The 57,593-nt window shown below is 35.5% G+C and overlaps 2 protein-coding genes, 2 long non-coding RNA genes and 1 pseudogene across 8 annotated transcripts; all 5 read right to left on the bottom strand.

The window, feature by feature from the left end:
* Positions 1 to 2,376: 2,376 nt before the first annotated feature.
* LOC137739872 (uncharacterized) lies at positions 2,377 to 6,645 on the bottom strand. Of its 2 annotated transcripts, XM_088700405.1 has the most exons (12): positions 6,013 to 6,584; positions 5,827 to 5,929; positions 5,400 to 5,523; positions 5,240 to 5,260; positions 4,971 to 5,036; positions 4,681 to 4,719; positions 4,482 to 4,562; positions 4,311 to 4,358; positions 4,156 to 4,206; positions 3,982 to 4,050; positions 3,200 to 3,445; positions 2,377 to 2,997 (listed from the first exon to the last, which is right to left on the bottom strand). In XM_088700405.1, exons 1-12 carry the CDS (start codon positions 6,302 to 6,304, stop codon positions 2,764 to 2,766), a joined length of 1,374 nt encoding a protein of 457 aa, XP_088556531.1. In that variant the 5' UTR covers positions 6,305 to 6,584; the 3' UTR covers positions 2,377 to 2,763. The 2 variants fall into 2 exon arrangements, with proteins under 2 accessions (XP_088556531.1, XP_068335703.2); XM_068479602.2 differs by lacking the exon at positions 5,240 to 5,260 and having other exon boundaries at positions 6,013 to 6,645.
* A 1,148-nt stretch (positions 6,646 to 7,793) lies between these two features.
* On the bottom strand, positions 7,794 to 9,816 carry LOC148694231 (uncharacterized). Its single transcript, XR_015966971.1, has 2 exons — positions 8,998 to 9,816; positions 7,794 to 8,351 (listed from the first exon to the last, which is right to left on the bottom strand). It is a non-coding gene; the product is annotated as an uncharacterized LOC148694231 (long non-coding RNA).
* A 6-nt stretch (positions 9,817 to 9,822) lies between these two features.
* LOC148694232 (uncharacterized) lies at positions 9,823 to 14,133 on the bottom strand. Of its 4 annotated transcripts, none has more exons than XR_015966970.1 (9): positions 14,030 to 14,133; positions 13,875 to 13,943; positions 13,712 to 13,791; positions 12,597 to 13,624; positions 12,346 to 12,448; positions 11,459 to 11,517; positions 11,232 to 11,334; positions 10,332 to 10,508; positions 9,823 to 10,243 (listed from the first exon to the last, which is right to left on the bottom strand). It is a non-coding gene; the product is annotated as an uncharacterized LOC148694232 (long non-coding RNA). The 4 variants fall into 4 exon arrangements; XR_015966968.1 differs by having other exon boundaries at positions 13,871 to 13,943; XR_015966969.1 differs by lacking the exon at positions 14,030 to 14,133 and having other exon boundaries at positions 12,597 to 13,138; positions 13,476 to 13,624; positions 13,871 to 14,021.
* A 1,950-nt stretch (positions 14,134 to 16,083) lies between these two features.
* LOC148694233 (uncharacterized) lies at positions 16,084 to 18,531 on the bottom strand. Its single transcript, XM_088700651.1, has 4 exons — positions 18,317 to 18,531; positions 18,081 to 18,158; positions 16,776 to 16,837; positions 16,084 to 16,113 (listed from the first exon to the last, which is right to left on the bottom strand). Exons 1-4 carry the CDS (start codon positions 18,417 to 18,419, stop codon positions 16,084 to 16,086), a joined length of 273 nt encoding a protein of 90 aa, XP_088556777.1. The 5' UTR covers positions 18,420 to 18,531.
* A 13,786-nt stretch (positions 18,532 to 32,317) lies between these two features.
* LOC148694234 (uncharacterized) lies at positions 32,318 to 33,805 on the bottom strand (annotated as a pseudogene).
* Between the last annotated feature and the right edge of the window lie 23,788 nt (positions 33,806 to 57,593).

The following is a 57,593-nucleotide window of genomic DNA, read 5'->3' on the forward strand; positions in this document are numbered from 1 at the left end:
GAAGACTAACAAAAGTTAGGATTTGGACCTCAATTGCTAATAAGGCTTAGCAAGAGAGTTTAATTAAAAGCATTTTTACCACAAGGGTCACATTGAAAATGTTGTGTCCCCACAAGGACCACGAAAAAAATTTTGCCTAAATTTTTTATTATTAGTTAGGCTAGAGTAATTATTGGTTTATTTTTTGTGTTGGTTTTATGAAGAATCCTATAAACACTTTTATTTTTTGAACAAACGATATTATCTACATTAAAAATGAGGGGTAGACTAAGCCTCACAATGAGCTAGCAATAATATGGTTCAAATTCGCCTTTAGCGAGAGTCGAACCTAAAACATATTACTTACAAGTAAAGAGGAATACTACTAGACTGTTTTAGACTAATCGTAGTCATTTAATGCCATATCCAAGTTATCTACATATTCTACATACTAGCCTTTCTGCACACGCTAATGAGCGTGCAAAAGACTCTTTTTACACCACGGCATGCTACGTGCAACTGGTGGAACTTTTTTTAATTATAAAGACATTTTTATATTTATAGCATATTATGCACGACGTACAATGTTTAATGTTATTTTTTACATTTATACCTGTGAAGAGACATATTTTATTTATTTATTTGGTTAACAAATAGTATGAACTTTTGCACCGGTAATGTTTTAAAAGAAAACTAACGAAAAGTTCAAAAAAATTTCCTTTTTAATGAAAAGCTATTTTTAAAGGTATATTGAATAGTACCATAGAAAGATATAAATGTGGTTTTTGATTAAAAGTGAACAGTATCAGGAGTGTTTTGTTAAACTCCCATGTTTTAAAGGATGCTAAAAGAAACCACAAATGTTATTAACTTATTGTTCAATCGTCGTTCTTCCTTTGTTGATAATCCGAAAGGTCTCGTTTGAAGTTTTTCTCAATGAAACCATCTATCATTATTCTTTCGTGGCGTATAGAATTTTTTCATTATATAAAGATGTCTATACCATATATTAAGAAAACCCTCCTTGTCAAAATTTTACCACTTTTTTTTCCAATTATGCCCTCACTTTTGATACACACTTTTGACAAAAAGGAGGGCAAAATAGTAATTTTGTACATTTTGACCCCATTTTCCTATTTTACCCTAACTTTTGATACACAATATTTACATAAAGAGGGCAAAAAGGTAATTATGTAATATTAAGAATATCCCCATTTTTCTTATTTTACCCTCACTTTTGATACATAATATTTACATAAAGAAGGCAAAATGGTAATAATGTAATATTAAGAAAAATATGCCCTTATTAAGAGATCTCATCATCATTGTCTCATACTCTTCTTAAAAATTTTAAGAACTAATCACACTCCTTAATAAAAAAATAAAAAATAAAAAATTGTTCACACACAAAGTGTGTGCTCATCTTCTAGTTTTTATAATTATAGCCTACCATGCAGAACGTACAATGTTTACATTTGTACTTTACCAAGTATTTCGGAGCAAACTCAAATAATATAGTATGGCATGGTAAACAACAATATTAAGCAACCCCAACTTGAAATTCAAAGGAAATATTAAGTCCACTAACCATCCAATACAAAATCGAAAATAAAATGGATGGCACTGCAAATTTGCAATGGAATAGGCAAGCACGATATACCGTCCAATTATGAGTATTGTAAGTGAAAAGTTTTAGGTCGATACTACGTTATTATGACAGTCTCATTATATGAACAAACCCAAATCTCTCGCCTTAATGTAATAAATATTTGGTTGCATTCAAAGAAGTGCAACCATTCATTAATTTCCCGTTTTTAATAAAACCATAAGATTTGCTAGCATATTCTCCATCGGAGAGAATTGTTCCTTGAAAACGTCAATTTACACAAAGGAATGTTGAGAATAACTAAAATGAACTGTTATTGGCACTCCAAAAATCTCATTCTATACTTTTCACAAATGTATTTTTTTTCTAAATATAAAAAATTTAGAGTGCAAAATGAGAATTTTAGAATGCCAACAACAATGCCCTAACTAAACCATGTCAACAATTTCAACATTTCCAAATTTGTCAATTTTTTCATTTTTCCTTTCCCAAAATAGAAAACCAAGATAATTCTATTATTTTATTTGTTCTTTTCCTGAAAAAACCAAACCAGTCAGCCACAAGGGCAAAGGGGAAAGAAAAAAAGCAAAGAAAACTACAACCAAAGATGGGGAAACCAAAAGCCAAAAGAGACTACTTTCACAAAAGGGTCAAAGAAACTAAGCTAAGATCCAAGTACGGACAACAACTTCCAGGACACGAGTACAATGTCATCACGGCGTAACCTGCCATGTGTAAGTTTCTCTACGCTCGAGCATCAAAGAGCAGAATACCACAGTGAGCCTACACGATTTTGAGACAGTAACTAAATGGCTGTATTAATAGAGAAGTTGCCGTCATTTGGTGATTGCCAAATGACTTTGGTCATTTTATTTACATAGGAAGGGGATATGGGCAGATGAATACAATTTTAACAAACATGAACACAAGGAAAATACATTACACCCCCACCCCACTACCCTTCCATAAATACCGTTAATCGCGAGTCAAGATTGCAAGAATGGCATGCTCCCATAGATATCCAATATCCGGGCATGACAGAAGGTTAATGCAACCATAGTTTTACCCAATCTCCCGTCGTGTGATCTGAATAGTTTACTGCACCTCTTTCCAATGAGTTGTCTGCCACAACTGTAAGACGAAACAAGAGGAGCAAGAAATCAATTGTATATTGCAGGTCAGGGTTTAGGCGGTATATAAAAAGAATTCCCACAGTCGATTGGCGTATGCATCAATGGATTCCATCTATCAAATATCAATCGTCCTCCTCGGCCAATTCTTCCTCGGAATTTAATAGGTGGTGTGGATGCTCCATTTGTTACTGAAGAATCTGATGGGGGTACAATGCCTGCTGCTGCCAACTTTTCTGGAACTAGAGGTCTTGTAAATAACAAAACTGGCTCAAGGGGATCCTACACGAAGCCCAGCCAACAGTTCAAATTCACTTCTGAATCTCATATTCAAATTAAATTCAAATGAATTTTGCTGAAGCTCCCTAACAGATTACATGGTAGCTTACCGGATATTGAATTAATGACAATGACAAACTTCTGCAATTACTTATTGATAGGGTAGGGTAGGGTAGTCTGATTCACAAGAACACAAACAACGTACCATTTTATGAAGCCACCCTTGTGGTGCATGCCGCCGCCTGAACTCTTGCTTCATGGTTCCTGTAGGAACCATAACTAAATTTGAATCTGTTAAAGGTGGATTAGGTATTGCAGGAGGTCGCATACGGGGCTGGCTGTTTGAAACATCATCCGAATCAACAAATTCGTCCTCACTTGAGCCAAATTTGCAAGATACAGGTTGAAATCCAGGAAGGGCCAAACTATCTTCCAGGAGCTCAGTTTCATGCTGAAAAAACCATAAGTCATGCAACAATCAGCAACACATTAAATTAATGAATTACATAGCCCAGAAGGTTTACTGAATTATATGCCTGCCGGAAGGCATAATTAAAGGTAAACAGCAACAAAACTTTCCTTTTCCTTCACCTTTTTCTACCTTCTTTTCTGTCACCAACTTTTTTCTTTTGAGAAGAAATAATATTTGATAAGGAAAAATAAAAGGGAAAAACTTTGAGTTTCAGAGTACCAAGTTACTCTTTCCAGTATCAACTACTAATTACATCGTCCTCACTGACAAGAAAAGAAAAAGGTACAAGGTATTGACAGACAAATGTCCAGAATAGGACAAAAAAAAAAAAAAAAAAATATCTAACAGCATAAACCATCAATTGAAACATCAATCACCCCCAAAAGACAGACCAATCCCACCAATCCCAACTAAAGATTGAGATAAAAAGTCAAACAGAACGAAGAGATTGTCAAGGCCAATATTAAAAAGAAATAGTTAAAGCAAAAAAAGAGAGGAATATGCACTATACATACCTTGTATTTCATTTGGATTATTTGAAGACTAACTTCATTCTCCATGACTTCCCTCTTTTTCTCTTCTCTCTGCATACAAATTATACGGAAGCAATCAGCAGCAGTGAGGACAAATTCTTCGCAAGATGAATATAATGCCACTCAAGGAAAGTTTAAACACTTCAATAAAAGCACCTTGATTAAAGCCTCTATTATGGTCTTGGCTTGCTCCAGGTTGCGCCTAACCTGAGAATAGTCAATTCCAAAAGAAAAGCTTGTGACCGTTATTGTCAAATACAATATGTACTGACTGAAAAAAATGAAGAAATTATTGAAAAAGTAATACAAACCTGGCGAAGCTTTTCAAATGACTGCACATTATTTTCCCTTCTTTGCATCTAATAAAAAAGACAAACAATAAGAAAGAGATATTTAAGAAATGTGTATAGGCAAAAACATTTAACTAACTAAAAGGCTTCGCCTTGAGGAAAAAGGAAAAGACAATTAAGTTTGTAATGTACCCTTCTTGTGTGCAGTCTGTGGGTTTTCTCCCTTGGTCTAAAGACATTGTACGGGTTGGTGTCATTAACTGGTGGAGGAGGCTGTAACACAAATGTAGATGAGAATCAAGATGCTAAAGTTTATCAACAATGAATAAATGATATGCAAGCGCATACAGGCAGTGACAACATAAGCACATAATCAAGTTATTAAACTAACCTGCAAACGCCGCAAAACAGGCTTCTGCCAACGTTCACGCTGCCAAAATTGAGTGAAAAGAATAAATATCATCAGAAATATTCAAAAAGAACAATAATTAGACTGCACTGCAAATTATTGTGTATATCATGAAAATCAGTGAATAACAGTTGTTTGTTCAATAATTTTAATTATTCTCCAACCCACAAGGAACGCAACTTACTGGATATTCAACAGTTCTAGTTGACTAATTCATTTCCAAACAATGTCATATATCCTTTAACCTCTAAAGCTTGTAAGATAATACACACCTTCTCTTTCCAATAATTATAAACAGACTGGATAACAGCATATCTGAGAGACTGAGCTTGTAAAGCCTACAGCAAAAGGAAACAAAATTCTATTAACTTCGAGAAATGATTCAACACGGCCCAAAATTAGAAAAAATATGCATCAAAAGCAACCATAAAAGATCTCTTGTAAACAGAGAAATGATTCAAGATGACCAAATACTATTTTTTAGCATCTTCATAAATAGAGAACGGCAACCTTTTCTGTTAAGGAACATGATACTATGTACCTCAGTCTCATTTAGTAAGACCTAACAAGAACCAAATTAACAAATATAAATAAACGATGCCACCATTTGGATATAGCCAATGAATGAAAAAAATAACTTTTAACAACAAGCATTGATATTGGTCAATTCATCAGGAAAAAGAAATCAAAACGCACATCACCTCACTAGCAACATCAAGTTGTAGAAGTACAGGGATTGGTGAAGCAAGAGTAGGAGTTATAACTCCTGCTCTTTCTCGTGCCTTATGATCCAAAACCTCCAACTTAAAAAGAAGACTCTCAAGCCTGTATGTGTGAGAATACCTTACTGATTAGAATACCAAATTCGACTGAAGAATAGAGAAAATTAGATTAAAGCATCAGGCAGCTACTATTTTTGAAAACCGGACACGACAAAATTCAAACTTGAATGCTTGATTGTCTACATATTGCTCAAAATCAAATTCTTCTGCATTTATCAAATTACATTCTAATTAGAAATGAAAAGTTAGATTGTGATTATATTGCTGCTGCTTTCGTACAAGCTATTTCTATTGTCATTAATTACTTGATAAAAATGTGGACGTAAAGGGTAGGCAAAATGATTACTTTTCAGGTGCAAGAATCTTCCTCTCTTTGTTGAACTCATACAGCCAGTCCTCATCCTCATTGTCTAGGTCATACTCCACAAACTCTCCGAGCTCGGCCCGAGCTGCAAAACGATAAAAAAAAGTGTCAGCAACACAATACGAACACGAAAATGGCGGTAACAAACGAGTGTGAATTCAACAAAACCTCCTCTAGCGCGAAGGTACGAATTGGGCTGGCCAAAAGTGCGAGAATAGTCCCTCTCATAAGTGTCCACAACAACAAACTGAGGAGTGGGTATTTCAGGAACATATTTCTTGGGCGTGGCGGGGGTCGGGGGTGCCTCCAGTTCAACGGTGGCGTCGGAGGCGAGGCGGATGAGCTGAGAATTGCGGGTGGAAGTTGGGGTATCATCGTCTTCGAAGTCCTTGACGGATTTGACAATGGGGAGCTTCTTGTGGATATCAACAGGGCGAGGCCTGAATGAAAGTCTACTCATTTCGACCTCTGTTCATATCTCTTCAACCCCTTTAAGGTTCAAGGAAAGAGGTAACCAGACAGTGGGGGTTATTAGGGCAAAATTAGGGTTTCGAATTGGGCATGGAATTGGTTGTGATAATTGGAGTTTCGAATTGGGGATGAAGGTTTATGTTCTGGTTGCTAGAGAATGAAGAATTGGGATCGATCAAAACCCTAATTGTGTGCCCTAAAAGAGGAGACGGAGACGGAGACGAAGCCGGAGAGGGGGAAAAAGGGGGTTTGTTCTCGTGTGGGAGACGAACACCTCTGCAGAGAAACCAGCTCGGATTGGATTGGATTGGGTTCAAATGTTTTGGGCCCACTTTTGACTTGAAACTCCCTACATTAAGGCCCAATCACAGCTTGCAGATTAGTAAAATCTTTTGTGGGCCCATTATTGGCATTTACTCATTTGCCCCTCATATTATTTTCAATATTTTTTATGCAACGATATAAATACACTAAGGGGTTGAAAAATAAATGGGTTGCAAAGTCAAAATTCTTGAGATTAGAACGTAAGACTTGTTGGAACATATTTTCCATCTCTAGAATAATGGTTCAATTTGATCCTCATCTCTGCATGAGTCCTACTTATTTTAACGATCATTCCATAATGAGTAAGGCAACCCGGACTATACAACAATCCACTCCAACTATGGATCGTTACCGAAAGAGGTCCTAAACGAACGCAATGACTGGAGTCCTAAGAGTATGTGGTATGTCACCCCATAAGGTCCAACTAGAGTCCTAAGGAGAGAATGGGTCTACTACCCCATGGACTCTAACCGGAGTGCATATTGTATATTCTCCACTTCATATGCAACCACTCTTCACTCAAATCCCATCAGGTCCTAGTCAGATGCCAACTACTGATCTAATTGGTTATACTGTAGCACTGCAACTGATTTGAGCCATACATCTAACTCCAAAGCTCTAACACTTCAGACAGTTGGCTAAGGGCTCTGAAGAAAGTTCTAGACATGCGTATGGTCTGACTGCGCTGAGCCATGCTTCTAACTCTAACTGCTTTGACACTTTAGATAGCTGGCGGTGGGCTCTAGAGATAGGTTCTCACATGGTCCATCTGCTCTGAGCCATGCTTCTGACTCCAACTTCTTTGACCTTTATGACAGTTGGTAGAGTGGCATAGTGTGCACACTAGATAGACTTTGGGCGTCTATAAATAGGCAACTTAACGCTTCACAAAGTGTTGGACACTTCTTTCTACTTATGCTGAATTCCCACACCCACAACCCACCACCACCACCACCCCCCTCCCCACCCCAAAAAAAAAAAAAAAACCCACCGGACATTTGGTTTCACGACCATTTCTTTGTCGTTGCTCTTGTAGACTCACCCGACTACTGGGATCATTCACTCCGCCCAAAGAAATAGACAAGAACACAACTTACAAATAACTAACTCAACAGGTGAACAGGTGAAAGACAAATAACTGTTTTCTGAACTCATTTGGTTTTAACTGCTGACCAACATTTATATACATTAAATGGTTCGGTAATAACAAATCTACAAGTAAAAATATGAAGAGGACTTTCCCAAATTAGCAAGTGGAAAACTAACCTATATCTCTATACTGTATAATTTTTTCTGTGGAAGTTGCCTATCTGCCACAAGAAAGGAAATTCCATCTTTTCATTGTGTAACACATCACTATAAGGGGAAGCGTATGCTACGGGTTTCGGGCATTTTTAATGCTGTTTTTCCTGTTGGGATAGTTCAAAAGCGATATGCATCGAACAAGTGACTCGTTTCTCACTCCATTCGAAATTCAATCCCTTCAAAACTACGGTAAAGAAGCTCGACTCTGTACCTATTGGCCGTACTCCATCGTAAAACATCTTCTGATCTGTAACAAGTCTTCTGTCTTCTGTCTCCATACAAGTTCAAAAGCAATTTCTCAAAATTTGTGGGGAATGTTGCACGGCTTCAAAGGTTAAGTACCAATAACTTGTAAGTGGTTCATCTTTTCAGTCTCCATAGGTAGATGTAACATGTACAAATATTTTCTACAGTATATGAACAAGCCCATAATTAGTTCCCTTCCAATGTGAGCATTTAGTAGTGCAATTGATGGAAATGTGATTTACATTCAAGGTATATGAACCAAACAGGTGCTCTGTTCAGGTTCCTCAACAACACCCAATGTTTTAAAAGGCGAAGGTGAAGCCAAGGTATTTCATGGATAGCCCTGCCTAGGCGAAAGCCTTGAGGTATCGCCTCATGGGACCTAAAATTATTAATACATAGTCTAGTTGGAGGGTATCGATTTTAAGCTTAATCCCACTGGCCAGAGGTGTTTTCATCACCGCCCCGCCTCCAAAGCTGCCCACGGGCAAGGCTTGTTTTTCAAAACATTGATAACACCCTTGATAAGATTCATGAGACTTTTAGTTGAGATTAACTGAAATTTAAAGATCTAAAAGTCAAAGGAAGTGAGTGGGAAAAAAAAGGGATTGAGTGGAGTTCACGCCTCTATAAGGGATTCAGTGAAGTTCAGATTAAGGTGCGCAGTTGATTTGAGATTGACATCTGTCAAACTTCCAAGGCCCAACAAAAGGCTCCCAGAAGACCTTTATCCATTATAAGCAGGAAGTTATTAGGATATCATTCCTGGTGATGTAGAAGTGAAAGTAATGGTTTGTGAAGGAATACCTTGTGAATGTTATTGCAGTTCACTTGAAGGTCACCACTGACTGAACCTTCGAGGCTGTTTTGAGTCACATTACCACGAAAGAGGATGTTACCCATAAGAATTTGAAACAGTGGTCCACTACATCGTTCATTTATATTTGTCAATAACAAATACACAGCAGAACTCCCATCCACATCAGATGCTGCAGCAATAGATGTGGATTCTAATGATGTGGCACTAAAATATTTAGATATCTTCTTTGTGTACTGGTGATTCTGCTGTCCCTCAAAGTGAAATATTTTCTCCACTGATGACTGGCATAAAGTAAAGAGCTTTCAAGGCTACCAAGGGAACCAGAATTGCAGAGTGTAACAAAGGAAAACGATCTACAGGAATGCTTGCATGCTCAGAGGACCCACTTTCCAAGTAGTTAGAGAAACCAAACCTTTCAAACCCAAAACCACCAACCTTGTTGGATTCTCAGCATTGACAGATGATGGTTCTCACTTTCACCATTCAAAGGCAGAGTGGTAATACTCATTGCTTTCATAGAGATCCAGCACTCCTCAAGCTCTGTAAGAGCATAACTGCATGTTGAACAACCAAGTGTCAATCTCAATCTCAAGCAAGGTGTTAGTGATCCAATTTAGGACAAACAAATATGTAAATTTCCTGCCCAAATACATGGGCCAGTAAACGTTAACCTGTTTCAACTATAAGGTTATAAATAGTTTGAATTGAGGTATACAAGCAAGCAACACTAGACACCCCCCAACCCCAACATTTAGTTCATATTAATTCACTCCCACTCACATGTATACCTCTTCCTACCATTTGAGAGAACAGGGATGCAAAAGCTTAAATTGTTAGAAGGTGAACTCAGAATTATTTTACATTCTACCAAAAATGCCAATGCTTATGCCAACTGTTGTCCAATTGAAAAAACTTCTATGGCATGAGCATGAGCATGGCATGCATAACAGATGGCATAAGCAAGCTGATTCTATTCAATATTTATATAAACCAGAAGTTCAAGCTCGTACTACAACAGATTCCAATGTTAAACCACTATAAGGTTCGTGGCAATTCAGCTATATCTTAATCAAGACAGAATGACTATGATCAATTATTAGAAAAGCATCTATTTACAACTATACATGCCTCCAACGATTCATCTTGGATCAAGCAACGTTCCAAAGAGATAGAAGTGCTAAGTTTCTCCAAAATAGAGATTGGAGAAGAATGAGAAGGCATAATCATCTTCATCTGCACAATATCAGTGTTATCACTAATATGATCCTCATAAATATGTTAGAGAAACAAACAAGTACAGAGTACCTAACTAGAACCTTACCTCGAGATCATTTAACTTGACCTCAAAGTGATCGTATAGATCTTTAAGTTCAAAGCTCGAAGGAATAGACTTGAAAGCTGAAGATAAGTTCTTTAAAGTATGTGATTGTCCATAATCTGATGGATGAGATCCCATATCACATCTAGTCATAAGAATTAGGGAGCCTGCTTCAATTGCCTGTCAAAAATTGCATTTAGTTAATTCAATCCTGCATTAAGCGATGAATTTACTTTTTTCTCAACTTAGTTAAATTAATAGCATCAACCGTGGAACATTCTTTCCACAAAGCACATGCGCCAAACGAACCAGTCGCCAAAAACTTGGACCTTATGGGCTGACATACCACATACTCTTAGGATCGTGGATGAATACTTCCATTTGCCACAATGCTGCATCATGTGCATGATGCACGTGGAATGCTGAGTGATCTCGCTTGTTTTAAGTTTATTATAGTTCATTTATGAATTTTTCAGCTGGGTTCCCTCAGCAGGGTTCTCATTTTGAAATGAAAATTTATCTGGCGTTTGAAGAAAGGATGAAGACCAAAGTCCTATGGGGGTGCACTATTTTTTCTGTGGTATATGTCGACTGGATGGAAAGGAATCTTCAAAGATCATAAGAGAGGGGAGGGGGGGTGGGTTTAGAAAAGACTTGGGGCTAGAGTAAGGTTTTGGGCTTCGTCGTGGGCATCAATATCAGAAGAATTGAGAGGCTGCTTCAAGAGATGTTTTTGCTATGAATGTGGATCTCTTTTGTGATTCTAATGTCCTCTGCATCTAGTGTACTTTTTGAGTTGACCAATTGAAATTGTTTGTCTTCAAAAAACAGATACAAGAAGCATTAATAAAGTCAAAAGGCGAGAACAAAAATTTTCTGTGGCACATTGATCAGTGGAATTACCGAGTTATGCTGCTCTGATATGGCATCTCTCCACGGAACATTTATGATAATATTGAAGATACTAAAATCCCACACCAGTTTCCTAAGATGAGATAAAATGTATCTGCAAGTAATAACATTGATAACTGATCAATCTGTATATGGACAAGAACATGGGATGGGCGTCAAAAATCTGTAAAGGGTAGAGGCTAGCAATGGAACATAATAGTGGCAACAAGAAGACTTACTCAGCTTTTGATAACAATCGACCATTTACATTTTCTATCCCATTTAGTGATAACAGAACCTGCGGCAGGTCACATTTCGGGCATCATGTGTCAAAACACGAAAACCCATAGTCAAGAAATGTGTTTTCGTGTTTTGACCCATGATGCCCGAAATGGGGTGTGTGGATATCACACCCCATTTAAACTTTTAGGGGTGTGATATCCACACACCCCATTTTACTTCTCACACACCTTTTTAATTTTCAGCCGTCAGATTAGATGAATTGAAGAAGCTCAACGGACAGAAATTATCAAGGGGTGTGTGGATAGCACACCCCTTTTTTTTATACAAGAGGTCAAAAGATTGTTATCAAAACATATATCGAGTAATAATAAGTTAATAACAGTAAAATCATAATAAAGCAGGGCATAATAGAGACCTCCATATGTCAACAATGGAAATGAAAAATAAGGGAACTTTAAAAAGCTCCAATCTGCAAATGGATCTCTCAGTCTATAGAAATTTTCAAAATCAACTACGACAAGGGAAAGAAACAACCATTATGTTTTTTCCCCAACAAAATTTTCAACATAATAATGTGCTAACATATAAACCTTTATTAAAGAGAATTTATGATGCGCAACACTGTAACTTTTTTCTTACATATCCCTTTCAACTTTCTGCTAATTCCATCTCTTAGAAAATTGAGAAACTTGAATCCAAGGAGCTCTTAAATGTAAAACAGCAAAACCAAAAATATATGAATCTAAAGACAATAGCAGCAACTAACAATCAATTTGAGACCAAAAAGATAGACAATGCAAACGAGAGAGAGAGAGAGATGCGTGACCAAAAAAAAAAAAAAAAAAAAACAGAAACTTGTAGTAACATGTGTATCAATTCTTACCCTTCCATGTTGACCTTCAAAGGATTGTAAAACTCCAAAAAAAGTTCATCAACTTTAGGAAAAATTCTGCATCAAAGTTAACTTCCAATGATTGAAGCATTCCCTGAGTACAAGGATTTGGGATGAAGCAATTGTCAATAAATGACATCCAGACAAAATAATAATTGCTGAAACATATATAGCTATCCAAGAGAGGTTCCTTACCTAACGATATCTCAGAGCAATAGATGGTAATGGTAATGGTATGGTACCTTAATGCACAATTCAATCTCAAGGTTTGTTGATAAATCCACTTGCAATCTACAGGAAGGATGGTCATTGTCTAATACTTCTTATCAATAGTAGGCCGAAAAGAAAATGGTCAATCACTGAAATTCTCCTCTATAAGATTGCTTACCAGAAAGTAATTTTGACAAAGAACGACAATGAGCGTCAATGGAGATGCCATAAAGATGCTATTTAAACTACCTAATATAGCAAGTAAAAAGCATTGTTTCTTATAAAAAATTGGAAACAAAAAATGAGTAATGTCCATAACCACAAGTCGTACAGTCCAACAAAAGATACTGTCCGTAGAATTTCCCAAAAAGTAAGAAAAACAATCAATTCCTAGAAAAGGAAACAAATAAATTAATTACGAACCCGTCTCGTCTGCAGAATGACTTTCTTGCTACAAGGATAAACCGTCTGGCCTGAGTGGACAATGGAAAAAATAGTCGCAGATTCTTCCCAAAACTTGCACTCAATAATCACCCCATTCAACATTAACTCAGAAATTTCTTGACCATATTTCCTGAAAAGTGTGGGTTACAATCAAGAGAGAGAGAGAGAGAGAGAGAGAAGCAACACCACTACATGAATCTTTTGTTTGGAGAAGAATAGATCACTTATTGAGACATGTTCGGGTGCTTTGCTTGACCACCCTTTTTGTTGTTACTGCATATTTCCTCTTTTAATATAATCGTTTCTTTATCAAAAGAAAAACACACACACACACACACACACACACACACACACACACATCAAATACGAAAAAACTGAGTGAGCAGAAACCAAGCAGAACAGACTTGTACTTTTTAATGTTGCACTTGGTATAGAAGAGGGTAAAATCAAAACAGAAATGGACTTACAGTCTCTGTCCAAAATATCTCCATGAGGTTTCTTTAATCTCTTATGAACATCTGATAGAACAGATTCTAGCGCATAATGCCACCACCGTAATTGCCAACCCTTCATTTTTGTTGGTAACGGACTACACCAGGGATGATAACGCCCACACCTTCAAAATCCAATCACACACAAATTCAGTTATCAACTCAATGATCGTAAATAGAATAACTAAAAATAGGATGAACAAAAAACTTACTTATTTCTCAATTCACATGTGCCTAAAAAATCCCAAAGAAATAAGATTTGTTGCAACTGAACCTCATTTAAAGACATCACCTGACATGCACATCAAGAAAAGAGATGAGAAGATAGTAAACCAATTACATTTAATTTATATACATTACAGAAAATTTACCAACCAAGTCAGTTATCTCAGCGCTGATAGAGTACTGTGGAGTATTGTTATCAAGCTCTCCTGATGTGTTGACCTGGCATTCAAGAACATGTATATTACTCAACCTCAGTATACAGGGGTAAAAAGTTTACAACTTAAAACCTGTATTATACAAACTACCAATTTATTTTTTGAGTGAAGAAGGTGAAATGCAGAGCTATCTGGGTTATGAACTCTAGGGAAGAAGACAAGAGGAAGAATTCTCAGTCCACGTAACAACTATCAGGTCTTAGTGTTTCATATTTAATATATTTTGAATTGCCGCCCAATTAAAATTAGACACCTAGCAATCCTATTAACTGATATGTATAAAGAAGGGGACATCTGGCATGATCGTGCCCCACATCCCTCCCTTGTATGCATCTTAGCTTCCCTCCCTTCCTTTTTTTCTTATATTTAATTGTTTTAGATTTTTGATTAAATATTTTATTATTTTTGGTCAAAAAACTTTGTTTTCAAGGATTAAATGATTTCTAACCATATATTTGGGACCTTTATTTCTCTTTAAATGCACTATAAATTCATATCATCTTGGATAAATATATCCTAAAATACTACGATTTGTATTATTTGAACTTTTATCTCATTCCATCAAAATAACCAAAGTATTAATATTTATTGTAAATTTACTCAAATCTGCATAGGCGCTAGGCCTATACCGCCGCTTGACTAGCTCCTAACCTCTTGTGTAATGAAATATACTGTGCTCCCCCTCTAGTAGGGAAGAAAATCGGGGAATGAATTAGGCAGGCGACTTAATGGCCTAGGCGGTTTGATCGTTTCTATTCCTTTTTCTATTTTTCAAGTGAAGAAGGAGAAATGCAGAGCTATTTGGGTTATGAACTCCAGCGAAGAAGACGAGAGGAAGAATTCTCACTCCATGTGACCACTATCAGGTCTCAGTGTTCCATATTTAATATATTTTGAACTGCCGCCCAATTAAAATTAGACACCTAGCAATCATATTAACTAATATCTATAAAGAAGGGGACATCTGGCATGAATGGGCCCCACATTTCTCCTTTCAATGCATCTTAGCTTTCCTCCCTTCCTTTTTTATTTATTTAATTGTTTTGATTTTTTATTAAATATTTTATTTTTGTGGTAAAAAAACTTTGTTTTCAAGGATTAAATGATTTCTAACCATATATTTGGCACCTTTATTTATGCTTAAATGCACTATAAATTCATATGATCTTGGATAAATATATCCTAAAATACTAAGATTTGTATTATTTGAACTTTTATCTCATTCCATCAAAATAACCAAAGTATTAATATTTATTGTAAATTTACTCAAATCCACCTAGGCGCTAGGCCCATACTGCCTCCTGACTAGTGCCTAACCTCTTGTGTAATGACATATACTGTGCTCCCCCTCTAGTCGGGAAGAAAATCAGGGAATGAATTAGGCGGGCGACTTGATGGCCTAGGCGGTTTGACCGTTTCGATTCCTTTTTCTATTACATATACATGCACACATCAGGCAACCAAAAAGAAGTTGCCTACCATGACAACGTTTATCTCTGTATTACTGTTTATCAGATTTGACACCAAAGTATAGAGTGAAAGCAGAGGTGAAGCAAAAGTGGAACTGCAGGTTGTGTTATCCAAGCTTCTTAACAGTCAAAATATATACATAAGAAACACAGTTTATTCGTCAGAATATGGAGTTTCATCTATTATTATTTACGAAAACAAATTTTCATTACTAGAAATGAAAATGTACAATACAGTGGACAAGATATCCACCGAGCTTGAAAAACTAACCCTGCTTACACCAACTAACCATACCAAATACAACATCAGAAATAAACAGTCATACAACCTTTGTAATTGCCCAGTGTACTTTCAAGGTTTTTAAATTGAAATCTTGCCAAAAACCATAAACAAACCTCTGAACGAAACAAGACAATCATTCCACAACAAACAGAGGGAGAGACAAGAGATGCAACAACAACTCAAATGACAAAGAAAGAAGAAAAGAATTTGGCTTTAATACCAAAAGTGACATGGAAACATCACAAGGAGATAGTATTGAGTCATATTTCTCCCCATCAGGTCTTCTATCATGCCATAGTTTGGAGTCCCCACCATTGTTCATGGTCATCAATTCAACCTCTCCACAAAATGTGCCGCAGTAAAATTCCTAACCATTAATCTCCACAACCTTATTAACTTGGTCCCCTCTTCTGCCTGATGCCCTGAGATATTAAAGACAGACAAAATTAAAATCCATTTGGAATATATCATAAGAACATTACAGGTCCACGCTTCGCACTCACATCTGTTGTTTTATAAAGGGCAACTAAGAGTTACCCAACAATTTTATTAACTTCCCCTCTATCCTTTTTCAGTTGATGGTACTATGGTTTGAATGCGGTCGTCTTCTGTTTTTTATCTGATGTTTCGGATGTTTATTTCCTGCTAGTGTCATGTTCTGTTGGATAAGGGTAGGTTCTTTTGTGAACTAATTGTCCACTAGAGATTGTACCCTTTGAATTTCCTAATTCAGGTATCTCGTTTCTTATTAACAGTGTTATCAAACCAAGTAAGAGACAAATGGCAATCCACAAACAGTAAATCAGGCTTTTATTTTTATTTTTATTTCTTTGTACTTTTATTTTAACTAACAAAATCATTCAAGCATTAAAATGGGGATGCACTGCAATTTGAAATTCTAGCTAACATTCTTGTAGTTGAAATAATGCGGGCCCATATAGACGAAAAACTCTATATGCCTAATAATCAAAGACTCTCTTGAGTTTGAACCAATGTAAAAAGATAAAAGATAAGAATAAAAAGAAAGAACTTGACAAAAAACCAATCGTAACTGCCAATATAACCAGAAGAAACTGTGAATTACCCTAAGGGAGTTTGCTTCATTGTTCTCAAGCTCGATAACTTTAACCCAAATGTAGTATATGCCTGCAAAACAATAAATAGGAATAAAAAATTACGCTATGTTATTCAAGAAAATGTCATGCAAATAGGATAGTAACTTCAAATACTAAATAATATCCACCTCATAGAAAACAACAAATAAAATGAAGGTTTTTTTTATAGTTCATTTACTTGTAAAAGAAGAAAAATAAATTACAAATGAAAAGTTTGATAAATATAATTAATAAGTTAGTATTAATAGGAAGCATAACACATAAATAAAAATAAAACCAACCCCTCTTTCAAATAAAAAAAAAACTATAAAAAAATCAGTGTACCTGTATCATTGGAAATGTAATGCAAATAGGATAGTAACTTCAAATACTAAATAAAAAGTTTGATAAATTATCAGGTATATTAGCCACAGTTATAATAAAAAGTTTGATAAATTAGCCACAGTTATAAATTACGCTATGTTATCATTGGAAATGTAAATTAGCCACAGTTATAAAAAAAAACTATCCTATTTGTATTACATTTCCAATGAAAAAAAAAAACTATAAAAAAAATCAGGTATATTAGCCACAGTTATAATTTATCAAACTATAAAAAAAAAACCTTCATTTGTAATTTATTGTTCTTTTACTTTTTAAATAAATTATTTAAAAATAATAATATATCCTTCATTTATAATTTATATGCTTAATTTATGGGTTGACTACTATTTTTAAAACTGTGGCTAATGCCCTGGTAATTTGAATGTATTACATAGAATAACTACATTTCCAATGATACAGGTATATTATCTTGCCATGAAAAAGTAAAGATGTTGCACTTGTTTAATGGTAAAGGTACACTGATTTGGTTCCCTACATAACTTTACTTGTATTATGCATACAGATACTGGCCAATGTTTATCCCACTTGTGCTTTCTCACTGAAATAAACACAAACGCACACAAATATTTAACTACACTGTGCTTATCCAAACCAATATGTGTAACGTGGAGATCTAATCTAATTAAACGAAAAGATATATTAGAACCACGGAATTACATTTGCCAGCAACAGTGACCTTTTTCAATTTTAACACTTTCAGTATGTTGAATGCAATTTAAGTTCAATGATCAGATCAAAATCTGGTAGACACGCCAATTGGCGTTACTCACGAATGCAAAAACAAGAGCGACAAACCGTAAACTACCAGGTACCAACATAAGTAACATAATACATACCCCGAAATCTTAAACTATTAACAATGATAGTACGAAGAAAAAAATCAAAAGTACCTTCTTTTAAAGCAAAAGACAACCGAAGATAATCAAATGCTTCGAGACTTAGCTCCACATTTTCCAAGAACACTACCCCTACACAACAACATTAAAATTCAATACATGGGCATTGTTAAATCCATAAATTCATTGTTTTTGAGTACTCAAAACATCGAAAACCCGCAAAATTCAATCAATTCCCACTAAAAAAAGGCAAAAAGCTATCATATAACTTAAATACTTGATAATACTACCTTTCCAAAGGGTGATCTTGAGCTGGTGTTTCTGAATATCTTTGAAGTATCGACCCAGATAACCCAAAATCACCTGACTCACAACTCTTTCGAACATTGTCATTTACGCCCACCTCCGTCCCCTTCTCAGTTCTCGCTCACTGCGCCCATCAGAGAATTGCAATTGGACCTCGCTCGCCGCTTACCGCTGGACTGAAAGCAAAGAGGAGGGGCTTCGACTCAGGGCCGGAATTGAAGACGAAGATTGTTTTGAGGTTTACGGTTTCCGGAAAAAAATAGAGCTATTTGGCAAGATGGAGGAGGAGGAGGAGGAGGAGGAGTGGAAGAAGCGAGCACCGCCGTAGTTGTCAGAAACGGAGAAAATGGAACGCTCCAGTTGCCCCACCCAATTGTAATTCAAGTTTTCTTTTCTTGTGCTCCAATTCTTTTCTTTTCCTTTTTCCCCTTTTTAACTTTAAAGTATCAATTTTACCCTTGTGACAATTTTCTCTTACACCCTCTGAGTTTGAAGATTTCAAAATGGATTGTGAGGTTTTAATTGTCTCTTAGTCATTCATTAAATTGATGAGTATTTTGTTTCTTTTTTAATGTCCAATGATCCCACTACGTAATTATCATACAATCAATGAGACTGAAAACTCAAATGAATACAATTTTAATACATTAAGACTAAGCTTTATACTAAACTGATTATAGTTTACCAATTTATGACCTTGGATGTTTGTTCATTCGATTCAATACAAAGATACGTTTTTCTTTTGTAACCTTCTATAAATTCAGTTCTCCTTTTTTAAGGTAGCACTTTCACACCCATTGTTTTTTTTTTTCTTTATATCTCACAGAAATCATATAGTAAACGCTCGACTTATGTCAATTTCCTGCTAATTTCAAACATCGTATGTATCCCATTTGTTTTCATGAAGACAAGGATGTGTAGAGCGGTGAGGCCCTTCCTAATGCTTTTCCTTTTGGTATAGCTCGTACATAAAGTACTTTTATGGTTTCATATAGGATCTCAACAGAGTGTCATTCATGCTTTGCTACACAGTTTTTCACTCCTATGTTTCATTGGATTTGCCAACTCTTCATCTCATGTTAAGATCATGCCATTCTTGATGTTGCTTTCCCTTTGTGATGGTTTTAGTCCTTGGTCCCTCTGCCGTGTTGTTCTGCATCTTGCTTGGGTCTTAGCCTCTTTGGTTTTTTTAATTACGGTTTCTTTTTTTAACTTTATTTTGCTCGTGAGATTATTTTATTAGAAAAAGCACTCCAATAACTGTAAAATTTTTACAAAACCAAGACACGATTCAAAGTTGAAACAAATTTCTAGCTTCGCCCTTCCAGCCATATTGTTGTTTTGATCAAAACCATGTATGGAAATTATGAGTTATAAAACCAGAGTGTCACACTTACATCAACCCAACAACAAATAACAAAATTAGCAACAGATATTATTGTCTAAAATTGGCATATCCCATCACATTAAATAGGAACTTTCTCAATCCCATGATATCATCACCTCCTCCAAATCCTATCTGATATCTGAATAGCCTCTATAGAGACCAAGTTGAACCATTTGGATTTTTTTTTCTGAAGAAATGGTCATGTACAAGACGTTTACACTTTGCATTGTTGTTCTCTTGGTGTGCATCGAAACGAGTGCAAAGTCCATTGGTTATCCAGTTATGAGGCACGACTAGCCGATTCATTGCAGGGAGTCATACTGCTTGCCGCACCCACCCCATCCTTGTACTAGAGGTTGTGAGAAGGAGATGAGGTGTCAGAGTGGTCGTAAATTAAAATAAATCTTTAGAAATACGAGATTGATGAAACTTCAAGCCATTACCAAATGTTTACCCTTTGCAACTGAAGACGGTGTTATATATATATATATATATATATATATATATATATTGTTCTTTATCTAATCTCATTGCTTCTTGAGATTAGCATGATGTAATAGCAAAAATTCTCTTATTAATAACTAAATTCATAATTGTTTCTAAATCGAATCAAGTTCATATTTCTTTTTTTATTATCCGCATCAATAATCGTTACATGAACCTGGGAAATATTGAGCTCAAGACAACGCATGTAGCGAAGAACTATTGACTTTCGGTTTTTGAACTAGCGATATACATTTGGAAGAGTGACTCTAGACTAAGAACTAGTTGATTCTTATTAACCAAGTTTATATGTCATATTTGACCACGTATTCAAGTAACTAGGTCGCTGGATGATAGATAACTCTAGACCAAGAGCTAGATGATTCTTGTTAACCAACTAATGCCATATTTGATCACGTATATTAGTAATTGGGTTGTCTTGTTCATTTTTAGTCATTTGAATTAGAATAAGTCTTCTGAAACACGAGATAATGATCTTCAAGACATTACTTTTATGTATATATTTAGTAAATAGTTCTCAATCTATTGATTTTGCAAATATGATGTAATTATAAAGTACAATCTTTTTTCTTCATTCATCAAATGACGTCATTTCTTTGAAAACTAATTCTTCGTTGATCAAGTGTTCAGCGATTTTGAAACAAATGTGGTAGACACATCGCTCTCGTTTGTAAAAACTGATCATGAACACGCAATCTTGTGAGAAATTGAAGGGATGGATTGATCTTTTGAACCGCTAGATATGCGAAAGCTACAAATATATGCTAACACGGCTACCATCAACTAGTCTATTACAATAAGGGACTAATTGGCTTATACATGAGCACAGAAACATGCTGCAGACAGTTCAAACTAGAAAATCTTAACATTGCGCTTTTAACTTGTAACTTTGCTATATGAATGGAGACAGACCTCTCCATTCGTGGTCATCTGCTACTGTGTTGGAAAACTTGCAAATCAGTGTCCTTGTTAGTTTGTCGACATTTTAAGGTTTTAACCGTGCAGAAATGATCAGCTGGATATCGGCCAGCAGTACATATGCCATAGACAGCTTAAGCTTAACCAGTTTGGGTGCTTATCCAAACAACTTTAAGACACTAGTAGAATTTTGGCCGAAAACACACAAACTTGAAAGTTCAATCACCAAGTTCTTGATTTAGCTCAATTATACTTCAAAGCAAAAAGTCAAAATTTAACTGGTATTGGCGCTTGAGATTTTCAAATTTTACGAGTAACTATTGACTAAGCTCACTACTTCTAAATACTGCCAGAAATATACCAATATGTACTCGATTTTCTGTGTGAGGATCCATGAAATTTCTTAAAACATGTTACTCAGTTTACGGAATCTCTAGAGAAGGCAAGTTCATACTGCCTCAACTTCCCGGATCATTACCCCAAAGAATAAAATAACGAAAACCAGAATGAAAAATTCATCAAACCAAATTGTTGAGCTGCTCAAATACAAATCAGAGTTAGACCAGCAAGCAATATACCATAATTGTTGACACACATCTTAGTTACCAGCTTAACCTTTTAGGAAGAAGAATAAACCAGCAACGTTCCTCAGACCCAATCTAAATTATGTTCCTAAACCTATTGAGCCACATATATCAACCAGTTGGACGATATCTCTTAAGGTCGGCAAGAAATTATGAGAAGTTTATGGAACGGGATAAAACTTGTAATATCATATATCTCACAAATGAACACATTGTGTCATTACCTTCAGGAATCAAGGTGAGCATTCTGAAATACACGTCAAGCATTATGCAGAAGAACATTGGCATCCTCGTTTGACGGATCATGCATACACAATTCTCGATCTCTTCCTGCCATTTCTCAATTTGTTCCTTGTGCACCCTTAAGGTGTAGTTGTACGGTTGCACCCAAAAAAATGTATGATAGGGTGAAAAGGATTGAAATATCTAAAGTACCCATGCATAAATACAGAATTGAGATAACGTCGATATTTGTTGGTACGATGTCCATATTGTATTGAGAAAGTACTGATATTGTTGATAGAATGTCTATAAACTTTTGAGATAGTGTATATATTGTTAATACAATTATTATCTAGTATTTGACATAGTGTAGACAGTTTTCTATATGAGATTGCTATGTCGTTGATATGCCTTGGATAATTTTCTTTCTAGCATTTGTCTACTTCATCTTCATCTCCACGAATTTCTCAAGCTCCTTCCAGCTTTCACTGCTATCCATGATTACCAATAACGAGTATCCCGACCCGAACAACCCAATTCCATATTAACATACAGTAAAATTAAAAAGAGGACAAGGTGAGATTTAAAATTAGTGACCTAGCTCCTTTGATGGAAATTGTTGGGATTGGGAAGGAGAGAGATCGTGCTGCAGAATGTTAGAAACTGTAAGGGGTATTTTGGAGTTTGAATAAAAATATGAGGGTATTATTGACACAAAAATTGATTTCGGATGGACACCGTTTCCAGAAGCCCAATTACCTCCTCCCACCTAAGAATCCAATGATCCCTCATTCCCACTATTTCTGATTCCTGACGTCTTGGTAAACACTTAAATGACGAGGGGTATATGCAATTCTGTTCCCCACCATTCCATTGCCCTTTAGAAAACTTGGCATCAATGTTATTTAAGTGCCACAATCCCTCTTTTGGTACACTAAATGGAAAATATGTCATGCATGGCATGCATACTTAACATGATTGGGAGAAGTAAGAAATTAGAAAACTTAAGAATTAAGGACGCAATGAAACCAACTAGCTAGTTTTAATCCTCCTTTGTTGATATGATTTCTAATTTTCAGGTATTGGATTACGATTTTTAAGAGAAAACTCATACTTTTCTAATTCCATGCGTTAGCAAACATATGGGAGCTTAGGAACTGCAATGATTATTTAGAAAACTTCATTTTAATCCTTAAAAAAAATGAATTTTAGACTATAACCTTGTGTAAGATTAAAATCCAATTTTAGTCCCTGGTACATTTAATCATATCATTTATTAGTTATATTTTGATGTTTTATTTATCTTATTATTTTTATTTTAATGTATTAATTACATTTAAATTTAATTTTTCATAATAAATTTTAATGTCTACATTCAGGCAACTAATTTTTTTATAATATATATTCCGAAAACATTTTTGTATATTCTTCATTTAGGTACATTAATACATTTGAATATTTTAGTATATCCATTGGTACAAACATATAGGTACATTGATTTAATATAATGCATTTCGTTATGTACATTTTGGTACACACATTTGAGTATTGACTTTTAGGTACATTAATTCAATATATTATATTTCGGTACATACATTTAGGTACATACATTTCGGTATTGATATTTAGGTACATACATTTTGGTATTGACATTTAGGTACGTATATTTTGGTACATACATTTCGATATTGACATTTCGGTACATACATTTCGGTATTGACATTTAGGTATGTATATTCAATATAATATATTTCGGTACATACATTTAGGTTTATTATAATATATTTCGAATCATGTAGATACAAATACTTCAGTACAAAAAAGTCAATTTTATATATTTTGGCACAGTCATTTCTGTACACTTATGTATTTATATATTTTTGTATCACAAATTTCTTTTAATATTTTCTCATTTACATTAATTTATAATTAGAAAACTAAATATGTGCATATTAATAAAATTAAAATTTAAGGTGGAGAGATTAAATACAAATACACATTAAATAACAAAAATTGAATGTAAATTTTGATAAAAGTACACTTTAAGGGATTAAATTGAATATGTAATTTAGCATCAGGTTTTTTTTAAATTTTAATCTTTTGCAAAGACTAATGTTCAAAAACCCCATGATTATTTTACCCATAATTTAATGAACCTAGAGAAACTAAAAATCATAATAATTTCCATTTTCATTCTTTGTAAGTAAATATGTCCGAGTTTGACAAGAAATGGTATTAACACGTAGAACTCTTGAAACATATATTACTGAATTTCGGAAAAAAAAATCTATAGTATGTGTGCTATTAATCAGGTTGTTTTAAATGGAAACAGTTGAGTAAATTATGTTGAGGATTAATGCTAACCATATTGTTTGTATAAGTTCTAAAATGAGAGCTTCTGGTTTCAATTACCAAGATCAAGCCAGACTGTCTTATTACAAATTTACAAGCTACAAAGTCAAAATTAACAAACCAGATTGTATCATCCAATTGAACTTAAAAAAGAATTATAACTAATATTTCAGTTTCTCATTCAGCAGCTACATTGTCTATAATCTGCAAAAGATGACCACAATAAATAGACATTTTCTCAATCCCATAATCATCACCTCCTCACCACTTCTCCAAACCCCCACCAATACAATATCTCTATATTATTAATAATCTGTTTCTCATACGATATGGCCGTCGATTGCACAAGCTCCACCCCACTGGAATTCCGCTGCATGCCAACGACGATAGCGACATGGAGAGCGACGCAGATTACATAATATCGTGCGAGAGTGCTGACGCTTTCCGGAGATTGACGGATGATAAGGTTTACGATCGGTTTCCTTCCATAATTGTGTGCAGACAGACGCGAAAGGAGCCCGATTTGGCCACAAAACTCTTTTTGACGAGGATGAAGGAGTTGAGTATTCTGGTGCTGGCAGCGGTGGACACTGATCCACGCCATCATGAATTTCTGTCTTTACGGATGTGATCCTGCCGAGTGATTTGGAGAGGTGTACATTGCCAATGTCGGAGCTGATGGTGAGCACCTGAGGCAAGGTAGAAATTGTGGCGTTTAGCTACTCTGGGATGGGGTTCTTGTCCAGGGAATATTTTCCGCAGAAAGTGCAGGATCAGGATTGAACATGATATGATTCATATCTTAGGTACTGTCTTATTCTTAAAGTTCGTAAATTGAGTTTTTGAACTATCGAAGCACTATGATTTTATGTTTTGTATTACATTATGGCATTCGATATACAAATTTTAACTTTTTGTATGTTGAGATCTTAGTAGAATGTTAGCTTACAGCAGTATGAAGCACAGTTGAAACTTAAGTTCATAGATTCAGTTATACAAATCGTTATAGATATATGAATTTTATCTTGTGTGTTGTTCTGCTGTGATGTAGATTATTACGTGTTATACGAGTCGTTATGATGGGACTTGGTAATAAACTGCTAGATTAAGCTCTATAAGTTGTATTGTTGTACATTAGCTTCAAGCCAAACAGCTTCATGTATTTGATCTTTGGATTGGCATAAATATTGGTACGTGGATAAATCGAATTGAATCCCCAACCGGCTGATTCCTGAGGACAGAACTAAGACATTGATACTATCATACTGACAATGTTAAAATGATAGTGTAACGCAATGCAAGATTAAGCTCTATATTAAACTGATTGTAGTTTACTAACTTATGACCTCGGATGTTTGTTCCTTCTCTTTTGTTACCTTTTGAAAATTCACTTCTCTTTTAGTTAACACTTACACACCCATTGTTTCTTTTTTCTTTATATCTCACTGAAACCAAAAACTAAACACTCGACATTTGTCAATTTTCCTCCAATTGCAAACACCGTATGTATCCCATTTGTTTTCCTGAAGAAGAGGATGAGCATAACAGTGATTGTGAAATCTTGTCCCTGGATTTCATCATTCAAATTTCGTATTTCGTATTCGTAGTTGTCATGATGCGTTCCTAAATTTCGGTGTAGAAAACTTTTCGATTGCAGAAGGATTAAAATGCCCTTGTTGGGCTAGCGGAGTTTTATGTGGACGTTAGATTCCTTCATGTTTTACCTCATTTCTTGGCATATCTGGATAGTACGTGTTGATACAAATGCATGGGCACAAGCGGAACAAAATTTGGTGCTAGAACAAAGATTTTATGAGGCTTTGAAGTCGAGAGTATTTTGATCATTTTTCCATTATTTGGTTTTCTTGTTGTCTGTCTTGTTCGGACTTTGTTTTGTGTGCCAGAGGGACACACATCCCATCTTTCTTCTTCTGGTTCCTTCTCTCCCTCACTCGGTCTCAATCCTCTCTCTCTTCCTGTTTCCTTTCTCTCCCTTTCTCTCGTGAAAACGCAACACCACCACCACCTTAAACTTTGGCGAGTTGAGCGCTAAACCACCATTACCTTCATCTCCTCACTACCACAAAGTCATTTTTGAGCTTTGTTTCATCGAAAATGCACGTAGAACGTGGAAATAAGGAGATTTGACGAGGGCTGAGTTTTTTGTCCAATTTCAGGCCATCTCTGGCCATTTCTTGGACTCCAAACAGATATAAGATTGTTATCCTCTTGTCTTGCTCCATTTTGACATCAAAATCGTAGAACTTGGTTGAGATTTGAGCAAGTTATGGCTCATTGAAGTTTACCCAGAAATTTGACATTTTGCAACAGAATCCGGTAAAGTCGATTACTGTAGACTGTGGTAGGCGAGGACGCCGATGACCGAGGGAGGAAGAAGAAAGGGAATGTTTTGTTAACTCTCTGAAATATTCCTTAACTCTGTCAGGTAAATAGTGGAAATTTTGTTAGATTTAGTGCAATATTCTATCTCAGCGATGAAATATTCAGTCTCTTCAGCCAAGCATATGAGGGCGCTTGCCAGAGCTTGAGGTGGCATTGTGGCGCATGTGCTAGCACGTGGCCAACCGACGGCGGCTCACGGCGACTAGTGGGGGTGGCCTTTGGTCGACGATCTAAAATGTCTTTCATGGCTAACTTCGATGTCTTGAAATGCATATTTGAAATGTTTGAGAAACTTGAGGGCTAGATGACCGTTAACCCATTGTTATGGAGAGTTGATGCTTCAAATATATGTCTTGTCTCATTTCATTGAGCCATTCTAAACTAAGTTCCTTGCATTTCATTCAGTTTTGTTGAGTGATTTGGAATTGTATTCCGCTAGGGTTCCGTTCAGTGGCCCAATACCCTGCTTCGTCTAGATTCAATTGAGTGGTTTGGAATCCCTTTTTCTCTGACGATTTTGTTGAGTGGTTCAGAATCGTGTTTCGTTTAGATTTTGTTAAATGGTTAGGAATCCCATTTCCTTTGGGTTCCGTTGTATTGATAGGAACCTTGTCTTTGTCAGATTCCATTGAGTGGTCTGGAATCTCTCTCCTGTTCGGTTTTGTAGAGTGGTTTGGAACATGATCTTTGTTGAATTCCATTGAGTGGTAAGGAATCTCATCCTCTGTCTTCATTGGTTCCTTTCAATCGGTCTACAACGTGGAAGCTTATGAGCTGTAGGCTTTGGCGGAACTGTGTTGCTCTAGCTCTAGTTTTTAGAGTATTTGTGAATAAAAAAAATTTGAGAACCTTTGTTGTTTGGTTTAGAAAAGCTAATGGATGTTTGAGTGATTCATTCGAGATTTACATCGAATTGCTATTAAAGTATAATTTTATGATTTTTGTTTCTAAACTATATTCAATGGATTTGTTTTATGGTTATCACATATGTTGACTTATTGTCACTCAAATGAGCTTCGCAACTTATCGCAAACTATTGAGTTTCATTGTTTTTGAACCGACAATATATATTTGGAAGAGAAATGCCTCTTGACTAAGAACTAGTTGATTCTTATTAACCAAGTTTATATGTCATATTCGACCACATATTTAAGTAAATAGGTCACCATAAGAGAGACAACTCTAGACCAAGAGCTAGATGATTCTTGTTAACCAAGTAATGGCATACTTGACGCATTTATGTATAATTGAGTCGTCTTGTTCCTTTTGAGCCATTTAAACAATTTGTAAATCAAATGTTATTATTTTTCGAATTGGTGTGTGTACCAAAGGGCTAGCAGCTGATTGGTAAGATTTTCATTTCATTTATCATTTCTTAATCCGATGATTATGTATTCCATCTCCTCCAATCCTGTCTGATAATCCCATTATCCTCTAGTTATCTAAATTGTTCTGAAGAACAAATGGCCATGTCCAAGACATTTACCCTTTGCGTCGTTGCTCTTTTTGTTCTTTCTCTCCCTCACTCGGTCTCACTCATCTCTTTTCCTGTTTCTCTTTCTCTCTTTCTCCCGTGAAAACACAACACAACCACCTCTTAAACTTTGGCGAGTTGAGCACCAAACCACTATTACATTCATTTCCTCACTACTACAAGCTTATTTGTGAGCCCATAACGTGGAAATAAGAAGATCCGATAAGGGCCCAGCTTTTCGTCCAATTTCAGGTCATCTCCGGCCATTTCTTGTACTCCAAACAGGTAGAAGATTGTTCTCCTCTTCTGTAGATGTTGTTCTCCTCTTCTCTAGCTCCATTATGACATAGGGATTGTCGAATTTGGTTGAGATTTGAGCAAGTTATGGCTCATTGAAGTTTACCCAGAAATCCCACAAGTTAGCAGACTATCTTATAAAACATGTTTTCTGCTAAACTGTGCTTTTAAATCATTCCATCCATCTATTTTATGAAATATGATTTGAAATGCGTATTCTTTCTTCCTACCACTTCTCAATTTTTTCCTTGTGCACCCTGTAAGTGTCGTTGTACCAAAAATTTCAATCGTCCGAAATCCCAAATATATATTACAAATTCAACAGAAAATAAAGTTAGTTTTTGCAACTCACAGAATCATGCGCTCTTCAAACCCCTTGTTAATATTCTGAAAAATCGTCTTCCCTGATTCCAGAAGCTCAGATACCTATGCATAATTCCAATTGATTACATAAAAAAACGACCAAAAATTTTGCAAGTACGTACAGTTATTCAATGATTTATTTCATTCATACTGAAATTAAGTAGTAAATATAAATTACCCGCAGCATGAAGCGTTCGATCTTTTGAAGAATGTGTACGATTGCGAGCTCCACCTCCTCAGATCCAGCAACTACTGTCCCAAAATCTTCCTTAGGATTCATCTCTGACTCAAAAATCATAATAATATCGATTTTCATTCTTTGTAAGTATTGAATTTTGATGTATATTTGCTTTATGTAAACAATTACAAGATGAAACATATATATAGGGAAGAAAAAGATCATAAGCCTAATTTTGCCTAACTTACCTATCTTGCTTGACTAACCTAACTTGCCTAACTTTGAACAAGAAAATTGACTAGCCTACCATTATTCCAACATGTTTATTTCCTGCATTTTAACACTCCCCCTCAAGTTGGAGTGCGAATGTCGATGACACCCAACTTGCTAATTAAGACCTCAAATTGTGCCGAGCTTAGTGGTTTGGTGAACAAGTCTGCAGGTTGATTCGAGGTCCGTATGTAAGCTGTTTGCACCATTCCCATTTGAATCTTCTCACGTACTAAGTGACAGTCTATCTCTATATGCTTCGTTCGTTCATGAAACACTGGGTTCGAAGCAATGTGCATGGCAGCTTGATTATCACAAAACATTGTGACTGGTTGTGCATGATTTACTTGCAAGTCCTTCAAAATGTTTCTTAGCCATATAACTTCACAACAAGTAGTAGCCATAGAACGATATTCTGCCTCTGCACTGGAACGAGATATTGTGTTTTGTTTCTTCGTTTTCCAAGATATCGGTGCTTGTCCAAGGAAGATACAATAACCGGTTATTGACCTTCTAGTGTCTTTACACCGAGCCCAATCAGCATCACAAAAGGCTTGTAGTTGTAGTGAACCTGTAGAAGGCAAAAGAATTCCCTGTCCAGGAGATTGTTTGATGTACCTGAGAACCTTATGCACCGCTTCAAGGTGTGGTTGTTGTGGCTTGTCCATGAATTGGCTCAACATATTAACCACATAAGTCAGGTCAGGTCGCGTGATGGTTAAGTAAATTAGCCTCCCTACGAGTCGCCTGTATGAAGAAGGATCATGTAGGAGCGTCCCATCAGTTTGTGTAAGGGACAGGTTTGGTTCCATTGGTAATCGTGAGGGCTTCGCACCAAGGAACCCAGCATCTTCTAGTATCTCCAACGCATATTTGCATTGGCACAAGGCAATCCCTTGTTTAGATCTTGCAACTTCTATCCCCAAAAAGTATTTGAGTTTTCCCAAATCCTTTAGTTTAAAATGTTGGGAAAGGAAGAGTTTAGTCTCTTCAATTTCTCTCAAATTGTTACCTGCAAGTATCACGTCATCAACATACACAAGTAATGCCATGAAACTGCCTTGACGGTTTCGGACGAACAATGAGTAATCTGACCATGATTGATGAAAACCAGCAGTCTTGAGAGCACTAGACAGCTTGATAAACCATTGTCTCGAGGCCTGTTTTAAACCATAAATGGATTTGTGTAATTTGCATACTCGTGTCTCCCCCTTTCGTCCGAACCCAGGAGGCAGGGACATATAAACCTCCTCATATAAGTCACCATGCAAGAATGCGTTGTTCACATCAAGTTGATGAAGATGCCAGCCTCGTATGGAGGCAATACTCAGGAGGACGCGGACGGTGGTGAGCTTGGCAACTGGAGCAAAAGTTTCCCGATAATCAAGCCCCTCAATTTGACTGTAGCCTTTAGCAACGAGACGAGCTTTGTAGCGTTCAACACTGCCGTCAGGTTTAAGCTTCACCTTATAGATCCATTTGTAACCGATGGGATGTTTGTGAGGTGGTAAGGGCACAAGAGTCCAAGTGCGATTGTCATGAAGGGCAACAATCTCTTTTTGCATGGCGTCACGCCATTTTGGATCCTGAACAGCCTGCGAAAAACTGGTGGGTTCTTTGATAATGGTGAGGGTGGTGAGAAAGGTTTTGTGAGTGGGGGATACATGGTCATAAGATAAATAATGAGATATGGGGTGAGATGTACCTGATGACTGGACTATGCTTGTGGAAGATGTGGGAGCAACACGGGAAGGGAGGGCCACCTCAACATGAAAGTCCTGCAAAAATGTGGAAGTTTTGGTCGGTCGAGTGCTACGACGGAGTGGAGGTGGTTGGTCTGGTGATGGAGTGGTTGGAAGTGGTGAAGAGTGTAGAGTATGTGTAGGGTATGTGGAGGTGGGGAAGAGTGGTGAAGGTGTTGATAAGGTATCTGGTGGTGGAGTTGTAGTAGGTAAAGGAGATGAGAGTGGTGTGATGTCGGTAAGTGTGGGAGAGGTGGTGTTTATGTCTTCGGGTGCAAGGCTTGAGTGCGACTCAATGGGAGAGGTCAAGTCAAACGTGATGGATGAGGGTGTAATGTTTGATGGAGACGGGGCAGCGGAAGTGGTATGATTTTGGAATGGAAAATGATTTTCAAAAAAAACAACATCCCTAGAAACAAAAGTCTTATTGTGTTTTATATCAAACAATTTATAACCCTTTTGACCATAAGGATACCCAAGAAAAATGCATTGGATTGCACGGGGGTCGAATTTAGAGGGCCTTTGGGCGTGTGTAGAAGCAAAACATAAACTACCGAAAACCTTTAAATGGGAATAGTTAGGTGCTTTGTGAAACAGTTTTTCGTAAGGTGTTTTACCTTGGAGAAGTAGAGTGGGTGTTCTATTGATGAGGTAAGCTGAGGTTAAGATTGCATCCCCCCAAAAACGTTTTGGCAAACAAGCTTGAAAGAGCAAAGCCCGAGCAACATTGAGCAAATGTCGGTGTTTACGTTCGGCAACACCATTTTGTTGTGGTGTGTTGACACAACTAGATTGATGTATGATGCCTTTGAGAGCATAAAATTGCTCAAGCTTAAACTCAGGGCCATTGTCACTTCGTATGATTTGAACTCTGGTATTGAATTGAGTCTCAATCATTTGAATGAATCCGACTAAAATGTCTTTTGTGTCAGATTTATGTTTCATCAAATAAACCCAAGTGCTTCTAGTGTAGTCATCTACGATGGTAAGGAAATACTTGGCACCTGAAATAGAAGCAACTTGATAACCACCCCAAATATCAATATGCAATAATTCAAAACATGATTTGGTAGAAATAGAGCTCAAAGGAAAGGGTGATCTTGTTTGTTTGGCCAATGGGCAAATTAAACATTTTTCCAAATCACAAGCCTTATTGTTAAATAAAGGTAATAACGAAGTGGCTTTATGAGATGGGTGTCCTAGGCGTTGGTGCCAAAGCTTTGGTGAGACGGTTTGAATATTGTTGCATGTTCCTTTCTTTGATGGGTCGAGGTAGTAAAGTCCATCCTTTTCAGTTCCTGTCCCAATCATCTTCCCCGAGCGAAGGTCCTGAATGACACAAAATTGGGTGAAGAAAATGGTGACATATAAGGAATCATAGGCTAGTTTACTGATAGATATTAAATTTAACCTAAAGAACGGCACACATAGGACATTTTCAAGGATAAGATTATGAGAGAAAACAACTTGTCCAATGTGAGTGACTTTGGCAACGGAACCATCTGGCAGTTCAACTGTATGATTTTCAACAGCTCGTGAGTGTGTAAGGAGACTAGGACTGCAAACTATGTGATCCGTGGCACCACCGTCCAGGATCTAAATACTTTTGGTTCCTTTACATGGAAAAGAGAAGGCTTTACCTGAAAGTTCTTCATGACTAGGAGGATTACTAACTTGATTGGCAAATGATGATTTGTTCTTGTTCAACATCTGAAGGATTTGCTTGCAGTCCTCCTGAGAGAACGGGAAATTAGGCCCTGTCTCTTGCTTGTTACTTTGTGAAACTTGATTGCCCTTTGAAGAAAAGAGACGATTGGATTTGGTCTCTGTGGCTGCTTTCCGTTTTCGACAGAAATCGAAGGTGTGGCCTTTCCATCCGCAAAAAGTGCACTTGAGATGTGCACGACAATTTTTGGTGATGTGATTGGTTTTATTGCACTTTCCACATCGCATCTCCTTGTCTTCAGGTGTAGGTTCTCGCGACAGATTCTTCACTGCAAAGACATCAGTTTCTAGTTGTGTGCTTTTCCCATTGGAAACCTCTGCCTGGCGTTCATGTCGAAGGACCAATGCATATGCCTTGTTCACCGTAGGCAGTGGTTCGAGAAGAAGAGTATTGCTTCGAACCGTAGCATACGATTCGTTCAGTCCCATAAGGAACTTCATGGTTTTCTAAGTTTCAACATATGAGTTCATCTCATTCTTTGTTCCACAACTGCATGCTGGAATGGAACACAAAGTATCACGTTCATCCCATAAACTTTTAAGTTTAGTGAAGTAAGAACTTACACTCATATTGCTTTGGACGCAATCATGGATCTCGTTCTCAACATGGAACAGCTGAACTATATTCACATGTGAGAACCTCTCCTGCAGATCGGTCCACATTTGTCGAGCATCCTTGTAGTTGATGACACTCCCTGAAATCTCCTTTGACATGGAGCCTAGTAGCCATGTCTTGACCAAGTTGTTGCAGCGATTCCATTGCTGCAGCTCCTCAAAATTATCCTCACTTGGTTTGTTGATCGTCCCATCAACAAAACCAAGTTTGTTCTTGACCGTTAAGGCCATACTCATGGATTGAACCCATGTGTTGTAGTTGTCTTCCACCAATGGTTGTGGTACGAGGATTGCACCAGGTTGATCCGAGTGGTGGAGATAGAGCGGGTGGTTGGGACTTTCCCATTTTGAATGAGAGGCCATGCCTAGAATGGTTGACCTCGTGGCTGCTTTAGAGCTGTGTTTTGTGGTTTTTTTTTTTTTTTTTTTTTTTTTTTTTCCAGATCACAGCTCTGATACCATATTGAATTTTGATGTATATTTGCTTTATGTAAACAATTACAAGATGAAACATATATATAGGGAAGAAAAAGATCATAAGCCTAATTTTGCCTAACTTACCTATCTTGCTTGACTAACCTAACTTGCCTAACTTTGAACAAGAAAATTGACTAGCCTACCATTATTCCAACATGTTTATTTCCTGCATTTTAACAGTAAGTAAATATGTGAGTGTGCCAAGAAATGGTGTCAACACATAAAACTCTCGAAAAATATATTGCTGAATTTCGAAAAAAATAATGTGTGCATTGTTGTGTACTATTAATCAGGTTTTTTAAATGGCAACAGTTGAATAAGTATGTTGAGGATTAATGCTAACCATATTGTTAATATATGTTCTGAAAATGGTAGAGCTTCTTGTTTCAATTACCAAGATCAACTTGAAACAATTTTCTAGTCTGGCCCTTCAAGCCAGACTGTCTTCTTATTAATTTACAAGCTACAAAGTCAGCATTAACAAACCAGATTGTATCATCCAATTGAACTTAAAAAAGAATTATAAATAATATTTCAGGTTATCAAATGTGCTGCCACATTGTCTGTAATTGGCAAAGACGACCACAATAAATGGACACTTTCTCAATCCAATAATCATCACCTCCTCACCACTTCTCCAAACCCTTCACCAATACAATATCTCTATATTATTAATCTTTAATTCGTTTTGAAGAAGAGATGGCCGCGTCCAAGACATTTACAGTTTACATTGTTACTCTTTTGGTGTGCTTACTCTACATTCAAACCACGAATGCCAATTCCAGTAGACAGGTGACGACGCCCAACCAGCCGTCTCCTTGTGGGGAGGCAAGCTGCATGCGGCCGCCATCATCCAGTCCTCCACCACCCCTTCTTTATAACAAAAATTGTCAGATGGTGAACTTGTACTGCTCGGCTGGTCGTAAATGTAAATAAAACTTTGGAAAGGCCACCAAGTAAATAAGAAACAACTTAATGGTGTTCTATTTATATAGTGGCTCATTCATCGAACCGTTTTGTAAACATGACGTATGTTTGATTCATTAGTGGTCCATCTTAGACTGCAACATGAATATGATAGTTTGTTGTTATGGTAAGAGAAATAAAAGAAACATTAACAAAATAAAATAAAATAAAAAATTGAAAAGAAAGGATCGGTATGAAGATAGCGACTTTTTCCAATATTAGTCGCTATATTTTTAGCGATTATACGTAAGACGAATAGTTATCAAAGTACCGATCGTATCATTTTCTTTTTTTTTTCTTTTTTCTTCTTTTTTTTTTCTTTTTCAATTTAAGTATTAAATCATTGATTACAAATTTTAAAAAATGAATTATAATATATTTTGGACAAAAAAAATATATTTTGAAAAACACGAATATGATAGTTTGTTGTTATGGTAAGAGAAATAAAAGAAACAATAACAAAATAAAATTAAAAAAAAAATTTGAAAAGGGCAAGATTGGTATGAAGATAGCGACTTTTTGCGATGTCAGTCGCTATTTTATTAGCGATTATCCTAAAAAAGAATAGTTATCAAAGTATCGATCGTATCATTTTCTTTTTTTTTATTTTTCAATTTATGTCTTAAATCATTGATTACAAATTTTTAAAAATGAATTATAATATATTTTGCACAAAAAAAAATATTTTGAAAAACACGAATATGATAGTTTGTTGTTATGGTAAGAGAAATAAAAGAAACATTAACAAAATAAAATATAAAAAAAATTGAAAAGGGAGGGATCGGTATAAAGGTAGCGACTTTTTGCGAAATCAATCGCTATTTTTAGCGATTATCCTTAAGGAGAATAGTTATCAAAGTACCGATCGTATCATTTTCTTCTTTTTTTTCTTTCTTTTTCTTTATCAATTTAGGTCTTAAATCATTGATTACAAATTTTTAAAAATGAATTATAATATATTTTGGACAAAAAAAATATATTTTGAAAAACACGAATATGATAGTTTGTTAATATGGTAAGAGAAATAAAAGAAACAATAACAAAATAAAATTAAAAAAAAATTTGAAAAGGGCAAGATTGGTATGAAGATAGCAACTTTTTGCGATGTCAGTCGCTATTTTATTAGCGATTATCCTAAAAAAGAATAGTTATCAAAGTACCGATCGTATCATTTTCTTTTTTTTTATTTTTCAATTTATGTCTTAAATCATTGATTACAAATTTTTAAAAATGAATTATAATATATTTTTGCACAAAAAAAAAATATTTTGAAAAACACGAATATGATAGTTTGTTGTTATGGTAAGAAAAATAAAAGAAACATTAACAAAATAAAATATAAAAAAAATTGAAAAGGGAGGGATCGGTATGAAGGTAGCGACTTTTTGCGAAATCAGTCGCTATTTTTTTGCGATTATCCTTAAGGAGAATAGTTATCAAAGTACCGATCGTATCATTTTCTTTTTCTTTATCAATTTAGGTCTTAAATCATTGATTACAAATTTTTAAAAATGAATTATAATATATTTTGCACAAAAAAAAAAATTTTTGAAAAACACGAATATGATAGTTTGTTGTTATGGTAAGAGAAATATAATAAACATTAACAAAATAAAATTAAAAAAAAAATTGAAAAGGGAGGGATCGGTATGGAGATAGCGACATTTTGTGAAATCAGTTGCTATGAATTTAGCGATTAACCTCAAGTAGAATAGTTATCAAAGTACCGATCGTATCATTTTCTTTTTTCTTTCTCTTTTTTTATTTTTCAATTTAAGTCTTAAATCACTTGATTACAAATTTTTAAAAATGAATTATAATATATTTTGCACAAAAAAAATATATTTTGAAAAACACGAATATGATAGTTTGTTGTTATGGTAAGAGAAATAAAAGAAACATTAACAAAATAAAATATAAAAAAAATTGAAAAGGGAGGGATCGGTATGAAGGTAGCGACTTTTTGCGAAATCAGTCGCTATTTTTTTGCGATTATCCTTAAGGAGAATAGTTATCAAAGTACCGATCGTATCATTTTCTTTTTCTTTATCAATTTAGGTCTTAAATCATTGATTACAAATTTTTAAAAATGAATTATAATATATTTTGCACAAAAAAAAAAAATTTTGAAAAACACGAATATGATAGTTTGTTGTTATGGTAAGAGAAATATAATAAACATTAACAAAATAAAATTAAAAAAAAAATTGAAAAGGGAGGGATCGGTATGGAGATAGCGACATTTTGTGAAATCAGTTGCTATGAATTTAGCGATTAACCTCAAGTAGAATAGTTATCAAAGTACCGATCGTATCATTTTCTTTTTTCTTTCTCTTTTTTTATTTTTCAATTTAAGTCTTAAATCACTTGATTACAAATTTTTAAAAATGAATTATAATATATTTTGCACAAAAAAAATATATTTTGAAAAACACGAATATGATAGTTTGTTGTTATGGTAAGAGAAATAAAAGAAACATTAACAAAATAAAATAAAAAAAAAATTGAAAAGGGAGGGATCGGTACGAAGTTGGCGACTTTTTGCGAAATCAGTCGCTATTTTTTTACCGATCATTCATAGGAAGAATAGTTATCAAAGTACCGATCGTATCATTTTCTTTTTTTTTCTTTATCAATTTAGGTCTTAAATCATTGATTACAAATTTTTGAAAATGAATTATAATATATTTTGCACAAAAAAAATATATTTTGAAAAACACAAATATGATAGTTTGTTGTTATGGTAAGAGAAATAAAAGAAACATTAACAAAATAAAATTAAAAAAAAAAATTGAAAAGGGAGGGATCGGTAAGGAGATAGCGAAATTTTGCGAAATCAGTCGCTATGAATTTAGCGATTAACCTAAAGTAGAATAGTTATCAAAGTACCGATCGTATCATTTTCTTTTTTTTTTTCTCTTTTTTTATTTTTCAATTTAAGTCTTAAATCACTTTATTACAAATTTTTAAAAAAGAATTATAATATATTTTGCACAAAAAAAATATATTTTGAAAAACACGAATATGATAGTTTGTTGTTATGGTAAGAGAAATAAAAGAAACATTAACAAAATAAAATAAAAAAAAAATTGAAAAGGGAGGGATTGGTATGAAGTTGGCGACTTTTTGCGAAATCAGTCGCTATATTTTTAGCGATTATAATTAGGAAGAATAGTTATCAAAGTACCGATCGTATCATTTTTTTTTTCTTTTTCAATTTAAGTCTTAAATCATTGATTACAGATTTTTTAAAATGAATTATAATATATTTTGCACAAAAAAAATATATTTTGAAAAACACGAATATGATAGTTTGTTGTTATGGTAAGAGAAATACAAGAAACATTAACAAAATAAAATATAACAAAAATTGAAAAGGGAGGGATCGGTATGAAGGTAGCGACTTTTTGCGAAATCAATCGCTATTTTTTAGAGATTATCCTTAAGGAGAATAGTTATCAAAGTACCGATCGTATCATTTTCTTTTTTTTTTCTTTCTTTTTCTTTATCAATTTAGGTCTTAAATCATTGATTATAAATTTTTAAAAATGAATTATAATATATTTTGCACAAAAAAAAAATATTTTGAAAAACACGAATATGATAGTTTGTTGTTATGGTAAGAGAAATAAAAGAAACAATAACAAAATAAAATTAAAAAAAAATTTGAAAAGGGCAAGATCGGTATGAAGATAGCGACTTTTTGCGATATCAGCCGCTATTTTATTAGTGATTATCCTAACAAAGAATAGTTATCAAAGTACTGATCGTATCATTTTCTTTTTTAGTTTCTCTTTTTTTATTTTTCAATTTAAGTCTTAAATCATTTGATTACAAATTTTTAAAAATGAATTATAATATATTTTGCACAAAAAAAATATATTTTGAAAAACACGAAAATGATAGTTTGTTGTTATGGTAAGAGAAATAAAAGAAACATTAACAAAATAAAATAAAAAAAAAATTGAAAAGGGAGGGATCGGTATGAAGTTGGCGACTTTTTGCGAAATCAGTCGCTATTTTTTTAGCGATTATAATTAGGAAGAATAGTTATCAAAGTACCGATCGTATCTTTATCTTTTGTTTTGTTTTTTTTTTTCTTTTTCAATTTAAGTCTTAAATCATTGATTACAGATTTTTAAAAATGAATTATAATATATTTTGCACAAAAAAAATATATTTTGAAAAACACGAATATGATAGTTTGTTGTTATGCTAAGAGAAATAAAAGAAACATTAACAAAATAAAATAAAATAAAAATTGAAAAGGGAGGGATCGGTATGAAGTTGGCGACCGTTTGCGATATCAGTCTCTATTGTTTTAGCGATTATCGTAAAGTAGAATAGTTATCAAAGTACCGATCGTATCATTTTCTTTTTTTTTTTCTCTTTTTTTATTTTTTAATTTAAGTCTTAAATCAGTTGATTACAAATTTTTAAAAATGAATTATAATATATTTTGCACAAAAAAAATATATTTTGAAAAACACGAATATGATAGTTTGTTGTTATGGTAAGAGATATAAAAGAAACATTAACAAAATAAAATAAAAAAAAAATTGAAAAGGGAGGGATCGGTATGAAGTTGGCGACTTTTTGCGAAATCAGTCGCTATATTTTTAGCGATTATACTTAGGAAGAATAGTTATCAAAGTACCGATGAAATCATTTTTTTTTTTCTTTTTCAATTTAAGTCTTAAATCATTGATTATAAATTTTTAAAAATAAATTATAATATATTTTGCACAAAATAAATATATTTTGAAAAACACGAATATGATAGTTTGTTGTTATGCTAAGAGAAATAAAAGAAACATTAACAAAATAAAATAAAATAAAAATTGAAAAGGGAGGGATCAGTATGAAGTTGGCGACCGTTTGGATATCAGTCGCTATTGTTTTAGCGATTATCCTAAAGTAGAATAGTTATCAAAGTACCGATCGTATCATTTTCTTTTTTTTTTATTTTTTAATTTAAGTCTTAAATCAGTTGATTACAAATTTTTAAAAATGAATTATAATATATTTTGCACAAAAAAAATATATTTTGAAAAACACGAATATGATAGTTTGTTGTTATGGTAAGAGAAATAAAAGAAACATTAACAAAATAAAATAAAAAAAAAATTGAAAAGGGAGGGATCGGTATGAAGTTGGCGACTTTTTGCGAAATCAGTCGCTATTTTTTTAGCGATTATAATTAGGAAGAATAGTTATCAAAGTACCGATCGTATCTTTATCTTTTGTTTTGTTTTTTTTTTCTTTTTCAATTTAAGTCTTAAATTATTGATTACAAATTTTTAAAAATGAATTATAATATATTTTGCACAAAAAAAATATATTTTGAAAAACACGAATATGACAGTTTGTTGTTATGGTAAGAGAAATAAAAGAAACATTAACAAAATAAAATAAAATAAAAATTGAAAAGGGAGGGATCGGTATGAAGTTGGCGACTTTTCGCGAAATCAGTCGCTATATTTTTAGCGATTATAGTTTGGAAGAATAGTTATCAAAGTACCGATCGTATCATTTCCTTTTTTTTTGTTTTTTTTTTCTTTTTCAATTTAAGTCTTAAATTATTGATTACAAATTTTTAAAAATGAATTATAATATATTTTGCACAAAAAAAATATATTTTGAAAAACACGAATATGACAGTTTGTTGTTATGGTAAGAGAAATAAAAGAAACATTAAGAAAATAAAATAAAAAAAAATTGAAAAGGGAGGGATCGGTATGAAGTTGGCGACTTTTTGTGAAATCAGTCTCTATTTTTTTAGCGATTATACTTAGGAAGAAAAGTTATCAAAGTACCGATCGCATCATTTTCTTTTTTTTTCTTTTTCAATTTAAGCCTTAAATCATTGATTACAAATTTTTAAAAATGAATTATAATATATTTTGCACAAAAAAAATATATTTTGAAAAACACGAATATGATAGTTTGTTGTTATGGTAAGAGAAATAAAAGAAACATTAACAAAATAAAATAAAATAAAAATTGAAAAGGGTGGGATCGGTATGAAGTTGGCGACTGTTTGCGATATCAGTTGCTATTTTTTTAGTGATTATCCTTAAAAAGAATTGTTATCAAAGTACCGATCGTATCACTTTCTTTTTTTTTTCTTTTTTTTTCTTTTTCAATTTAAGTCTTAAATCATTGATTACAAATTTTTAAAAATGAATTATAATATATTTTGCACAAAAAAAAAAATATTTTGAAAAACACGAATATGATAGTTTGTTGTGATGGTAAGAGAAATAAAAGAAACATTAACAAAATAAAATTCAAAAAAAATTGAAAAGGGAAGGATCGGTGTTGAGGTAGCGACCGTTTGCGATATCAGTCGCTATGAGTGTAGCGATTATCCTAATGTAGAATAGTTAACAAAGTACCGATTGTATCATTTTCTTTTTTTTTTTCTCTTTTTTTATTTTTTAATTTAAGTCTTAAATCAGTTGATTACAAATTTTTAAAAATGAATTATAATATATTTTGCACAAAAAAAATATATTTTGAAAAACACGAATATGATAGTTTGTTGTTATGGTAAGAGAAATAAAAGAAACATTAACAAAATAAAATATAAAAAAAATTGAAAAGGGAGGGATCGGTATGAAGTTGGCGACTTTTTGCGAAATCAGTCGCTATTTTTTTAGCGATTATAGTTTGGAAGAATAGTTATCAAAGTACCGATCGTATCATTTTTTTTTTCTTTTTCAATTTAAGTCTTAAATCATTGATTACAAATATTTAAAAATGAATTATAATATATTTTGCACAAAATAAATATATTTTGAAAAACACGAATATGATAGTTTGTTGTTATAGTAAGAGAAATAAAAGAAACATTAACAAAATAAAATAAAAAAAAAATTGAAAAGGAAGGGATCGGTATGAAATTGGCGACTGTTTGCAATATCAGTCGCTATCGCTTTAGCGATTATCCTTGTAAAGAATTGTTATCAAAGTACCGATCGTATCACTTTCTTTTTTTTTTCTTTTTTTTTCTTTTTCAATTTAAGTCTTAAACTATTGATTACAAATTTTTAAAAATGAATTATAATATATTTTTCACAAAAAAAAAATATTTTGAAAAACACGAATATGATAGTTTGTTGTTATGGTAAGAGAAATAAAAGAAACATTAACAAAATAAAATTAAAAAAAAATTTGAAAAGGGAAAGATCGGTATGAAGATAGCGACTTTTTGCGATGTCAGTCGCTATTTTATTAGCGATTATCCTAAAAAAGAATAGTTATCAAAGTACCGATCGTATCATTTTCTTTTTTTTTATTTTTCAATTTATGTCTTAAATCATTGATTACAAATTTTTAAAAATGAATTATAATATATTTTGCACAAAAAAAAAATATTTTGAAAAACACGAATATGATAGTTTATTGTTATGGTAAGAGAAATAAAAGAAACATTAACAAAATAAAATTAAAAAAAAAAACTGAAAAGGGAGGGATCGGTATGGAGATAGCGACCTTTTGCGAAATCAGTCGCTATTGTTTTTGCGATTATACTTAGGAAGAATAGTTATCAAAGTACCGATCGTATCATTTTTTTTTTCTTTTTCAATTTAAGTCTTAAATCATTGATTACAAATTTTTTAAAATGAATTATAATATATTTTGCACAAAAAAAATATATTTTGAAAAACACGAATATGATAGTTTGTTGTTATGGTAAGAGAAATAAAAGAAACATTAACAAAATAAAATAAAAAAAAAATTGAAAAGGGAGGGATCGGTATGAAGTTGGCGACTTTTTGCGAAATAAGTCGCTATTTTTGTACCGATCATTCTTAGGAAGAATAGTTATCAAAGTACCGATCGTATCATTTTTTTTTTTCTTTTTCAATTTAAGTCTTAAATCATTGATTACAAATTTTTAAAAATGAATTATAATATATTTTGCACAAAATAAATATATTTTGAAAAACACGAATATGATAGTTTGTTGTTATGGTAAGAGAAATAAAAGAAACATTAACAAAATAAAATTAAAAAAAAATTGAAAAGGGAGGGATCGGTATGAAGTTGGCGACTTTTTGCGAAATCAGTTGCTATGATTTTAGCGATTATCCTTGAGTAGGATAGTTATCAAAGTACCGATCATATCATTTTCTTTTTTTTTTGAAGAAGGTGTCCATTCTTTGATATATACACTATATATATTGTTCTTTATCTAATCTCATTGTGAGATTAGTATGATGTGATCGCAAAAATCCGATGTTTTGTATTTCATCTCTTTGAATCCTGTCTGATTATCGCCATTGTCCTCTAGTTATCTTAATTGTTCCAAATATCAAATGGCCATGTCCAACACATTTACTCCTTGCGTTGTTGCTCACTTGTTGTGCTCTGTTTGCATTGAAACGACAAATGCAAAAATTCTTAAATATCTGCCCATGGATCACGACCAGGCATTTCGTTGCAAGGGGTGACGATGCATGCTTCATCATCGAACTCATATACAATGATTGTGAGGGGGAGAATAGGTGCGTAGCTAGTCTTAAATTAGAATAAGTCTTCCGAAACACAAGAGATAATGATCTTTAAGACATTACCATTATGTACATATTTACTATATAGTTCTTCATCTAACTATTTTGTAAATATGATGTGATTATAACGCACAATCTTTCTTCTTCATTCATCAAATGACGATATTTCTTTGAAAACTAATTCTTCGTTGACCAAGTGGTCAGCGATTTTGTAAACAAATGTGGTAAACATATCACTCTAATTCATAAAAAATGATCATGAACACATAATTGTATAAAAAATTCAAGGGACAAATTGACCTTTGAACCAGCAGATATGTGAAATCTACAAATATACGCTAACATAGCTGCCATAAGAACTTGTTTATTATAATAACGGGCTAACTTGTTTATACATGAGTAGAAAAATAAGTTGCAAACAGTTCAAACAAGAAAATCTTAACATTGCCCTTTTAACTTGTAAATTTGCTACATCAGTGCAAACAGACCTTTCCATCTGAAACTAGTGGAATGGAAATATGTGGTCATCTGCTACGATTGTGGAAAACCCGCAAATCAATGTCCTCGTTAATTTTTTGCCATTTAAAGTTTTAACAGTGCTGAAATGATCAACTTGATATCGGCCAACAATATATCTGCTATAGGCAGCTTAAGCTTAACATAGCTACCATCATAACTTGTCTATTACAATAACGGGCTAACTAGTTTTTACATGAGCACATAAATAGGTTGCAAACATCAAAATAGAAAATCTTAACATTGCCTTTTTAACATGTAACTTTGCTACATCAGTCGAGACAAACCTCTTCATCTGAAGCTATCAGGATGTAAATACGTGGACATCTGCTACGATCTTGGAAAACCTACAAATCAGTGTCCTCGTTAGTTTGTCGCCATTTAAGGTTTTAACAGTGCTAAAATGATCAACTGGATATCAGCCAACAATATATCTGATATAGGAAGCTTAAGCTTAACCAGTTTAGCTGCTTATCCAAACAACTTTATGACACTAGTAGAACTTTAAGGAAATAAAAACAGACAAACTTGTAAGGTTTAGTTCAACGTTCTTTTTTTAGAACAATTACAATTCTAAGCTGAAGGTCAAAATTTAACTGGTTCCCGGGCTTTGAGATTTTCAAATTTTACGGGTAACTGTAGATTGAGTTCACTAGTTTTAAACAATGCAACAAATATACCCATACATACCACGTTGTCTGAATGAGGATCCATGACATTTCTTAAAACATGTTACCAATTTGCGTGTTGTTTCATCCACCTGATGATGTGTGTATTTCTCTTTTGAGAAACGGAAAGACTGTGGTGACAGAGCAAGTTTTGAACATAGTGGATTTTCCTAACCCTTAATTGTGATTCACTAATACTAGCTTCAAAATTTTGTATGATCAAGCTACGAAGTAATGAAACTCTATGGTAGAAGATAAACATCATAAGATATGTTTTGGTGTACTATGACCTTAAGTTTGCAGCTGCGAAGATATGGAAAATTGGTAATTAATGTAGTGACATGGAAACGTTATTTCTTTAATATCTTCTTACCATCCCTTAATTTCACTTTGGTTGCCCATTTGTTCAGTTTTGTTTTAAATTTCTTAAATTAAAAAAAAAGAAAAAAAGAAAAAAAGAAAAAGCATTTCGACAACTGTATATTTTTTTACAAAACCAAGACCCCAGTTCAAAGTCCAAACAAATTTCTAGCTTCACCCTTCAATCCAAAGCTGTCGTGTTGTTGAAAACCATATATAGAAATTTAAAGTTACAAAACAAGATGTCATAAAGACATTAAACCAACAATGAATAAACAAAATTACAACAAATATTGCCTAAAATTCGCAAATGCTTTCACATTAAGAGCTGGTTTGGTATTGCTATGCTTTGAAAAAAAGTTGATTCTCCTGTGCTGTGAGAATAAGTAGCTATGAAATAAAGTAGCAGAGTGTTTGGTAAACTTTTTTGTAAAAGTGCTTTTGAAAAAAAAACGCAGTATTATAGTGTTTTATGTAAAACAGATGTGAAAAAAAACCGGTTTTTCAAAGCTGGGTTTTGCAGCTTCTTGTTTTTGGCTTTTTTTTCACCAAAAACTGTGAAAAAAAAGTTGAAGCTAAATGTTTACTAAACACAAAAACAGCTCCCAGCTTTTTTTTATACTAGTTTTTTTCAGAATCACCTTAGTACCAAACCAGGCCTAAATAGGGAATTTCTCAAATCCATGACATCATCACCTCTTCCAAATCCCATCTGATCTCCCACAATCCTCATTATCTGACTAGTCTCTATAGAGACCAAGTTGAACCTTTTAAAATTTTTTCTGAAGAAATGGCCATGTCCAAAACGATTACCCTTTGCATCCTTGCTGTCTTGGTGTGCTCCGTTTGCATCGAAACAGTGAGTGCAAAGTCCATTAGTTATCCAACCATGAGGCACGACCAGCCCATTCATTGTAGGGAGTCAGGTTGCTTGCCACCACCATCTAGTCGTTATCGCAGAGGTTGTGAGCCGGAGGAGTGGTGCCGAGGTGGTCGTAAATTAAAATAAATCTTCACAACCACAAAAGAATGATGAAACTTCAAGCCATTACCAAAAGTCTACCCTTTTCAGCTGAAAAGGGTGCCCATTCTTTTACATATATACTATATATATATATAGTTCTTTATCTAATCTCATTGTGAGATTAGTATGATGTAACCACGAAAATCCCCTTATTCATTACTAATTAATTCATAATTGTTTCTAAATACAATCAAGTTCAGCTTTCCTTTTTTATTATCCGCATCAATGACTGTTACACGAATCTGGCAAATATTGAATTCAATACAAGACGTGTAGCGAAAAGCTATTCAGTTTTGTTGTTTTTGAACCGGCGATATATTTGGAAGAGCAATGACTCTAGACTAAGAACTAGTTGATTCTTATTAACCAAGTTTATATGTCAACTCGATCTCGTATTCAGGTAACTAGGTCGCCAGAAGAGATATAACTCTAGACAAGAACTAGGTTATTGTTGGTAACTAAGTAATGACATCTGCCCATGGATCACAACCAGGAGTTTCATTGCAAGGGGTGACGATGCATGCTTCATCATCGAACTCATATACAATGATTGTGAGGGGGAGAACAGGTGCGTTGCTTGCCTTAAATTAGAATAAGTCTTCCGAAACAGAAGACATAATGATCTTCAAGACATTACCATTATGTACATATTTACTATATAGTTTTCATCTAACTATTTTGTACATATGATGTGATTATAACGCACAATCCTTTTCTTCATTCATCAAATGACAATAGTTCTTTGAAAACTAATTCTTCATTGACGAAACGGTCAACAATTTTGTAAACAAATGCAGTAAACACATCACCCTAATTTGTAAAAAGTGAGCATGAACACATACTCGTATTAGAAATTCTAGGGACGGATTGATCTTTGTAACAGGTGGATATGTGAAAGCTACAAATATACGCTAACATAGCTACCATGACACACCTCGACCGAAATCAAGGTGTGCGGACACTGGGAAATTCTCATGTGAGTTCCTAGAAACAAAACTGTGAAGGCGTGGCCGGGGCCCAAAGCGGACAATATCGTGCTACGGTGGAGTTGAGCCCGGGATGTGACATACCATCAGAACTTGTCTATTACAATAACAAGCTAACTAGTTTATACATGAGCACAGAAATAGGTTGCAAACAGTTCAAAATAGAAAATCTTAACATTGCCTTTTTAACATGTAACTTTGCTACATCAGTGGAGACAAACCTCTCCCTCTGAAACTATCAGAATGTAAATATGTGGTCATCTGCAACGATCTTGGAAAACTCGCAAATCAGTGTCCGCATGAGTTTGTCGCCATTTAAGGTTTTAACAGTGCTGAAGTGATCAACTGGATATCAGCCAACAATATATTTGCTACAAGCAGCTTAAGTTTAACTAGTTTAGCTGCTTATCCAAACAACTTTATGACACTAGTAGAACTTTAAGGAAAAAAAACACACAAACTTGTAAGGTTTAGTTCAACGTTCTTGTTTTAGAACAATTATACTTCTAAGCTGAAGGTCAAAATTTAATTGGCTCCCGGGCTTGAGATTTTCAAATTTTATGGGTAACTGTTGATTGAGCTCACTAGTTTTAAACAATGCAATAAATATACCAATACATACCACGTTGTCTGAATGAGGATCCATGACATTTCTTAAAACATGTTACCAATTTGCATGTTTCTTGTTTCATCCACCTGATGATGTGTGTATTTCTCTTTTCAGAAACGGAAGGACTATGGTGATGGAGGAAGCATTGAACATAGTGGATTTTCCTAACCCTTAGTTGTGCTTCACTAATACTAGCTTAAATATTTCGTATGATCAAGCTACGAAGTAATTAAATTTTGTGGTAGAAGATATACATCATAAGATATGTTCTGGTGTACTATGACCTTAAGTTGCAACTACAAAGATCTGGAAAGTTGGTAATTAATGTAGTGACATGGAAACATTGTTTCTTTAATATTTTCTTACTATCCCTTAATTTCACTTTGGTTGCCCATTTGTTCATTTTTGTTTTAAATTTCTTAAATTTAAAAAATAAAAAATAAAAATGCATTTCGACAACTGTATATTTTTTACAAAACCAAGACCCCGGTTCAAAGTCCAAACAAATTTCTAGCTTCACCCTTCAATCCAAAGCTGTCGTATTGTTGAAAACCATTTATAGAAATTTAAAGTTATAAAAACAAGATGTCGCAAAGGCATTAAACCAACAATGAATAAACAAAATTATAACAAATATTGCCTAAAATTACCAAATGCCATTACATTAAATAGGGAATTTCTCAAATCCATGACATCATCACCTCCTCCAAATCCCATATGATCTCCCACAATCCTCATTATCTGACTAGTCTCTATAGAGACCAAGTTGAACCATTTAAAATTTGTTCTGAAGAAATGGCCATGTCCAAAACGTTTACACTTTGCATCGTTGCTGTCTTGGTGTGCTCCGTTTGCATTGAAACAGTGAGTGCAAAATCCATTAGTTATCCAGTCATGAGGCACGACCAACCATTTCATTGTAGGAAGTCACGTTGCTTGCCACCACCATCTAGTCATTATAGCAGAGGTTGTGAGCCGGAGGAGTGGTGCCGAGGTGGTCGTAAATTTAAAATCTTCACAACCACAAGAGAATGATGAAACTTCAAGCCATTACCAAAAGTCTACCCTTTTCAGCTGAAGAGGGTGCCCATTCTTTTACATATACATATACATATATATATATATATATATATATATATATATATATATTTATTGTTCTTTATCTAATCTCATTGTGAGATTAGTATGATGTAACCACGAAAATCCCCTTATTCATTACTAATTGATTAATAATTGTTTCTAAATACAATCAAGTTTAGCTTTCTTTTTTTATTATCCGCATCAATGACTGTTACATGAATCTAGCAAATATTGAATTCAATACAACATGTGTAGCGAAAAGCTATTGAGTTTCATTATTTCTGAACCGACGATATATTTGGAAGAGCAATGACTCTAGACTAAGAACTAGTTGATTCTTATTAACCAAGTTTATATGTCAACTCAATCTCGTATTCAGGTAACTAGGTCGCCAGAAGAGATAAAACTCTAGACAAGAACTAGGTTATAGTTGGTAACCAAGTAATGATATCTGCACATGGATCAAGACCAGGCGTTTCATTGCAAGGGGTGACGATGCATGCTTCATCATCGAACTCATATACAATGATTGTGAGGGGCAGAATAGGTGCGTAGCTTGTCTTAAATTAGAATAAGTCTTCCGAAACACAAGACATAATGATCTTCAAGACATTACCATTATGTACATATTTACTATATAGTTCTTCATCTAACTATTTTGTAAATATGATGTGATTATAACGCACAATCCTTTTTCTTCATTCATCAAATGGCGATAATTCTTTGAAAACTAATTCTTCGTTGACCAAGTGGTCATCGATTTTGTAAACAAATGCAATTAACACATCACTTTAATTCCTCAAAAATGATCATGAACACATACTCATATCTGAAATTCAAGGGATGGATTGATCTTTTGTAACAGGTAGATTTGTGAAAGCTACAAATATACACTAACATAGCTACCATCAAAACTTGTTTATTGCAATAACGGGCTAACTGGTTTGTACATGAGCACAGAAATTGGTTGCACACATTTCAAAATAGAAAATATTAACATTGCCTTTTTAACATGTAACTTTGCTACATCAATGGAGACAAACCTCTCCATCTGAAACTATCAGAATGTAAATATGTGGTCATCTGCTACGATCTTGGAAAAACCGCAAATCAGTATCCTCGTTAGTTTGTCGCCATTTAAGGTTTTAACAGTGCTGAAATGATTAACTGGATATCGGCCAACAATATTGTAGACATTGAAATTTCGGTGAAATGAATGTTGACCAATAATTAAAATTTCAACGTTCACGTGTCACATAAATTTTACATGTTGCGTGTGACTCAACGAAAAATCGAAATAAATAAAAAAAGTCATCAAATAGGACACGTGTCAATGCCTGTCAGAAATGATTTATTTCATCTGATTATTTAAATCCAAAAATCAAGTTTTGGAATTCTATAAATAGAAAGCCAAGGCATTCATGAATGAGAGGAATGGATATCACACCAAAACCTTGAAGCTTTGAAACTTTAAAGCTCTCAAGAAAATCCCGAAGGATCAAGAAATCTCTCTTCATTCTTCATCAAATCCTCCTTTAAGATCAAGCCCCAATGACCCTTGAAGAAAGTGTTCATCGTTCATCATCCGTCCATCCCAAGATCAAGCCCCAACGGCCCTTTGGATCAACAACATCAACAAATCCACACATCCAACCGTTCTTCAAGATCAAGCTCAAAAGCCCTTGAAGATCCGCTCATCCATCAACCTTCAAGATCAAGCCCGACGGCCCTTGAAGAAGCTCTCATCTGTTCATCCTAAGATCAAGCCCAAAAGCCCCCGACGATCTGTTCATCCCTTTTCTTCTAAATCAAGCCCCGATGGCCCTTGAAGAAACTTCCAACTGTTCATCCAAGATCAAGCCTCGACAGCCCTTGGATCAACAACACGTCAACAAACCAACATCTTACGGAGATCGAATCAGAGGACCAAATTACAAAGAGATTGTAACCCCAAAATCATTAATACAAATATTATTTTGTACACTTGTTCTTGTCTTGTTCGTCGTCAGGAATTTTCGTGTTTACCAATTTGGCACGCCCAGTGGGACAATCTCTACCTCTCATCTCTTTCTCCGTTCAAGAAAACCAAAGCACACCTCCAAAATCAATGGCATCAAGCAAGGGACAAACCATTCTTGCAACCACCAAGGGAAGAAGCCTGAGCACTTTCGCCACGAATGGAGCATCCATTGGCGCCACAACCACTCCTCAACATACAGTTTTTGTCCACTGCTCAAGCGTAGGAATTTCGGTGCTACTCAAGGGTAATTTTGTCCTTTTTGCCCAAAAATCCACGTGTCACCTCTTGATTATTTTTGGCTACATAAATGCCCCCACACTTGTTGGGCTGCTCCCAGGAAAGAGTAGCAGGTGTAGAGATTTTCTTACTTTAGGAAACGTAGGATTGCTTCCTATTTTGATGTAGATTCCCTCTTTAATTGGAAATTAGATCCTTCTAGGAAAGGGAAATAAATTTCTCTAAAAGCTTATTTAAGTTCACCTTAAGTGGATTATTAAATCAACTTTGGAGAGCGATTTATTCTACCCTACAAGAGAAAGAAAACTAGAGAATATTTGTTCCCCCTCCCCTAGCAATCTTCTACACTTGCCCTTGCAAAGGTGTGACATCCCACATCGCCTAGGGGAGTGGATCCTTTAAGCCTTATATGTATATTCTCATCTCTACCTAGCACGAGGCCTTTTGGGAACTCACTAACTTCGGGTTTCGTAGGAACTCCGAAGTTAAGCGAGTTCGCGCGAAAGCAATCCCAGGATGGGTGACCCACTAGGAAGTTCTCGTGTGAGTTCCCAGAAACAAAACCGTAAGGGTGTGGTAAGGGCCCAAAGCGAACAATATCGTGCTACGGTCAAGTCGAGCCTAGGATGTGGTGGGGGCCCGGGCCGGGATGTAACAAAAGGATTGTCTTTGGTTGCTTTCTTTGTCTGTCCTGCACCGTATTGAGGTAAGAAAAAAAAATAATTTTCCTTGTCTTCTTCTCGAATAATGCTACTGCGGGGCAACAGTTGAAGTGGTACAGCATGTCGGCTGGCAGGGGCCAGGAGTCTGGTTGACATATGCTGAGGAAGTGTTGTGGTTAAGTTGTTTGGTTTGGCCTAAAGTCAAAGGTAGCTATGCGGCTGGGGCCGCGGATAGAGGTGCTAGGGCGCAGTGCTAGGCGAGCCACATGAATCATGTCCTTTGAGAGAAACGAGGAGGTCGTGGGCCTCAGGGGCTGTTGAAATGCTGGGCATGCTGACCTCGTGTCTGCTGGTCCAAGAGAAAAATGAGGAAAAAGCCAGTATGGGTTGAACTCCCCTGCTAAGTACTTTGAATGGCGTTGGCTGTTTTATCTACTTCACCGAGAGAAAGATGGGTTGCGGTTGTGGAGCCTACTATGAATAAAGGTGGAAATAAGAGATATTCCCACATGCTCAAGAGATGTTGGTTTAGAAAAACTGAAGACTTCATCCGCTGCTTATAAGGGCTCACCTACTGCTGAAAGGCCTATGATTGACATGACTTCTTCAAATGGGAAGAAAAATAAGGCTGCTAGATCTGAGCATGTGGAGTCTACCATGTCGAGAATGGCTAGTACGATTACTGATAGTATTGCTCAATGTAGAGGTCTTGTCATGCCCTCAGTGCCAAAGTCAGTGCCAAGATATCCGTTGGGAGCTAAGTCTGATTCTCCTTCAGAAAGGCTTGCAACTATGAAGAGCGATAAAGTGGACACTGCTGCTAAAGTGGTGCTAAAGCCTACTCCATCTGCTACTGAGATTGATTCGCCTACTAGGAAAGAGGAGATTGCTTGTGCGAGCAGCTGTGAGAAATCCGCTAACCCTGCTTCTGAGGAAGCTGCTGAGATCTGTGTGCTTTTGAAACCAAATCTTCTTGAAGACATGGACGTTTGTGCCAAGTTTGTTGATGGTGTTAAAAATGTTGTTTGCCCAAGTTCCTTTGCGAAGTATACAACCCAATATAAAAAGACTGCTCTGCTTGCTATGATGTAGATATAGCAGGAATGCTAAGGAGGTGGCGAAAACTATGGTAGATGAAACTTATTCCTCGGCTGAGGGGAACAAGAGGTTGGATTTTGAGATAACTTGTCAAAAGATCGTTGACTTGAAGACTAGGCTTGACGCGATCTAAGTTAAGTATGAAAATGTAGAGAAAGAGATTGGATGTTACATACCTCAGATTCAAGATCTTGAGTTTGCAGTTTCTGGGCTTTGTTTCGCTGCTTATGCAAATGATGAAAAGTTGATTATTACTTATAATTAAGTCATCCACTTCAAGAAAATCGTCGATAAGCTTGAACCCCAAGTGTTGGAACTTCAAGGTGTACTGAAGATCAACGAAAGTCTGAATAAAGAAGTGGATGAGTTGCAGCGTGTCCATGTTAGTCTGCTCGAGGAAAATGAGCAGCTGAAAGGTGAGAAGGATGGGCTTAAGGTTTCAAGACCTTCTCTATTTCTCCGGAAGACATGCTTTCTTTTACTTTTGAGGCTTCCATTGGTGAAGTAGTTGGAAAAATTGGTGCCTAAGCTAGGGTAGCCGGGGGTGAAGCGCTAAATGATGCCACTGCTAAGAGCGTCGCGATTGCTGAAGGTGTGGTGACCGAGTAGTCGTGGGATGTTCAAGCTGCTGAAGTGTAGTCTTCTAGGTAGCCTTTAGGATTGTCTTTGTTTTTCCTTGTAGCTCTTGTTTTGCTTGAACTCTTTCGGCCTATGCTAGTTGTTTGTAAACATATTTCCTTCACATTTATTCATCTTTGCTTCTTTTGTTCATGCCTTAACCTTTAGACTTTATAGACCAGTGGCAAGCGTACTACTTTTCTATAAGCAGACAGGCATGCGTAGCCTATGCAGCCATAGGTGTTGGTGTAGAACTTTGCAAAGTTGTTAGCCATAGGGTTAGTAGGCGAATGTCTTACTAACAGCAGCAAACAAGTCCGCATAACAACTAGGCTATTAACTTTGTCTTTCTCCAATTCTGTAGGTTGCGTAGCAAGTATCACAACACTTTAGGACTTGGTGTAGGTTGTTCCGCACCTGGCAAAAATGAAGCTTATCGAATACATAGTATGTTGGCAGTAGATAAAGCTTCTTATATACATGCTAGCTTGTTTAACCTTTCACAAGAATGTGCAGTTGTATAAGTCTAGCGTGGTTTTACTGCTCGAAAGCCAAGCAGTAGGCAGTCTTTCGGAAACTGTAGGCTACCTTAGTGCACTCGGTAGTAGCTTTAGGGTTCCAGGGTAACCGTCTATAGGGTGTACTGCGTAACGTGCTACCTCAGTCTTTAAGGCCCGGTTCCCCGCTAATTAGGCTAAGAAACCCAAAATCTTCAGTTAGCTAAGCCTTGAAAAAGACCATTGTGGCTACTTTTAGGAATCCCGACGCAAGCCATCGTGCATCTAGTTATACTAGGGCAGCCAGACTCATCCACGTCTGGATATTCGGAGTGTAGAGTTTATCCTTCTATTTTGGAGAGCTGACCCATGTGGGTGTCGGGGAATTAGTTTACCTTTTCACACTGGAGAGCAATTAGTTTACCCTATCGCACTGGAAAGCATAGTAGGTCCCTCGGGGGGCACAATTCCTGCGATGAATCTCTAAGAAAGGCACGGTCTTCTTTTGAAGTGTAGGAGTGATCAGTTGTTGTAAGCATGCAGCCGAGCCAAATTGTGATTACTTATAAATTCCTCATTGAAAAACGAGTGAAACGAACGAGAACTTAGTTGTAAGGTAAGAACTATATAACAACTGGATAATCCTCGGCTTGTGAGGTGGTGCCCGTCGAGCTCCTTGAGTCTTCGGGCTTTGATGTAGTGGAATGTCACACATGGTACTTCCTCATATTGTAAGCGTTCCATATTTTTTTTTTTTATCTTTTTGTCGTTTCTTGGTAGCGAAGGTGTAATTAGTCTTGCTGCCTATTCTGATAATCTTGTACTGACCTTCCCAGATAGGATCCATCTTTTTGGACCCTTCTCTACGAGTAGTGATGAAGGCTTTTCTTAGGACTAGATCTTCGGGCTAGAACTGCCGAATATTGGCCCTTTTGTTTGTAGCTAGAGATGAGCTGCTACTATTAGGCTGTGATGCGGGAGATGGTCTGCTAGCGCTTTTCCTCTGCCAGATCTAAGCTTATGGTCATCTCTTTATATTTCTGCTCAATGCTTGGTAGTAGAGTGTTGATACTTGGCTTGATGACATTAGGATGAATGATTGCTTCTGAGCCAAATGCCAAAAAGAAAAGAGTATCATCGGCTGCTCATCTTTTAGTGGTGCGTTATGCTCATAGACATTCGGGGAGTTCATATGGCCATTTTCCCTTTTTGGTGGAGAGGGATTTCTTGAGGTAGTCGAGGATCATCTTATTGGATGCTTGGGCCCGCCTATTGCCTTGAGGATATCTCAGCGTGGACATGTGTTGCTTAATGCCATACTTTTGGAAGAACTTCGCCACATCCTTGCCCACGAATTGTGGGCCATTGTTGGTGACGATAAATTGAGGGATGCCAAATCGGCTAATGATGTTCCTCTATATGAAGTGCTCTATGTCCGTCTGAGTTGTGGTCGTCTTGGGCTCTGCTTCTACCAATTTGGTGAAGTAATCGGTTGCCACGATCATCATGCCTCTGCCCCCAGTAGCATGCAGCATAGGTCCTACTAGGTCGATTGCCCACTGAATGAATGGCCAAGGATTCACCTGCGGGTGTAGCTCGTTGGCAGGCAGTGATGGTACAGGCTTGTAGCATGAGCAACGGTCGTATTTTTGTAGCAACTCCTTAGCATCTCGGTGCATGGTAGGCCAACAGTAGCCTGCATTAAGAGCTTTCTGCTTTAAAGATAGACCTCCGGAATGATTTTGACAAACGCCTTCGTGGATTGAGCTTAGAACCTTCAAGTCATCGGGAGGCACTTGGCAGCGGGGATATGGTCCGATGTTGGATTTTCGATGAGAATGCAGTTCCACATGTAGTAGCGTGCTACCTTGATTTAGAGTTTCCTAGACTCCAATTTTTCCGTAGGGAATGTGTCATTGACTAAGTAGTCTACAATGGAATCTTGTCAGTTTGGAGTTGTACTAACCTGTGACACCTAGGCTGCTAGCTTTGCCTCTATGCTTGGCTTGCCAAGATACTCCATCAGAATAGAGCATTTAAGTTGGTGGTCGGGGGTGGAGCCTAGGCCGACTAGTGTGTCCACGTAAGCGTTGTTTTCCTGTGGAACTTGAGTGAGGGTGTAAGTCTGAAACACTTTAAGTAGTCTGGCTAGTGATTAGTTGGGAATCAGAATGAATTGCGAGGTTTTTCACCGCCAAGTCTTTTGCTATTCGGAGGCCTGCTAGTAGGGTCTCGTACTCTGCTTTGTTGTTGGATGCTTTGAAGCCTAAAGTGATCGCCTGTTTGGGTATTGAATCGTTTGGCGTGACAAGGACTACGCCTGTTTTTATACCTTTATAGTTGGATACGCCGTCGATATACAAATGCCAGAAGTCTCCATCAGGTGGAGCAGGCGCAGCTAGGGCGTGCTCAGCTATCTTCGGGGCATCGTTAGGCCTCTCTGTTGCATCGTGAATGCGTGGTAGGGAGTTATGGAGCTAGGACCATGTTACACGTAACAAGAGATGCTCAACTGCCGGTATTGGACCACTCTAGAGCTAAATTATAGAGCAAGGGTAGGCCAGGGTCTTGTGATGCGCATCAGGAGGTGGTGCTCAACTGCCGGTACATGTTGCTCCTATGTCAAATCTTTTAGGACGATAAGGAGAAAACTTGCTTCCAAATGTGTCATTCCAATGTTCGTCTGCCCTTGGCATGTCTTTTGGGCCAAGTAGTTGCATTCATCAGAAAACTTTGCATCCGCCAGGGTCTACTCCTTTATCATCGCGTGTCTAGATTGGGCGGAATAATGCGTCATGAGGGTGATTGTGTGTGTTTGAAGGTAAAATTTGAGCTTCCGGGTTGCAACAACTATCATCAAAGTTAGCTTTTAAATTTATAATAGCATTGATGAAAGCTTGTGAACTATGGAATACAGGTAGTCGGGCCCTCAGCTCTTCTCGTATAATGGTAAAGCTTATTATTGCTTTAGAACCCTCAAACATGTGAATAAGTCCTCCGCTACTTCCAGTTTGGATAGGAGGGAGGTGATGTTGGATACTTCTTCAAGTCTTTGAATGTGTATCGGCGAGCTTCGTCCCAAAGTGCATGCTTATCTGCCAAAGCAAAAGATTCTGCTCAAGTTAGATATTTCATGATCAATTTTCCAAATAGCAGGTGGTCTACTGGAAGTCTTTTTCGGAAAGCTGCTCTAGCTATCGAGTCGTTGTATCCGACTATCCTTACCTTCTTCGCTTTGAACCTCTTCACATAGTCGTGAAGCGACACCTTTAGGTTCTTCTTAACGTTAAACAAATGGTCGGACTTTTTTTTGATCAAGTGATAGAATGAATATTCTTTGGTGAAAACCAAAGAAAGTTCATTGAAACTCCGGATGGATTATGGAGGCAGGGTGTAGAACTAATCTTGCGCTTTGCCTTGTAGAGTGATGGCGAATATCTTATACATAAGATCATAGTTGTTTCGATAAAGGATCATTGCGCTTCGGTGGTGCTTTAAGTGTCTCTTCGGGTTTTTATCCTATTTGAAAGATGTGAAATGTGGCATGCTGAACTTGCGTGGAGGCTCTGCTTGCTCGACTCGTCCATGAAGGGTGACCTGCTTATGTTGGTCATGTTCCGTCGTAATGCCTCATCGGTGACCTCGTTGCGTTGGAAATTATGCAATCGCTTGGTCAAAAGTTTCTCTACTTCTTCCTGAATTTGCCTTTGTTAGGGTGGCAGAGATCTCTGTTGTCCCTACCTGTGACTTGCTGGTCTAGACTATTCTTCCATGTGTTTGGCTCATCTATGCCGCGAATGCAATACGTATGGTGCGTTCCTAGCAGGCGAGCCAGTTCATCACAGGCAGCCGGTTAAACTTGAGCCAAATTGAGTGACTGATTCTTTCT

Source organism: Pyrus communis, chromosome 9 (assembly GCF_041283825.1).
Source record: "Pyrus communis isolate YQ-2024b chromosome 9, ASM4128382v1, whole genome shotgun sequence".
In the NCBI taxonomy this organism is placed as follows: Eukaryota; Viridiplantae; Streptophyta; class Magnoliopsida; order Rosales; family Rosaceae; genus Pyrus; species Pyrus communis.

Excerpts from the sequence above, each read along its gene's own strand:
- LOC148694233 (XM_088700651.1), bottom strand. The coding sequence starts at position 18,419 with ATGACAATGTTCGAAAGAGTTGTGAGTCAGGTGATTTTGGGTTATCTG. Across the intron at positions 18,159-18,316 it reads CAAGATCACCCTTTGGAAAG|GGGTAGTGTTCTTGGAAAAT; the intron begins GTAGTATTATCA and ends GTTGTTGTGTAG. Across the intron at positions 16,114-16,775 it reads ATGAAGCAAACTCCCTTAGG|GGCATCAGGCAGAAGAGGGG; the intron begins GTAATTCACAGT and ends TTAATATCTCAG.
- LOC137739872 (XM_088700405.1), bottom strand. The coding sequence starts at position 6,304 with ATGAGTAGACTTTCATTCAGGCCTCGCCCTGTTGATATCCACAAGAAG. Across the intron at positions 5,037-5,239 it reads TCTTACTAAATGAGACTGAG|GCTTTACAAGCTCAGTCTCT; the intron begins GTACATAGTATC and ends CTTTTGCTGTAG. Across the intron at positions 4,359-4,481 it reads ACAGACTGCACACAAGAAGG|ATGCAAAGAAGGGAAAATAA; the intron begins GTACATTACAAA and ends CTTTTTTATTAG.